The sequence below is a fragment of the Misgurnus anguillicaudatus genome, chromosome 6, assembly GCF_027580225.2.
Source record: "Misgurnus anguillicaudatus chromosome 6, ASM2758022v2, whole genome shotgun sequence".
NCBI lineage: Eukaryota > Metazoa > Chordata > Actinopteri > Cypriniformes > Cobitidae > Misgurnus > Misgurnus anguillicaudatus.
In genome coordinates, this window is record NC_073342.2 from 3,672,232 (window position 1) to 3,733,179 (window position 60,948).

At 37.7% G+C, this 60,948-nt stretch overlaps 2 protein-coding genes across 3 annotated transcripts; one reads left to right on the plus strand and one right to left on the minus strand.

Moving 5' to 3' along the window:
• Positions 1–12,015: 12,015 nt before the first annotated feature.
• Positions 12,016–34,272, minus strand: rbl2 (retinoblastoma-like 2 (p130)). 2 transcript variants are annotated; one of them, XM_055191619.2, is made up of 22 exons: positions 33,878–34,272; positions 33,295–33,425; positions 32,827–33,027; positions 31,407–31,471; positions 24,192–24,320; positions 23,892–24,052; positions 23,639–23,703; positions 23,390–23,561; positions 23,110–23,273; positions 20,779–20,891; positions 20,567–20,670; positions 20,318–20,455; positions 20,078–20,242; positions 19,878–19,974; positions 19,561–19,791; positions 17,770–18,026; positions 17,511–17,687; positions 17,270–17,341; positions 17,083–17,185; positions 14,141–14,352; positions 13,230–13,394; positions 12,016–12,995 (listed from the first exon to the last, which is right to left on the minus strand). In XM_055191619.2, the coding sequence occupies exons 1-22, from the start codon at positions 34,013–34,015 to the stop codon at positions 12,822–12,824; spliced, it is 3,234 nt and encodes a 1,077-aa protein (XP_055047594.2). In that variant the 5' UTR covers positions 34,016–34,272; the 3' UTR covers positions 12,016–12,821. The 2 variants fall into 2 exon arrangements, with proteins under 2 accessions (XP_055047594.2, XP_055047595.2); XM_055191620.2 differs by lacking the exons at positions 31,407–31,471; positions 32,827–33,027; positions 33,295–33,425; positions 33,878–34,272 and adding an exon at positions 28,688–28,834.
• Positions 34,273–34,617: 345 nt separating this feature from the next.
• rpgrip1l (RPGRIP1 like) lies at positions 34,618–60,438 on the plus strand. The gene is made up of 26 exons (XM_055191617.2): positions 34,618–34,763; positions 35,411–35,500; positions 35,595–35,739; positions 35,956–36,269; positions 38,052–38,157; positions 38,269–38,412; positions 38,541–38,646; positions 39,127–39,273; positions 39,377–39,450; positions 40,790–40,929; positions 41,007–41,113; positions 41,241–41,291; positions 41,386–41,565; positions 44,400–44,517; positions 44,945–45,394; positions 47,284–47,423; positions 49,411–49,777; positions 49,949–50,178; positions 52,609–52,698; positions 52,852–52,923; positions 53,000–53,150; positions 54,721–54,782; positions 57,694–57,880; positions 58,117–58,201; positions 58,283–58,419; positions 59,720–60,438. Exons 2-26 carry the CDS (start codon positions 35,416–35,418, stop codon positions 59,836–59,838), a joined length of 3,807 nt encoding a protein of 1,268 aa, XP_055047592.2. The 5' UTR covers positions 34,618–34,763; positions 35,411–35,415; the 3' UTR covers positions 59,839–60,438.
• The last annotated feature ends 510 nt before the right edge of the window (positions 60,439–60,948 follow it).

The following is a 60,948-nucleotide window of genomic DNA, read 5'->3' on the forward strand; positions in this document are numbered from 1 at the left end:
CAATTCTTTAAGGTAAATAAAAATAAGCAGTTTGCTTCAATTGTCTGTAGTAATTTAGTAAATTCCAATTTCATATATATATATATATATATATATATATATATATATATATATATATATATATATATATATATATATATATATATATATATATATATGAAATTGGAATTTTATTTATATGAAAGGCTGAAATCAATTTTGTTTTGAATGTAGGGTTCACAGTTTTGACAGCAGTGTGTTAGCATTTGAACAAAGTGCTGTAAATCCACAGTGTTGTGCAGGTTGTGGTTAAAGTCATGAGATAAATGTGAAGAGTTTTGAAAACTGTGTTCAAGCAATAAAAAAAGGAACTAGAGTTTGGTCCACATGAACTGCTGATGTGCAGACTGAGACTGTAGTTAGAGTTTTGCACATGTGACTCCAGTTGTGCCCACTGTCGTTTAGCAATCGAAAAAATCTGTAAACTGAAAAGTAACTTGCATTACTTTTTTAAAAAGTAACTCAAATATTAATGTGTACATTTATAAAGTAATGCGTTACTTTACTCGTTACTTCAGAAAAGTAATATTATTATGTAATGCAAGTTACTTCTAATGCGTTACACTCTAAAAACAAACGGTGCAAAATCGCACTAAAAGTGGTTCTTGGCCCGTAATCATAGAGGAACCATTTTAAGTGCCATATAGCACCGATGAAGTACCTGTATAGCACCTGTGTAGAACCATATTGTGCTACGTAAAACCATATGTGGTGCTATAGTGGTGCTATATGGCCCCCTATGGTTCGTCATAGGTGCTTTATAGCACTAAAAATGGTTCATCTATGATTACAAACCAAGAACCACTTTTAGTGCTATTTAGCACCGTTTGTTTTTAGAGTACCCCCAACACTGGTGCTATGTAGTGCTGAAATGGCTCCCCTGATTACAAGCCTTTAGCACCATTTGTATACATATACACATATATTTTTACCCCAGGTTAATGCCTCTTTTAAACAGCACGGCTGTGTTTAACATTAAATATTTCAATTTACATTACATTTATACACTTGGAGGGTGCTTTTTTCCAAAGGGACCTTCAAAATCACAAGCAATTTGTTTTAACAGCCAGGATTGTGGTGTATAATGCCAAGTCAGTAACATTATTAATAATAATAATACATTTTATTTATAATGCGCTTTTCATACACCCAAAGCACAACAATATAGCAAATACATCACAACAGAAACAAGTACAAAATCAAATACATAAATAAAGGAAATAAAGTTAGATATTAAAAGCAATCTTAAAAAGATGTGTTTTAAGCAGTTTCTTAAAAGAACTTTAAGTGGGAGCATCGCGAGCAGAGAAAGGAAGTGCATTCCACAGCCTCGGCGCGGCACATGAAAATGCTCTCTGACCTATAGTTTTTAGTCTGCAAGGAGGCTGGTAAAAGAGGAGAGTCAGCAGAACGGAGAGAACGAGGCATGTAAATACTAACTAAATCAGAGATGTTAGAAGGGGCCAACCCTTGAACTGCTATAAGTCAAGACTAATGTTTTGTAATCAATGCGATACTGAACAGGAAGCCAATGCAAATTGCATAGGACACCTTGAATATGCTGGAATGAGGCTGTACGTGTTAAAACTCGTGCTGCTGAGTTCTGAACATACTGAAGACGTTTAACAGATTTTGCAGAATACAGAGAATTACAATAGTCAATTCTGGAGGTAATAAATGAGTGGATAACCCTTTCAGCATCAGAAAGGAAATGCCTAATCCTACTGATGTTTTTAAGATGATAAAATGTCTTGATGTGAGCCTCTAAGGTCAGGTTAGTGTCAAATATCACACAGAGGTTTCGTACTTGCGAGGATGGAGCAAGAGGGGTGTTATCTATTTTCAAATTTATATACAAAAGAGATATCCCGCACACTAATAACTTGCAAAATATTTATTGCGACGTTTCGATCGTAAGATCTTCTTCAGGCATATGCCTGAAGAAGATCTTACGATCGAAACGTCGCAATAAATATTTTGCAAGTTATTAGTGTGCGGGATATCTCTTTTGTATATATGTTTACTGGACTACTATTGTCTCTTTATCCTACGCACCTAACCGGAACTCACAGGTGTGCGACATTGGTCTTATCTATTTTCAAATTAAAATTCAGAAATTTTGGAATGGTAGCCGATGTGCCAATAAAAAGGATCTCAGTCTTAGAGCTCTTAAGGCTTAAAAATGCATCCAATGTTTATGTCCGTAAACATTTTGTACTGATGTAAATCTGGGTATCGTCAGCATAAAAGTGGTAGCCTAAACCATATTTCTTAATAATTTGTCCTAATGGTAGCATATAGATGCTAAAGAGTGTGGGTCCCAGTACTGACCCATGAGGTACACCTGACAGCAGACATCCCTTAAGAACAGTGGTTGGTACAGGGTTGAGGATAAAAATAGTTAAATTCATTGTCATTATTACTTTTGAGATGGAGTCATCAATTACTGTAGTGAATCCAGAGAACAATACAGAGGGAGAAGCAGGTGGTTAAACCTCAATAGGCATAGCCAAAGGGGCAGAGTCACAAGATTTATACATATCCTCAATCTTTCCACAATAAAGTTCAGGAACCTATTACACTGTTGCACAGATACTGTATAGAGAGCTTATTTGGTACAATGTGATTAATAGTCTGATAAGATTAATTGATTAATTAGGATTAGTGAATAAGCAAGAGCAAAAATAGCATGTACTGGGCACATGATTTCCTATATTTATTTATTTAGTCACGATGCTGAATCATATTTTTTTGTATGCAGTATACCATGGGCACAAGGTATAAAAAGTGTGTCAACAATATAATCAAACAATACAAGCTTCAATAATGGGAGTAATATTATTAACCAGTAATATTGTTAATCATCCACGTGGCATCATTTCCGTATGCCATGTAATTGTCAAGTGAAGATGTAAATATCATTTTAAATAAGTTGAAAATAAAATGATGTAAACCTGGAAAGCCCCTAACTCCCTATTTTTTGTTTATTAATTGAAAAATGAATCCCAGTACGCTATTCATCCTTCAGGAATGACGTTTAAATAATAAATGGAGTAAATGTTGATGAGTAATGTTGAATCATATTAGATGAGTCAGTTTCATGTTTCTGAACTTCACCGCTATGTATTGTGAGGTTCATTGCTTTAGTCTTCAACAGACTGTGATATTTAAGCCCAAGCAGGGGACAGGAGATACAGGAGACTGATGTAAAGTCCTTCTGAACTTATGGTTATTATAATACAAGTGTGCATTTTAATCCATTGAAAATTTTTCACTCTGTTAAGAGCACAACTATTTCCAAAATTAACTTAAAATATTAAAGAAGTTAAACAAATAACATATATTAAATGAACATTAATATATATGAACAATATATATATATATATATATATATATATATATATATATATATATATATATATATATATATATATATATATATATAAAGCGAAAAAAATTATTTGTTTATAACGGGGCGGTTTCCCGGACAGGGATTAGACTAGTTTTAGACTAAAATAAATGTAAGAGCTGTTCAAACTGAAAACAACTTGCACTGACATATCTTAAAATTTGTTGTGCCTCAAAATGCATACAAGTAATGTTTTTAGTAAGGCATGTTTGTTAAAACTAGTTATATTTCCTAATTAACCTAAGGCCTAGTCCTGGTTTGAACTAATCTCTGTCCAGGAAACCACCCCATAATTAATTAATTAAAGTGTAACAAACAGAGCAGCTAACAATGTTGTCTTGTTGTTCATTCTGCTTCTGTAAAGAGTCCAGATATGGAAGAAATTGTGCTTAAATAAAGTCAAGACAATAATATACAGATAATAATAAAATACATAACTCTAGTCCTCCATCTGCTGGTTAAAATGTATAATACAATGGGAACGAACAACAATTATTATTCATCACACTTTGAGTCACAGTGGGGACACATGGTGCATTTGTTCTTGACTCTTGTGACCAGAATACAAGTTTGAGTTAATAGCTTAAAATTTAGTCAAATCTATTGAGTATGTAATATAAGACCTGAGTCATATCAAAGCACTTTATTTATTTAGTAGTTTCAACAGTCCCAATAATGAAATTATACAACAGCTAAACTATTTCAAATATTGGATGCATTCTACATAATATGTAAGTAAATAAAGAGAGATTTTATTTGCCAGGATTGTTTTAACTCTTAATCATGTTGAATTTCATGTTTAAAGTGGTTGTGTTAAGGTCAGAAGTTATCGGGTCCAGGAGAAAAGGCACTTACAACAAACACATACACATTTCAAAAGTAATAAAAGACGTTTTGTTGTCTATAAGCACAGAAATGAAACAAGATTCATCTCACATACATGCAAAAAACAATAGGCAAATAAATACAAGCACTCTCTACTATCAACATGATTTTTATCTGATATGTCTCTCCACTACCATCACTATACTTAGAAAAATAGCATAAAACCAAGCACAAAAATACGGCAAATACATGGAGGAGTAGCAAGAGTTCTCTGATTTCTTATGAACTCTTTTATTAAACATATATAAAACTTTTTTTTTATTAAAAATAGCTCTTTATAAAACACACAAATGATAAAATCAGCGCAAGATTTGCAAACAAACCTTTTGTTAAGTGCTTCAAATGTCCTTCAAATCTTGCCATGACACATCTGAGCGTTTTTTTATTTTTATTTTAAGCTTAAAAACATTTGATTAAACTTTATCATTGAGTGATCATGCTGATCAATAAGCTGGTGATAAAATCCCATTCAGGGCCGGAGTGGGGCCACTTTTCAGCCCGGGAGTTTCAAGCCCAAGACCGGCCCACTTTTTCCATAGTGTTATTCCAAATTAGCACTTTTTTTCAAATTGGATAAATAAAGCAACAGTTCAGCTGTTACTATAGTTTCTATTAATATCATGGTTAAACAAATAAGGTAAAAGTTAAATAATATTTCACTTAAGATGAGAAACAAAAATATTCCTCTACACTCTAAAAAAGGCTGTGTTATTTTTTACCCATAATGGGTAAATACTGGACAGAACACACGCTGGGTCAAAAAGAACCCAATGCTGGGTTGTTGTTATGCAACCATAGATTATAATAACCCAACAGTTGCGTTAAAACAACCCAGCATTGGGTCAATTTTAACCCAGCAGCGTGTTCTGTCCAATTTACCCATTATGGGTAAAAAATAATCCAGCCCTTTTTGGAGTCTATTCCACAAGAAAAGGTTGATAAATTATTAGCATTGCTAATGCTATGAGGGCTTATGATGATTAATCAGATGCAAATAGAAATATAAAACCCAGTCCTAATAAAAAAAAACTATTTGACAAAAATATTGAATCCAATATTGGGTAAATATATAGTGATTTATAAGGTTTTTTTTCGGCTGGTCATTTTTGACTGGGAACACAAAAGCTGTTATATGGTTCTGAACACAACCTGAGGGTTAAATAACTTGAATTCATATTGTTTCTCATGGCCTTCTCATTTTCAGCGGGGAACTGGCTTATCTGCTGCTCAGAAGCTGCTTGCATAATGTTTGCAAAGTCTATGAATCGCCATGTATACACAAAAGGCTAATATTTTAACTAAAAAAAAAAACATTTGGCTTGTAAATAGTTTGACAACGGTATTAGCCGAATACTTACATTGCTAATGCTAATCATTAGGCTTATTTCTCTTTAAGTTACCTGTTGTTGTGGATTTTTTCTTCAACCTGTTGTTTTACGCCCTCCTCCTCTCAGACGCGTATTGTTACGGTAGGGCCGGGCCCAGCCTACCGGAGAAAAGTTTTCTTGGACGCGCTATGGACTGAACCAACTCTATGGGAGGGGAGGGGGAAAACTCCCTCACATGGTACAACCCATGCAGAGGCTGCGCGCTGCAGTGTCAATGCTAAACGTGTGTCATTTAAGAGAAGATAGACTCACTAACGTGACAAATGTAAAAAAAAATCTCGACCGGCCCAAAAGTGAAGCGGCCCACCGGGAATTCTCCCGGTTATCCCGATTACCCACCCCGGGCCTGATCCCATTGGTCTATAACGTATGGGAATGTCACAGGTCGGAGCGGACCACAGACTTTGTGAGTCACGCCCCTTCCTAGGTTCCACCTCGAGGAGGTCCCAAAAGTACCCCATTGACCAGACATACGAGAGAAAGATTACTAAAATTTAACAACTTTATTTAAATTATTTAAAATGACTTTGGGGAAAGGGAAGCTAAAATATTGTCTCTCTCTCTCTCTCTCCTCCAGGGTGAGACGGGGGTCAAGAGAAGGGGAGGGGGAAGAGTGGACCAGCCAGCAAGGGTAAGTGCCCACAGGGAAAGGACAGGACGGAGCTCCTCCGTCCCTGTCACACCTCCTGCGATTTTGTTGTTGCTCCTGTGGCGCCCTTCTCTTCTTCCTGAAGGCAGAATAAACACACTATGAATTTTTGGGGAATAGGTGAACAGCACTACCTGGATCCACTGTGCACTAAGTGTCCTCGGGCCCGTCTCCAGTGGCCTCTATTGGTTGCCGTACCTTCCCTTCAACGTGGAGCCTTCTAGATACCTGAGATGGATGAACATGGACAGGTAAGTAGCGAGGATCGTTGGTGTATTCCTACACTCTAGGTCTCTGTCAACACAAGGTGAGTTAGCTTTAGCTCTGGGTACAGAAAAGTATCGCTCGCCGTTATAATCTTCCACTCTAGGCTCTCAGAATGTACAAGGTGAGTTAGCTTTAGCTCTGAGTACAGGTAAGTATCGTTCGTCGACGTATTCTTCCACTCTAGGCTTTCAGAATGTGCAAGGTGAGTTAGCTTTAGCTCGAGGTACAGGTATGTATCGTTTGTCGCTATAATCTTCCACTCTAGGCTCTCAGAATGTGCAAGGTGAGTTAGCTTTAGCTCTGGGTACAGGTAAGTATCGTTTGTCGCTGTATTCTTCCACTCTAGGCTCTAAGAATGTGCAAGGTGAGTTAGCTTTAGCTCTGAGTACAGGTAAGTATTGTTTGTCGCTATAATCTTCCACTCTAGGCTCTCAGAATGTGCAAGGTGAGTTAGCTTTAGCTCTGGGTACAGGTAAGTATCGTTCGTTACTATAATCTTCCACTCTAGGCTCTCAGAATGTGCAAGGTAAATTAGCTTTAGCTCTGGGTACAGGTAAGTATCGTTCGTCGTTATACCTCCCTACTTTTAGGCTTTTCAGATCATACAGGATGCGTTAGCGTTAGCTCTGAGTGTAGGTAAGTATCGGTCGTCATGTTATTTTCCTACTTTGGGCTTTCAGTACATACAGGATGGATTAGCTTAGCTCTGTACAGTACCTCCATGATGAACGCATACACCTCCGTTTTCTCTGGGCCACAGATGGCAGCGGGTAGTTGTAAGGCTTGGGCGATTACTGGTGGCAGCAGCTCTCACTCGTTCCGACAGGGGCTCCCCGGACTTGAGGGCGAGTACAGACAGCAAAAGAGACGGCACAGCACTGCAAAGCTTCAAGTGCACACACGTCAAGGTAAAAGCTCACCCACTGCACTCCACACACACTCCAGTGATTTAATAGGGTCTGCACTCTGCACCGGGTCGAGGCCCGTCCTGAGGGAAAACTTGGATTTACTGTACACACACAATATTCGACCGATCGGGTTAGGCCCGCAAGACCACAGGGCTTCACTCTGCCGCTTCAACTCCTCCACTGATGTCCTCATACACGGTGGGGCAGTTTTAGACAGCAGCCGTACTTTGCAACAATAATGCCCAATCAAAAGAAATAGCAAGCATCAAGATCCGTTTTACTCACAGTCTATGTTGATACTCGTCTCACTCTCTCCACAGTTTGCTTACCGGATGCTCCGCAATTCCACCGCGACTTCACCCAGGCCGCTTTCCTTCTCCGTGTCTTTAACACAACACACACAAAGGTTAGTATGTTTCCTTCTTAACATTCACGTTGCTTACCCCGTTTAGCTTGGTCTTTTGGTCCACATAATCTTCAACATGTTTGTTATGATAATGATGATGGTGTGTAAGGGGTATACGTAACACTATTTATTAAAAATATTATTTAGTGTGTCAGGCAGTGCTTTAAGTGGCCCAAAAGAAGTGCCGGTACTCTATTTTTATTTATTTTTTGCTGACTGGACTTCTATATTGAAGGGGTTTTATATTCAGCAGTCAACAGACGACCTTGTAAAAAATAATAAATCCTTATACAAGTTTGTGGATTTGCTTGAGCTAGAAATAGCTATTGAACATACATAAAACGTGCAAAAGGTAGATATGTAAGTAAAATTTTCAGCATGGTTAAATTAGTTGTTCAGATAGAAAGAACTTAAAAACAAAAACTTTAAAATGACACCAAGACCATGTCTATGGGTTCAAGAATAACAAAATACTGGCCATTTGAAACTAGAAAGTCATCACTTTATTTTTCCCATTGTTTTCCATTTTGCGGGTGGTAAAACTGTGCGTGTCGTTCAAATTCATTGAAATTTCGTTCACTTGTTGTTTAGCAATTAAACTAAATGTCTATTACAATTCCAAGAATGTTTTTACTCTGCACTTCGCCTGAGGAAATCCGAAGTTGCGTCGAGGGGAACCAAACTGACAGCCGCGACAGCGGAGATTATCACGTACCTACAAAAGTGTATTGGAAAAAGCTTGCGCCTGACCTGCAGCTATCATTCTGGCTTGGTGGGATGTCAGCCAGCGAGTCCTCTGATTCTGACCTTGTTCTTTTACTACTCAGAGTCTAAAACAATTCCCAGCAACATTGATATGTGGGCCCCACGTGGGCCCCATCTGGGCAGCATGGGTTACATGTGGGCATGGGCTTCACATGGGCAATATATGTGGGTCCCATGTGGGTTTCCTATGTGGACCCCATATAGGTTTGCCCATGTGGGATAATAATGTGGGCCCCTCATGGCACCTATGTGGGCAAAACATGTTTATGCTTGAAATACATCTTTATACATTTACAATCTTAAAATAATAACTTTTGGTTGGTTGTCACTTTTAAACAAAGAGCAAAAAATATAACAGATATGATTTGATCACTATAAAACATTTTAAATAAAAAATGCATTCTTTTTTACATTTAATTAATATTGATATGTGGGCCTCACGTGGGTCCCATATGGGCAACATGGGTTTTATGTGGGCTTAACATGGGCAATATATATGGGTCCCATGTGGGTTGACAATGTGGGTCCCATATAGGTATGCCCATGTTGGATGACAATATGGGACCTGGGTGGGCAAAATAATTTCATGCTTAAAATACATTTTATATACATTTAAACTCTTAACATTATTACTTTTGGTTGATAGTCACTTTTATAGAAAGAGCAAATAATATCACAGATAGGATCTGATCAGTATAAAACATTTTAAATAAAAATGCATTATTGTTAACATTTATTTGTGATATTTGTAATGTTTACCTGCCAATTATTAATTTTAATTTGCACAGTTGAGCATGAGTGAAAATAAGAAATGTCAGAAAGTTCATCAATTTGTTAGTGTGTTAAATAAAGAAATGTTTCAAACATTCTGGAAGGAGTCTGATTAGTGGAGTCAGGTGTTTCATATAAGGAGATCTGCTCACTGCTACGACACATTACGCTTGACAAAGTAGCCCTGCTTCAAATGTTTTTAATTGTGATTTTTTTCACACAATATAATATCATATTTTAAACAATCTTTGCTTAAATAGGCGAACTTTTAAAATTACAGCTATAAAGATGATAAACATTTAAACTACAAGAATTTCCGCTCAGGCGCAAGGATACGGTTTCTATCGGAGCAGCAAGAGTCTCTCACAACTGTTACACTTGTAATTTATCCTGAGTTGTGTTTTTAGAAAATGTAATACTACGGTACAAGTTCACGGACTGCACAGGGATGAATCAAAGAAAACATGCAAGGACATTTAATGAGTTTGGCTGTGGATGCTTTGGAAGTTCTTCATAAAATGTTTGAGCAAAGATTAATTGATGATCAGAATTAAGACCATCTCCAGAACAGTGAGCAATATTTGTGTTGTTTTTTTGGAGTCTCAAGTATTTTAAGAGTTTGACTTCTATCAATTGTTATTTAAGTATTATGTTAAATTTTTAGTCATTTCCTTCATTAGCAGTTTTGAAATGTTGATGATTATTTTAGAATCGAAAGTGTTATAAATTGACAATAAAGTATTTTGATATATTGAACCTTTACAGTTTTTTATTTCATTTTTCATATTGCACCTCCTTCATGTTTTGTGATGTTATCGATGAATGAACTGTTGAATATTTATGCTGAAAACTAAATATTTACCGAACTGAAATAATTTTGCTTTTATTGGTTTTCAATTTAAAACAAATATATTATTTAAGTAAATTACAATTAAGCATTAAAAGTATAATTATTCAACACATCCTCGCCCCATGTCGTCAGTGTTTGGCGACACTTGACCATTCGTCAGTGTGTGGCGGGGAGGGTATACCTTTCGCGTCATTTTTTGACGAACTGGGGACTTCAATACTATTACGTCCGTTGCATTCTCTTTCCAATTTTCTTACCATTTTCGCCTCGGTTTAGGGTTAGATTACGCAAAATTAAACAGTGTACGCGAAATTAAACAGTTGTCACCTGCCGTTGGGGTTAGAGTTAGGTTTGGGTAGGGATGTCATTATGTAAATCTAACCCTAAACCGACGCGAAAATGGTAAGAAAATAGGAAAGAGAATGCAACGGACGTAATAGTATTGAAGTCCCCAGTTCGTCAAAAAATGACGCGAAAGGTATACCCTCCCCGTCACATATTGACGAATGGTCAAGTGTCGTCAAATATTGACGACATGGGGTGAGGATGGGTTGCATTATTACATAATAAGGGACCAGTCTAGTACCCATTAAAAACCCATACTGGGGCCTGGTAAATAATGTGGGCTTCAGTAAGTGGGGCCAATATGGGCCCCATGTGTGTTGCCCACCTGGGCCCCACATAAGCCCCACTCAGTTTCTATATCAAATTCATGTGGGCAACCCATGTGGGGCCATACTGGAACCCATGGACAAACCCATATAGGGCCCACATAGGAAGCCCATATGGGGCCCACATGGGCCCCACCTTGCAATGTTGGCTGGGATGTTGACGCAATACTTGCTACTTGATGCAACAGAAGCCTATATTTGTTTTAGTTCTAAATTTGTACTGTAATGTCAGTATTGTCGTTTAACTAAGATGTTTCACTTGAAATTATCTGCTACCAGATTACGTAATAGAGAGAATAAACGAACACTTTTCAAAGTCTGTGATTGTATCGCCTCTTAGCTGTGAAAGTTAGCAAATGCACACATCCACGTCTGTGGAACGTTGCATGTTTGCTATGCCTGCCTTTCTAATTTCCTGTCGAATTTGAACCACTGAATTTGTGGAAGCGAAATAAAATGGACCGGAAATTGCCTGTCGAATATTATTTTGTATTTTTTCACATAATGCATATCTTGGAAGTGAAATATGAAAGGTGAATATGGATTATTGATTTTTTTTTATATTAAAAATGTGTGTGAAATGTTTTGGATTGAAATATTCACAGTTTAAATATTCAACCATGCTGAATTTCAGCCCATTACATTGCAAGCCCTAAAAATAGAATGCATTAAAATGCAATTTTTCAAGTAGTGCAATCCAACAGTTTTTTTTTTGGCAATATTTTACTTCCAAACAAATAATCGAAGCCCCTCATTCCGAGCAATTTTTAAGATTTTTTCAATGAATATTATTAAAGATTATTTAATTATAAAGAAATTATAGATCTGTCTTTGATTTTCGCAAAAATTCCAGAAGTCTATTCTGATTGGTTGATAACTTTTGACAAGCAACATCTGAGCGAGAGGAGGCGGTTCCTAAGAGCACCGTGTATAAGACCTGAGTCATATCAAAGCACTTTATTTATTTAGTAGTTTCACCAGTCCCAGTAATGAAATGAAACAACAGCTAGACTATAAACTATTTATTTAAGGATTGTTTATACTATTAATCATGTTGAATTTCATGTTTAAAGTGGTTGTGTTAAGGTCAGAAGTTATCGGGTCCAGGAGAAAAGGCACTTACAACAAACACATACACATTTCAAAAGTAATAAAACACGTTTTGATGTCTATAAACACAGAAATGAAATAAGATTTATCTCACATACATGCAAAAAACAATAGGCAAATAAATACAAGCACTCTCTACAATCAACATGATTTTTATCTGATATGTCTCTCCACTACCATCACTATACTTAGAAAAATAGCATAAAACCAACCACAAAAATACAGCAAATACATGGAGGAGTAGCAAGAGTTCTCTGATTTCTTATGAACTCTGTTATTAAACATATATAAAACTTTTTTTTAATTAAAAATAGCTCTTTATAAAACACACAAATGATAAAATCAGCGCAAGATTTGCAAACAAACCTTTTGTTAAGTGCTTCAAATGTCCTTCAAATCTTGTCATGACACATCTGAGCGTTTTTTTACACATGTAAACTCTATTTTAAGCTTAAAAACATTCGATTAAACTTTATCATTGATTGATCGACTGATCAATTAGCTGGTGATAAAATCCCATTGGTCTATAAAGAATGGGAACTATGTATCGCATATAAGTTGCTTTGGGTAAAAGCGTCTCCAAAATGCACACATTTATCGCGTTACAGTTCTTTAATTTTGTCTGTGCAATATGGAGGTCTTTGCGAGAAACAGGATCTATTAAAGTATCTTGTATGTGAATGAGCATCTGTACGGGTCAGGATCAATGTGAAGAGCTGCGGTCATTGGCAACATCCTGCAGACGTCTGAGCAGCGCTGTCTGATTCTCCTGACAAAGTCTCTTGGCGGGAGACTGTTGCTCTTCCTCCAGGGCAATGCTGCGCTTCTTAGTAGGCGTCTCGCCCGTCCGGATCATATTGTTAATTTCTCGAAGGCGCTAAAAAGGAATAAGAAGGAATTGTGTTTATTTGATGAAGCAACAGATAGATTTTCTAGATGTACTGTATTAGGAAAGGTGTTAGGAAATTCTTGAGCTGTGATGTGGGTGTTATATGTAGGTGTTATGATGCTAGATTATTTTAAGAAACTGGATTTTAATGACCTAATATAAATCCGACCTCCATGAATGTGAACGACAAATGTTCTAACACAGATATTTCACTTGTCTTACGTTAGACGGGCTGGAGCTGATGTAGTAGAAGACTTTGTCTCGAGGTGTGTGAGGGCTGGAGCTCTTGTGAGGAGATATGTAGATGGAGTGACTGTGGGAAAGGAGGACACGGCGTGGAGAGCCAATCCGAAGTGATGGATACGGACAAAGGGGAGGAGCTTCAGCCTGCAAATAAAAAACACACAATTATAAATATAGCTGCAAGCAGCAATTGCGGGGTCACGCCAACAAGGACAAGAAAGGAAATAAAGTTTGAGCGAATAGTTAGAACTTAGGAACTTAGGAAAAAGAGCCTACCCCCATGTCTCTACAATTTTGTGATGCTGAGATATAGGACTTGCAAAAGGGTTGCTAGGGTACTCAGTTTGCTTGCTAGGAAGTAAGTTGGCATCCACCAATGATTATACTCCAAGCCACGAAAGGAATCATCCATGATTGGTTTGTAATTTTAAATGCAAATGAGCTGATCTCTGCACTAAATGGCAGTGTTGTGGTTGGATAGTGCAGATTAAGTGCAAATTATCCCCTTCTGACGTCACAAGGGGAGCCAAATTTCAATGAACTATTTTTTCACATGCTTGCAGAGAATGGTTATCAAAACTAAGTTACTGGGTTGATCTTTTTCACATTTTCTAGGTTGATAGAAGCACTGGGGACTCAATTATAGCACTTAAACATGGGAAAAAGTCAGAGCAGGGATGGGCAACCTCGGTCCTGGAGGGCCGGTGTCCTGCAGAGTTTAGCTCCAACCATAATTAAACCCACCTGAAGCAGACAATTAAGGTCTTTCTAGGCATACTAGAAACTTTTAGGCAGATGTGCTGAGGCAAGTTGGAGCTAAACTCTGCAGGACACCGGCCCTCCAGGACCGAAGATGCCCATCCCTGATTTAGAGGCATTGTTGCACTCACCCCGTTTTTCGTCGAGTTCCTGGAGTAACGCATGGCGAACTGTTTGATCTGTTTGATGTAGATATGGTTGTAGAAACGGATGAGGTCTCCTCTCTCTTCTTCTTGCTCCTGGGCTCCGAAGGCCCTGGTCGGGGTGGACGGAGCGCTGCTGGGGTGGGGAATGGGAAGAGTGCTGCTGGATCGCATGGGCACGGGACTGCTTTCACCACTTGCTAAAAAAACAGATAAAAGGAATTGCTATTTACTAATGCAAAAAAAACACTTATGTTCTTATGCTGCATGCTCTCTGCTCCGTGTCATGCACAGCAGAGCATATTTTGAAGTGTACTTTGGAGTTAATTGTATGTGATACACTATACTCTATAAAGCGATGATATGACACATTTTTTGTAAATAATTTTTTTTTAACAAGCTCCAATGTTTATGTTCAGTAATTTCATACTAATGGCAATGAAAGGTTATTAAGCAGTAATTGAAATGCCTTATTTTTTTACAAATGTCACTTCAGTAATTTCATTGGTATTTAAAAATTTGACTTTATTTCACTGATTTTTGGCAAAAAAACTCCTCTTTTTTGTACAAGAAAAGACATATTAAACCACCAAAAATCAAAATCACCAAAGATGCAACAAAAATTAGAAATGCAACACTTTAGTTTTTGCCCCCATTTTTTATGTCCACAAAAGGCCTATTTCATTAAAATATTGTTCACCAATCTGTTTAAATCTGTTAGTGATCACTCATTTGCGGGAATAATCCATCCATCACACAGATGTGGCATATTAAGATGCTAATTAGACAGAATGATTATTGCACAGGTGTGCCTTAGGCTGACCACAATAAAAGGCCATTCTAAAATGTGCTATTTTGCTGCATTGGGGGAGTCCGAAACCATTTGCCTTACGCAGTGCAACACATCTCCTTCGCATAGAGTTGATCAGGTTGTTGATTGTGGCCTGTGGAATGTTGGTCCACTCCTCTTTAATGGCTGTGTGAAGTTTCTGGATATCGGCAAGAACTGGAACACCCTGTCGAATACGCCAATCCAGAGCATCCCAAGCATGACATGTCCGGTGAGTATGCTAGCCATGCAAAAACTGTTTTCAGCTCCCAGGAATTGTGTACAGATCCTTGCAACATTATCATGCTGCAACATGCGGTGATGGTCGTGGATGAATGGCACAACAATGGGCCCCAGGATCTGGACATGGTATTTGTGCATTCAAAATGCCATCTATAAAATGTGTTTGTTGTCTTTAACATACGCCTGGCCATACCATAACCTCAAGGCCATCAGGGGCCACTCGATTCACAATGTTCACATCAGCAAACTGCTCACCCACACGCTGTCTGCCATCTGCCCTGTAGCCTACAGTGAAAACCAGTGATTCTTGTGTGAACAGAAGATCTCTTCATAGTGCCAGCCTTTTAATGTGAGCATTTGCCCACTCAAGTCAGTTACGACAACAAACTGCAGTCAAGTCGAGACCCCGATGAGAACAACGAGCATGTATATGAGCTTCCCCCTGAGACGGTTTCTGACAGTTTGTACAGAAATTCTTTAGATGTGCTGCAGCAGCTGTCTGTGTGGCTGGTCTCAGATGATCTTGGAGGTGAAGATGCTGGGTGTGGAGGTCTTGGGCTGGTGTGGTTATACGTGGTTTGCGGTTGTGAGGCCAGTTGGATGTACTGCTAAATTCTCTAAAACATCTTTGGAGACGCTTATGGTAGAGAAATGAACATTCAATTCACAAAAGCAAAAGCTCTGGAGGACATTCCTGCAGTCAGTATGTCAATTGCACGCTTCCTCAAAACTTGCAACATCTGTGGAATTGTGCTGTGTGATATAACAGCACATTTTAGAGTGGCCTTTTATTGTGGCTGCCTAAGGCACACCTGTGCAATAATCATACTGACTAATCAGCATCTTGATTTGCCACACCTATAAGGTGGATGGATTATCTTGGCAAAGGAGAAGTGCTCACTAACACAGATTTAGACAGATTTGTGAACAATATTTGAGAGAAATATGCCTTTTGTGTACATAGAAAATCTTAGATCTTTGAGTTCAGCTCACAAAAAATGGGGGTAAAAACAACAGTGTTGCGTTTATAATTTTGGTAAGTGTAAAACATTGCAAATAATGAAAGCCAGAATGTAAAAAAATGAAGAAACTAAAGCACACATTAGGGGGTGCCGTGATCCATGGCTGTTTCTCAATTCTAAGAACGCAAAGCACAGACTTGCGTTCTCATTGGAGACTGGTCTTGCCAGGCGATCTTGAAAGAACGAACTCAGAAGGTCGCGAGAACACAGAACGCACTTGTGAGAATTGAGATGTGTGCGATCTTCCTGCTGGTCACGTGACGACCTCAGATTTCAGCGTTCAAGTCTGCACTCGATGCATCCTCGATATCAAGAACATATCCGGGAATTTTCACGTGTTGTCTGTACTTGCGTTCTTGAGAATTGGAATTGAACTTCAACTGTTAATGATGACGTAGATCGAGGACACAAGGACACAAGATCGCTGAAGAACGCATATTGAGAAACAGCCCATGTCACTGCCACATTTAGGGATGCATTCAGGTCCAAGAACTCACAAGGGACCCAAGTTTGATTGTGATCCACAGTCATTTCCCATTCATCTTCCGTGCACTTTGAGGACTTTGCTGAAGCTTTTGCTGCCAGCAAACCGGTATTTCTTAATGGCACAAGGCTGGGATCAAGGGATTTGAAGCAAAATTATTTGATAAATACGAGCCGAGAGCACTCGTTTAATATCATTATCTCATTTTGACAGAGGTGGCGTTTAGTGGCTTTTGCATTTGATCTCTATATATCACACCTGATTAAGGATTTTAGTTTGCATATGATATAAGTAAGATACATGGTTTTTACGCTTTAGTACATTTTACCTTTACAGTTAAAGCATGTGTTACCTTGTTCTTGTGTTCCCTCTGCTGGTGAGCCGTGTCTCTGTGTGTTTTCACCGTTCCCTGAGTGACGTCTCTTCTTTCCAGTGATCAACACACTTCTGTACACCTGAGAAGACATCATCACCTCCATTAAGGTCATCGTATGATCAACTTCACCAGTATCTCATGAAAGAAATTAGGTGCAACTCACACTGCTGCTGGCTTGAGGTTGAGATCTGTAGCACTTCATGATGTTCTGAAAGGACTTTTCCTCTTTAGTGACCTAAAAAATGGACACACAGTTTAAAAAACGACACAAAATAAACCTCACATCAGATGTATACAAGTATACATCACCACTTTTGGTTATACACAGCTGCCACAAAATCGTTAAATATAGCTACTAAATATGATTTGCACAATAAATACTGTAAATATTTAGATATAAACACCTTAGTCATGACGTAAATGGCACACATGAGCAGTTGGTCTAGATGGCGATCCATCATGAGTTCAGTGCAATGCACGAGTGAATACTCGAAACACGTCCAGATCTTCCTGCGCAGATCTGTGCTGATGTCCAGTTTAGCACACAGGTCTCTGAGACGCACACTAGCGAGGTGATACACCTGACAAAGTTGACGTAAACTGTGTTATTTCGGATTAAATCAATTTAAATAATACCAAAATTAACAACGGGGATCTTTGTACCTTGCGGAAGAACAGAGAAAGCGACCCTGTCTTCTGTGAACGACTGGTGGGTGTTCCCTGCTGAGGGATCTTTCTGTCCTGTTTGGCAGGAGTGGGATTGTTTTGGACTGGGACTGCGGGTGTGGCAGTCAGATGTTGGGTGGTCAGGGTGCCCGTCAGTGTCTGGGCACTAAAGGTCGGCAGTGCCCCACCGCTCTGCCCGGTCACATTCACTTGCACTGGGATAAATGTGATGCCTCCACTTTCATTGGCTATTCCTACCAATGATAAACATAAACGTTCATAATCAATTTAAAAGATAAAGAGTAGCAGCTATATCTATAGTGATCAGTGATGCGCCGGTTGATCCGACATGAGCGGGTGCCTGTGGTCACCCGCGGTTACAAGTGATCCGAAAATATTTTTTATGATATTCGGGTGGCGGCCGGTCGGGTCGTCGGAAATAAAGATGCCAATTAACTATTTTAAACAATTACTACTTTCAACAAATGCAAGCCAGGGAGCGGGTCAGGTACAGGATTTATTTGTAATTTTTTTGCGATCCGAGTTGCAGGCGGGTTAGTTGAAAACGTTGGTCGGGTGCAGGTTGTTTATACATTGACCCATGCATCACTGATAGTCATACAGTATTGTGCAAAAGTGGTTCAAATGATTTGTGTGCTATAGACGGTTTCAGCAGTACCAACATAAACAAGCGACTTTTGTGGAACACACGTAACTTCCAGTAAACTCCGCTATGAATAATAACAACAAAGTCCTTTTAAAATAGTTTATTTATATAACAAGCAAAATAAACAACACGTAGATTACCTAGCAAACCAAAACATTTGTTATTTTCGACGAGGTATTTGTTCAAGATTCAGTTTAGCAACTAGTCAGACCATTAAACAAACAGGAACTGGAAATAAACTTCCAACCAGACGCGTAATTCCATCACCACACGTGCGGCCAATGAAACCATCTATATTATAAGCAGTGTTGGGGGTAACGCATTACAAGTAACGTGCATTATGTAATAATATTACTTTTCTGAAGTAACGAGTAAAGTAACGCATTACTTTATAAATGTAAACATTAATATTTGAGTTACTTTTAAAAAAAGTAATGCAAGTTACTTTGCAGTTGAAAAATTTTGTTTTATAAAATAGTATACTGAATTAAACGAAAATGGATACGGGAGGCCAGAGCTTGACATTTTTGCAATGGAAATACGCAACTTATCAGTCATAAAAAACACCTGCAGGGCCTGAAAGAGATCAAGCCTCAGCCAAGTAGGAAAAAGTAACGCAAAAGTAACTTAAAGTAACGTAAGTATTACTTTCCATGGAAAGTAACTAAGTAACGCAATTAGTTACTTTTTTGGGAAGTAACTTAATATTGTAATGCATTACTTTTAAAAGTAACTTTCCCCAACACTGGTAATAAGCACACTTATGAATAAGCATTCATAAGTCACACAATAGCTCTGTCTAATGGGGTGTACACACAAAACACGAATTCAACAATTTGTGCAAGTAGATTACATACAAAGTCAATGCAAATACGCGAATAGATACAAACTCGCGCAGGGTGATGCGAATGGCGCATAAAGGGCACATCAATTGCAGCGAAAACACGCTATTCACCTCAAATGTGTCTTTGCGCAAGTTGAAAATATTCAACTCCAGCGAAAAATTTGCATGACACGAAGTTAAATCCAGAGTGATCTAGAGCGAGAGCTTCGCGTTTGGTGTGTACGCAGCATAAGAAACAGAAATAATCACATAAACATTTTTAATAATTTGAATGCACCTTGAACAGGTATGGTGACAGTCTGGCCGTTGTTTGCTGTGACAGTAGCTGTTGCCATGGTGACCACAGTCTGTCCGGCTGGGATGGTGGTGACCAAAGAGGGCTGAGCTTGCTTGACAGGCTGGGCAGGATCAGAGGTCGACTCTCCGTCGATAAATAGTCGGCGTCGAGCCGTACCTGTAGGGGGCGAGCTGTAGCGCTCGTGAAGAGTGGTGGGGGATGGAGAAACGCCTAAAAAGGTCCGATTAAAATAACAGTGTTTCAGTTTATTGGGTAAATAAATGTACACAAATGAAGGTAAGAACCAGTGTAGTTACCTTTCGCTGCTGCTGTGATGTTGGCACTGAACTCCCTCTTGTTTGGAGTAAGTGTGCTGTTTCCTGAACTGTCCTCCAGGTGTTGAGGAAGCATCACCTGTCACATAAACAATATTTCTTATAATCTGCAAAAATAGGATGAAATATGACATCACTACTTATGATGTCCATGTGGTCATAAGCAGTTTTATTGTTCTGACCTCCTGGCAGGCAGGAACGCAGTTCTTGGCTTCTCGGATGCTGTCCCACAATGGGGAATTTCCTTTCCACGCCAAACAGTCCAGTACTTGCTCCTCAACATGGTTAAGATGTTTGACCACTTCCCGGAACAGACCCTCCTCCGCCCGCACCAGCACCTCGATAACCTGAGACACAGACAAAGACTTCTAAAATATACGGTCCATTAATTAGTAAGTTACTACCTCTATATATTCACATACCTTATAGAAGTAATAAGCAGGGAGGTCAAAGATCTGTAAGACTCGTGGGAACTCTCCTGGGGGTCGATATGAGAAGATGACAATCTCCAGACAGCAGGCGATTAGAGATCGATGAAACACGTCCTGCTGTAGAATGCCCTGAGACACACAATGCCATACTCATAAGAGATACAACATCATTGATTGGTTACCAATCAATGCTAAAAATATTAAATAATATGACAGATTGACAAATTTCTTGAAACTTACAGACAGATCCACATCCCCAAGCCGTTTCTTCTCTTGGGTGATTATTGCTTCCAGTGATTTGTAATACAGAGCTTCAGCCAGACAGAAATACTTCACTGCAACATCTGTGCGATAGAATGGCCAAATGAGATATTTGTGTGTTTTAATGGAGTCATGAGCTACAAATTAAACCACAAAGAAACAAGAGCAATATATGACATGAATGTGCATACCTCTGGCCAGCCTCTTGTTCTCTTCATCTGTGCCCAGATAATTCTGAAGAAACATCTCTGACATCTCTTTCAGTCTGGCTGCTATAGACTCACTGGGGTCTCTCACACAAGATCTGTTTGAATTTAAACAGTGAAAAGTGAATCTTAACTGCACTCTCAGTTCACTGAAATAAAATAAATTATGTTTTATTGCTGGCATCACTGGCATTCTTGGTATCAAATTTCAATGGAATCATTGCATTGCAGTTTACAAGAATCACAGGTACCAAAATTAACTTTAATTCCTAATATCTTGGTTTATTAGTACAGTATCACATTTTACTTGAATTATGGTATATTTCAATCAATTGTATTACATTTAATTGGAAACACTAAGCTCAAAATGTATGTGATTCAGGTGAATTAGTGATGATGACAAATTGAAATGGAAGTGATTCGGGTGAGTTGTTATAGCAGTGACTTTGGTGAATTGTGATTGGCGTGACTCCAGTGAATTGTGATGGTAGTGACTACAGTAAAGTGTGATTGGCATGACTCCAGTGAATTGTGATGGCAGTGTGAAGGAAGTGATTCCAGTGAATTGTGATGGATAGTGACTTTGATGAATTGTGATGGCAGTGATTCCAGTGAATTGTGATGGGAGTTACTGCTGTGAATTGTAATGGCAGTGATTCTGGTGAACTGTGATGACAGTGATTCCTGTGAGCTGTGCTGGCAGTGACTCCAGTGTACTGTGATGACAGAGATTCCTGTGAACTGTGATGGCAATGGCTCTAGTGTACTGTGATGGCAGCGATTCTGGTCAATTGTGATGCAATGATTCCAGTGAATTGTGATGGTAGTGACTCCAGTGAATTGTGATGGTAGTGACTCCAGTGAATTGTGATGGTAGTGACTACAGTAAAGTGTGATTGGCATGACTCTAGTGAATTGTGATGGCAGTGTGAAGAGAGTGATTCCAGTGAATTGTGATGGATAATTATTTTGATGAATTGTGATGGTAGTGACTCCAGTGAGTTGTGATGGCAGTGTGAAGCGGGTGGTTGCAGTTAATTGTAATAGATAATGACTTTGATGAATTGTGGTGGCAGTGATTCCAGTGAATTGTGATGGCAGTGAAGTGTGGTGGAAGTAATTCCAGTAAATTGTGATGGACAGTGACTCTGGTGAATTGTAATGGCAGTGATTCCAGTGAATTGTGATCGCGGTGATTCTCGTGAATTGTGATGGCAGGTATTCTAGGGATTTGTGATGGGAGTTACTGCTGTGAATTGTGATGGTAATGATTCTGTTGAACTGTGATAGCATGGCTACAGTGTACTGTGATGACAGAGATTCCTGTGAACTGTGATGGCAATGGCTCCAGTGTACTGTGATGGCAGAGATTCTGGTCAACTGTGATGGCAATGATTCCAGTGAATTGTAATGGTAGTGACTCCAGTGGTTTATGATGGCAGTGATTCTGGTGAATTGTGATGGCAGTGATTTTGGTGAATTGTGATGGCAGTGATTCTGGTGAATTGTGATGGCAGTGATTCTGGTGAACTGTGATAGGCGTGACTCCAGTGTACTGTGATGGCAGCGATTTTGGTTAATTGTGATGGCAGGGATTCCAGTGAATTGTGATGGTAGTGACTCAAGTGAATTGTGATGTCGGTGTTTCCAGTTAGCTGTGATGGCAGTGATTCCAGTGAATTGTGATGGTAGTGACTCCAGTGAATTGTGATGTCGGTGTTTCCAGTGAGCTGTGATGCAAGTGATTTTCATGAATTGTGATGTCAGTGACTGCGGTGAATTGTGACTCTAGTGTACTGTGATGGCAGCGATTCTGGTCAATTGTGATGGCAGTGATTCCAGTAAATTGTGATGGCAATTATTCCAGTGATTTGAGATGGGAGTGACTGCGGTGAATTGTGATGGTAGTAATTCTGTGAACTGTGATAGGCTTAACTCCAGTGTACTGTAATGGCAACAATTCTGGTCAATTGTGATGGCAGTTATTCATGTAAACTCTGATGGGCATGACTCTGGTTAATTGTGGTTAATTCTGTTGAACTGTGATAGAGATTAACTCCAGTGTACTGTGATGGCAGTGATTCTGATGAATTGTAATGGCAGTGATTCAGGTAAATCGTGATGGTAGTGATTCCATTAAATTGTGATGGCAGTGATGAGAGAATTGTGATGGTAGTGACTCCAGTTACCTGTGATGGCAGTGATTCCATTAAATTGTGATGGCAGTGATTCTTGGGAGTGATTCCAGTAAACTGTCCCTGAATCTTTTGGTGTTTAAAGCAGAATGCAGGAGAATCTAGTTTAAAATGGTATTACCTGAAGGCGTCTCTGAGTCTCATGGTGGGTCTGTATTTGAATCCTGTCAGTAAAGTGTGCAGGCGACCCACACTCTGCATCGCCGTTGAAACAGGGGTACCGATGTTGCCGTGCAGCACGTACCTCCTTCCCGTGAGCGGAGTAGACACTCTAAGAGCAGATGACTGGACAACAAACACACACTTTAATTATAACACGAAATTACATCATTATTGTTCAATGGCACAAAGAGATGTATTCAACGTGTATTTATTTGTTCTGGTATGTTTAATATACATACTGTCAAAGAGTTCTGGGGGGTGTTGGTGCCGCGCTCCTGATTCTCTATCCCCTCATATAAACATGATCCTGGGGTACCAATTTCTTCTCCTGCCGCCTCTCCTAAAAATATTCTCTCATCCAGAGAACCGGACGATAACACATGTTCCTCATACACACGGTTCAGAGATGTGCTGGAAAAAGAGAAAAGGAACATGAGATTTAAGAGAAAGATCTTTACATTAAATTTGTTTAACTATAAATAACTTACAGACTGTCACTGAAGTTCACCGGCTCTAAGAATCCTGTCAGCGTGTCTTCTTTGCCTTTCAAAATCTAAAAGTTTACATGGAAGACGTTTGCATATACTTAATCAAGAAATGTAAAAATACAAAAAAATCTAAACTAATATTATTCAAACTTAGTTTTAGGACAATGCAAAATGTTACTCACAAGAAACTTTTACATTTGCAATGTGTTAAAAACTTTGTAGGATGCATTGATGTCTATGCTATTTGCAGTACCTTGCGCTCAAAGAGTTTCTTGATGAAGGGTTTCCAGAAATGCTCTTTCACACCTTTGGCCTCCAGCACCAGACCATCATGCAGTTCACACAACTGTTCAATGAAACATAATGTGCCCGGGCCTGGTTTATAATCTTTACTGCTAAAGTCTTCCGGCAGCGCTGGAGCATAGAAACATACAAACATCTGTCATAACCTAAAGTCTGGACTGAAGAAATTATATGTTCTCTGCTTTTTGATGCATGTGTGTGTGTGTGTTTGTGTCTATGGGTGTTTGTTATAAGTTTGTATGTGTGTAACCTTTAAATGCAGGGTTAAGCAGGTCTTTACGACTGGAGCACAGGAGTGAATTGCAGTAAACCAGATCCAGAGCACACAAGAGCAGATGATACGAGTTTACCAGGTCATCACTGATCATTGGGAAATTTCCTACAGACAAGAGCGAGAGACAATGAAGAACAATTGATGAAAAATAGTAAGACAATACGTATTAAATATATTCTATTATACAGTCGTGGAAGAAATTAATAGACCATTTCAATGATCCTCTTTCAGTTTTTTTTCAGATTTACTATTTATTATAAGTATGTATTTTTTGTAAAATGATAACTTTTGTTTCATTCTTTCAAATATTGAAAACATTTCTGCCAAATTCTTAATAAAAATGTATTTGCCTTTATGTACTGAAAATTTAAATGGGGAAAACATGATTAAAACAACAAAAAAGATGCAATGTTTTCTGATCTTCAATACCCCAGAGAAAACAAGTTCAAATTCATTTCTCAACAACAAAAACTAATGTTTTTATATGTATTTTAGGAAAAATTCAGATTTTTAGTCACATATTTCATGGGTCTTGTCATCCTCTCTGTCTTTTACATCACTGTTGGGTGAATTTGTGTCACTCCTGAGGTTTGCTTTGTTTGAAATTCAACAAACACTGGACTGAAAAATTCACAATAAATCTAGAAATGATGATTAAAGTCAAAGCTGGAGTTGTCTTTTCATTTTTTCCGTGGCTGTATACTTTGTCATAAAAAACAAACAAAGAAAAATAATGTTCACACTAGTTGTTCTATATTATTTTATGTTATGGATTATTTTTTCTTTGTGTTGCATCTGACACTTAAGTGCTAAAATTTTCAAAATACTGGGGGATTAACTTTAAAAAAAAAACTAAGTTTTGGGTTTAAATCAGTTTCAGTGGAATTCAATATATATATAGTGAGGAAAATAAGTATTTGAACACTCTGCTACTTTGCAAGTTCTCCCACTTAGAAATCATGGAGGGGTCTGAAATTGTGATCATAGGTACATGTCCACTGTGAGAGACATAATCTAAAAAAAAAATCCAGAAATCACAATGTATGATTTTTTAACTATTTATTTGTATGATACAACTGCAAATAAGTATTTGAACACCTGTCTATCAGCTAGAATTCTGACCCTTAAAGACCTGTTAGTCTGCCTTTAAAATGTCCACCTCCACTCCATTCATTATCCTAAATTAGATGCACCTGTTTGAGGTCATTAGCTGCATAAAGACACCTGTCCACCCCATACAATCAGTAAGAATCCAACTACTAAGGCTTTGTCCACACTAAGCCGGTGCATTCCCTATCCGATATTTTCCTTGTTCTAAAAAAATAATCCGTAAACACGAAACCACTGAAACCGACTGAAAGCGGTGTAGTATATATGCCGGACCAGTATGGGGCGCTGTAATTCTGCCACAGATATACACTATACACGAAGAAGAAGACTTTAAGCATGTGCATAACCAACGTATGGTGTTGTCCATTATCGCTTGTTGCTCACCACATTTGCATAGAAGCAATATAGTTTGCTGTAATAAAGCTAGTTGGCTTTAGTAGCTTCTGTAGCACGAACACAATCACGTAGTCCGCCGTTATTGTTGTTGCTTTTACGTGTGACGCTTCCGACACGTGATGTGATGACGTTTTCGCTTCACAAAATATACGGATGGGCTGTACACACAAAACCGCAAGGATTTCGATTTCAGATTTATCCACTTTAGGACCCGGTTTAAAAAAATATCGGTTTCACTCTCTCAAAACACCGGATCCGTGTGGTTGAAACGGCAATACGATAACAAATGTATACGTATACAGTGATATGCGTCTCCGTGTGGACAGCCCCTAACATGGCCAAGATCAAAGAGTTGTCCAAAGACACTGGAGACAAAATTGTACACCTCCAAAAGGCTGGAAAGGGTTACAGGGAAATTGCCAAGCAGCTTGGTGAAAAAGGTCCACTGTTGGAGCAATCATTAGAAAATGGAAGAAGCTAAACATGACTGTCAATCTCCCTCGGACTGGGGCTCCATGCAAGATTTCACCTCGTGGGGTCTCAATGATCCTAAGAAAGGTGAAAATCAGCCCAGAACTACACGGAGGAGCTGGCCAATGACCTGAAAAGAGTTGGGACCACCGTTTCCAAGGTTACTGTTGGTAATACACTAAGACGTCATGGTTTGAAATCATGCATGGCACGGAAGGTTCCCCTACTTAAATCAGCACATGTCCAGACCCGTCTTAAGTTTGCCAATGACCATTTGGATGATCCAGAGGAGTCATGGGAGAAAGTCATGTGTTCAGATGAGACCAAAATAGAACGTGTTTGGAGAAAGAAGAATGATGAGTACCATCCCAAGAACACCATCCCTACTGTGAAGCATGGGGGTGGTAGCATCATGCTTTGGGGGTGTTTTTCTGCACATGGGATAGGGCGACTGCACTGTATTAGGGAGAGGATAACCGGATTTTATTTAGAATATGTCTCTCACAGTGGACATGCACCTATGATGATTTCAGACCCCTCCATGATTTCTAAGTGAGAGAACTTGCAGAATAGCAGGGTGTTCAAATACTTATTTTCCTCACTGTATATATATATATATATATATATATATATATATATATATATATATTCTGTTGCTGAAGATAAAAAGATGTTCTCCTGACATCAGACAGTAAAACCCTTTTTGTGTACGACAGAAAGCTTTGTTTATTTAAGGTGTAGTTGGGTTAGAGAACGCGTTTCCTCCACTGAAGTGTATGGTCTGCCAAACCTATTACAGAAAAATGAAACGATTGTTTTTAACAGAAAAACACTTCAACACTACATATATCGTATATCAATGTGACAGGCAGGCAGCTCTACATCATCTGCTTCAAAAACAGGAAAAGGCTGCAAAAAATGAAGTTATGCTGTTAGGCCACAGTGTTTAGATTTATAATTTCCTGTTTATATCATTTCAACAGTAACCTGCCTGTGCAGTGCAAAAAAAAAAAAAAACTATCGACCAATCATCGATCGCTTATATAGCTCATAAAATGAAATTGTGACTCATGAAATTTAAATTGTGACTTATTTGTGCTTTTAAAGTTAAAATAAGATTGAGATAGCCCTTTACCGTACTGTGCACTGCCTGTGGATTTATTATATGGAACGCTCAAATAACAAACTACACAGTAAAATATGCAGTAAACAACAAGTATCCCACAATGCAATGCACTTGACTTGAACTTTCACTGCAATTATGAATTACACATTACACATTATCTGATCAGACTGCCAAGAGACTTCACATTTTGTGTTTATGGTACGCGCAAATAAGCTATCTTGAATAGAGCCGCGTGGCAAGCGTGCTGAAATAAAGAGCAACACATTCTTTTTTCAAGCCGTGGAGGCTTAAAAAATATTTAAAAGTTTCTGAATGCCACGTCGAAAGCATGTTGGAGAGAAGGAGGGGAAGCGGTGCAGTCGCATTTTTGCACGGTTTTAGGCTCAATATGTGAACCACCCCATTTTTCCTATGTTTTTTAAGCTTTGATGCGCAAAATAACATGCGTTCATGTTTCGTGTGTAAAAAACGCAGTACTTTTTACACAATTTATTTATCTCTGTAGCGCTGTTTTCACTGTCCTAAAAACGGGTTAATGTCTTCCTTGTTCTAAGAAGTCCCTCCTTCAGAAATACGTAATGAGTTCTGATTGTGTAGTTTGTTAAGCGTGTTGTGATTCGACAGCAGCTTAGCTTAGCTAGAGCCGCTTGAGCTTAGCTAGCGACTGATGTATTAATGTGGGCGGAGTTTAGTCATTGACATCCTTCAACCGGGAAGTAGAGGGTTGTAGACCAAACCGGCCGTTCGCTGTAGGCTTTGAAAGGGGAATTTTGTTAAAGAAAATATATCACCTAGCAGTGAACTTTGAGTTTTATCATTTTACAGGTATTATTTATGCTATTATAGCAACATTACACACTAACTAAAGTCTGACAAAATGGGATCAGGAAAATCGGGACCTTTAAAGGCCCACTGAAGTCCCTTGAAAGGCGCTGCATTATTTTATATATTTTTATATAAAGATGATAACTGGACTCCACGTACAAAATTAAAGATGCATAATAAGTTCACGTGTTAATGTACATATCACTGCATAAAGAATTAATCATATTGTGTTTCACATATTATTTTACATATAAAACTAATTGGGCTGTGATGTAAATAAATGGCCACCCAAACTTCTATTTCTTTTTTATTGGAAACACAGGATAGAAAATTGCATTTGTGAAACCACTTAACTGAGTCTTTAAAGAAACAAACAATCCCCAAAATAAGCTCACGTATACTGATGATATGGACATACAGTAAAAAAGATATTTATACTATATACTAATCCAGAAAACATACCTCATGTACCATTACACATACAAGACCCCTAACTACTTTACATTTCATACAGAAGTACTGAGTTAAAATTTACTTGACTTACATGCAATTTTCCATTTTATTCCTCAGGTACAACCATTGACAGCAGCGGCAGTGACATATCCTTGCATGAAGAAGTGCTGTATGAATGATATTTCTGCAAGGCATGCTATAAGGGACACAGGTCGGCCCCTGTGGCCCAGCTGAGCTCCCTTACACACAGACAAGCCCTGACTTGTCATCTGATTTGGTTGCTATGATAAGTGACGCATAAGTTACTCATGAGGAAATAATGCGCTCAGTGTCCTTGTGCTCTGCAGGATTCTGCATGACTTTTACTAATAGAGAAGCATGCAAAGAAGAAGAATAATGTTTCATATTCATACGTTTGGATTTTATTGCTTAACTGCAGAAACGTACTCAACAATTAAACTCAATCAAATTTAGCTGTAAACAAGCTAGTCTGCAAACTTCTGCATATGCATGTCTGATCATATGCAAGGAAATCTCGCCGGCTGTGTCTCTAATGGCCTCTGACTGAATTAAACGTGCCTGCACAGGCCCAAATAATGAGCGCATGTCACATGATCAAGCTATCTGCACGCCCAGCCAATCACAGCACGTCTTTATGTTAGACGCATTGCACGGCTTATAACCCTCTTGGCAGTGTGAGACCCTACGGGAGGAACCGTGTGCCGCCTCCTTACTCAATACAGCGGGAGTCCACAAACCCCTCACCTCCTCCTCTTCTGCTAATCTGTTCCAATGTAATTATCTCTCTAATGTCGCCCATCTGACAAGCCCTTATTCAACATAATCACTCATGGAAGCATGCAGGGTCTGATTCAGACTGCCAGCAAAAAAACTTTCAATATTAGCTATTAAAACATTTCACAAACAGCTAAAAATGCATGAACACTTGACAGAAACATGTTGAATACTCACTCTATATATATAAAAAAACTACACTTTTCTCTCTCTCCTTCTTCTAACATGTATGGTTGTATAGCACAAATTATTGCCTACTTAACATTTATATCTACATTTTTACATATATGATTTCATCCAAAGTGACTTTCAAATAAGAGAGAACTTAACATTTTGCCAACAATAAGTCTAGTCTACAAAGCTGTAAGATTAATCGCTTCATTGTTTTTACATTTTCGTAAGTCTCTTTGGATAAAAGCATATAAGTAAATGTAAACTTTTTAGTTTTTAAAGAATAACTGGATATTTCTTCTTATGTGCACTTCCATGCAAATGTCAACCTTAGCATGAAAAGTAAGTTTTTATTCATACTGATATCTTCTGAAAATCTTTAATTTATCTTAGATTAAATGTTCTTTATAGAGCCATCCTTTCCCTGTGCGTTTGGCATGTTTGCTTCTGGTTTGTGCATTTTAATATAATCCTACACGTTATGTGTCCTTTTTCTGTCACATCCATTACAAATTTACCTCATCTAAAACAGAAAACATGATTACAGACTGATATTTTTCTGACTATCATTAGGAAAATATAAATAGATTTCAATATTGGCAATAAATGCATTCTCCGAGAATGTATATTTCAAGTTTTGACTGCAAAAGTCACATACATAATGCTGGAATTGTTCATATATCAAATTGTGCCCTTTGGTTTATGTGCAAAGTTAGCCAATAATACGTAATTTACATACATAAAAGACATAAAGGTATAGTACTAAAACTGACAAGCTATTTAAATTAGCATGGTTCTGACCATGTTTGCCACATACACCCATAATAACAATAAAACTATTGTAAATGTTATGTGTAATGCAAATAATGTGCAAAAATGTAAATATTACAATAAAAATAGGAAGTTCAGATGCAAAACCCTCTAAGTGCGTTAGACATGTTTTCCTGCAAATGAGCATTTTTTTATCAGTCTCTTATGTTTAGGTTCAATAATTTTACTTTAATCATAATGAAAATGTTATTAGCCATTAATTGAAATGCCCTATTTTCCACAAATGTCACTTTAGTCATTCCATTGTTATTGAACAAATCTGACTTTCTTTCACAGGATGGGACCTGGTCAAGAATATTCACATTTGAAAAGGTTTTTGATGCAAGAAACCTTGACTAACACTATATTGATAATATTTTTTAATAGCATATTGACTAAAATGACTTAAGTGGAGTTCAGGGAACAATGCTGCAAAATTCTCTTTAAACACATATTTAGTAGATTTTTTAATAAAAGCTTTGTTAAAGGTCACGTTCTTTCTGATCCCATTTTTTAAACCCTAGTTAGTGTGTAATGTTGCTGTTAGAGAATAAATAATACCTGTAAAATGATAAAGCTCAAAGTTCACTGTCAGGCGATATATTTTCTTTAACAGAATTCTCCTTTCAAAGTCTACAGCGAACGGACGGTTTGTACTACAGCCCTCTACTTCCTGCTTTAATGACATCAGTAGAACAGTTTTTTGACTAAACTTCGCCCACAGAAATACGTCAGTCACCAGCTAAGCTAACGGCAAGCTAAGCCGCTATCGAATCACAACACACTAAACAAACTACACAATCAAAACTCAATACGTATTTCTGAAGAAGGGACTTCATAGAACAAGAAAGACATTAGGCAGTTTTGAGGACAGTGAAAACAGTGCTATACAGATAAGTAAATTGTGTGAAAAGTACAGTGTTTTTTTACACGTGAAACATGAACACATGTTATATTGCCCACTATAAACACAATCAAAGCTTCAAAAACACAGAAAGAACAGGACCTTTAAGTAATAACTTTAAAATAATTACCTTTAGCATGTATGAACAGGACCCAGCAGAAGTTGAAGACCTCAGTGATGGTGCATGGATGTCGTCTGAACACACAGAAAACATCAGAATCAGACCAAACCTCTTATGGTGCGTTCACACCAGATGCGAAAGAGGCGACAAGCTTGAGTGATTTACAAGTTAAGTCAATGCAAAGACACAAAAATAGGCATCCTGCGTCATGGTAAGTGCGAATGGCGCGGCATAGATTAAGCTTTCCGCGTGAATTGAGCATTGCCGCATGATCCGAGTTAAAAAATCTGAACTTTGGCGGTTTACTCGATTTGAGCTATATAAGCCCCTCCCATGACGCAAATTTATGTGTGAATTTCTCGAATAACAAGAATTTCAGGCGCGAATAAAGCGAGTAAACTCAAAAAGTTCAAGCATCCAACTTCGCACGAATAGCACGATTTTGCCGCCTCTTCCGCGTCTGGTGTGAATGCACAGTTAGGAACAACTCAAAGCCAGCAGCTCAGAATATAGACGGTTTCATCTGGCACACGTGCGGTGACGCGATAAGCGTCTGGTCGGAACTTTACTTCCGGTTTCTGTTTATTTAATGGTCTGACTAGTTGCTGAAACTGAACTCTTAAACAAATACCTCGTCGAAAATAAAAAAAATTGGGTTCCAATGTAATCTACGTGTTGTTTATTTTCCTTGTTATATAAATAAACTACTTTAAAAGGACTTTGTTGTTAATTAAGGGGGTCGCACACTGGCCACGCAGCTCATCGTCGCACCGCGTCGTGTCGCGTCTAGGACAACTCGGAGGTATCGTAAACCGGAAGTGCACATTAAATAGCGCAAGCTTCGTCAGATAGCGTCTACTTCAAAATTCAAAATATACGTTAGCAGCCGATGTTAATCGTTAATGATTTGGGACAAATATGATGTTATTTTATGTTAAACTATGTGAGTGGCCCTGTGTGGCGCGACAAGGATTTGAGCAACTTCCTGAGTCGTAGCTGGGCGGCGCGAACAGGCGCCACCTGGCGGCACCGATGTGCGTATACTCATAGAAAACAATGTGTTCGATTTTTTTAGAATGGCGTGGCGCTGCTCATCCGGTGTGCAATCCCCTTTATAGTTTACCGGAAGTTACGTGATGACCACGAAAGCCGCTTGTTTATGTTATTACTGCTGAAACCGTCTATAGACTAAAGGTGTCTGTTTTAGCCAAGCCTTGAGGGATTTTATATAACATGTTATGTTGTTTTTATGTCAAATATGTTTTTCTTGCAATGTTTATTCTTAAATACATCATACGCATATATATTGTTGCATACAATTTTTAGTATTTACTTATTTGTCAACCATAAATGCCCTAATATGTTAAATGACAGTGTGACTAACGTTGAAAATGATCCCCAAAGTGGTGAATGGGTTTATTGCAAGTACCTCTGCTTCCTGCCCCTGTGCGTTCTGGGTAATTCATCAGTGGGCGTCTTAAAGATGTCTTTGAAAATAGGCACATATTTCTTAAAGATGACAGATGTTACGGTGAAGTTTCTCTCGAGTTTCTCAGTGCTCTGCTGGAACTCCTTGGGTAGGTTGGCCATATCCTGCCATTTCTTCATTTTATTAAAAAACTCAATCAAACTGAAAGGAAAAAAACACTTATTATTACAAAGATCTAAATAGAAGTATTTTATTTTTCAAGCTATGACCTATCATTTCCGAGCTGTATGAGTGTCAGTGGTCATTGGAAAAACAAGTAATGCACCTGTCTGGAGGTCCAGCTGACCGGTACATTGTTATGGTAACAACACAACATGTAGCTGTTTGTGTATCTGAGCAAAGTGTTACATGAGTCTGTTAAGCAAACATCTATTTATCTAAGTTCATGATAAGGTAAAGTTTACTGACCTCTGTTTTGAAGAGCGCAGTATTCTGGTCAGCGACACATAGTTGCCCTCTGCTGTGCCTTTACTTACTGTGGGCACTGAAGTCCTACAGGCCACATATAGAGCACATGCCAACCAGTGCAGTTCACTACCCTCGAGAGAGAAATAACACTTTACTTAATATCTGTCTGAAACAATAAAGGGTCATGACATGAAGTAAGTCAAGTTAATGTGTATGATGTGCATATGTTTTTTCCCCTGTAAAATACCTTGGAGTATCATAAATACCATAATATTGCATTGTTATTATTCTGTACCAATGTATTGCCATCACTTTACCACAGTAACCGCAAAGAAAGACATCCTTATTATCAGTTTGTAAAGGTGTTCATTCTGATAACGCCACTGACGATGTCACACACGACGTCACTCATACCTACACGCGCAGAATTCTGCGCTCATGTCAAGTACACGACAGCTGCGCACTTTTACACATTCACAAGCACACGTGCAGTTAAATATCGTTGTGTTTACCACACGACTCTCACTCAAGACATAATACAAATGTGATGCATGTGCCCAAGTCTTATGTGCAATGACATTACCTCGAGAGTGTAATTTTTGCTGATGTTTTCATAACTCCCCCATGCCCCGTTACTCGACTCCTCGTCCATATTCAGAGCTCGACACAGATCTTCAAATGCATGTCTAGTTTTCTGCAATGTATCTTCCTCGTCGCTCATTTCAGGGCTGTCGTGCGTAGATTTATAAAGATACGTGTGAATTTAATCGCTATTCATGTGTAAAACGTACAGGAAAAACGGATATTAAAAGAATAGGGCGAAATAAGAATGAAGATACTTCATGACAGCGCGAGCTTCTGTACAGATCTACAGAAGTGTAGCCATTTAAATGTCCTTTGAGTGACAGCTCGCTCCTGTTGTATTTGAGTTATGCCAAGTTCGAGCCGAAGCGAACAAAGTAACAAGATACGCCGAGTATTAGACGCAATAGCGAAAGCGAATTCCATTCTGTGCGCAAACCCCGTCACGCGGAAGTGGAGACCCCGCCCACTCTCTGCTTTAAATGTGTCATTTCACCGTGATATAACTCATTATAAAACCCGTCTGTTGACATTTTAGCGTTTGGATAACAGTTTTTAAAGGAAATTATTTGTGTTATTCTTGCAATATTCACTGTAAGCGCATATTACATTCCGATTAAGTGAAAAGTTACTTATTTCCTTATAATATTTTATTTAATTTGATTGAATAATTGGTATGTTTTAAAAACGTACTCTGTGTATGTCTTCTATAATACTGTATGCAGCGGGATTTAAATGAAAACTCAACGTGTGATCGTGAAAATCTATGTTAAAAAACTACATTTCCCGCAGCCTTTGACCGGAAGTTTAAAGCCTCAGAGCGGAAGTGTACCGGTTGTTTGTTAGCAACAGTCGCTGTGGTTTGTGTGTAATGCTTTTTTCAAACGGTAAGATTATGTTTGATTTTCTTATTTATATAAAAGTTTAAAATAACATGTTGCCTTTCTTTGTGGATATAACATGTAGTTGCATTTTTTCTCTTACGGACGAATGTGATTTTATTTTAGTCGATTTTTATTTATAATAATTAAGTTTCTTAGCCTTTAATGCACTTATTTACTGGGAGGCAAGACTGTTAGTGATGCTGGGTGTTATCTAGTAATATAATTTCAGCAAATATAATAGCTATTTAAATGCATATATGCCAGCTGAGCTTCTTTGAACAGTTTGTTTTAATTAATACACATTCATACATTTAACTTACAAGGTTACTCTGTATGATTTATCGCAAAATGTTAACGATATTAACATGGTTGGGAAAATCGCGAATACCAAATCATAATAAATGAATAACAAATTAATTTGAAAGTACAATGGTACAACTGCTAAATATTTCTCCTGTGGATTTTGTTCATATTTATATTAGCAGAATCACAGACTGCGACAAATCATATTCGACGAGATTCATTGATTCATTTTTTGAGTTATTGTTTTTAACAAACCGTATTTTCTTTATATCGCAATTGACTGATCACAATGTTTTATGCATGTAAAAATATCATTACGTTTGTGATATTGTTGATCATATTTTCAGGTTGAATGATGTTTGCTCATGCTGATGAGACAGCTGGTGATATTCCTGTCAAAGACATCACTTTTAACCCCAACGGTGCCACATTACCAGGTCTGGAGAAACTCTAGTCGGATCACATCAAATGCCAAAAAATCTGAATTTTTTACAAGAATGAGAAATTGATGATCAGTATTTGTGTTTGCAGATTCTCTGTTGTCTCAGAATGCCCGAGAGAGGCAGAATGTGTCCAAGCTCAGCAGAGATGAACTGGAGGACAGATATTTGCGCATGCAGGAGGAAAACCTTGCGCTTAAACAACACACATGCAAACAAGAAGACAATATCCGCAGGTGTCCTTACGTTACATCTATCTATGCAGTCTGCAAAGTTTCTTATGACTCTGATTTGATATAATCTCGGATCAAAGTTAGCATTCAGTTCATATGTTAGTTCATCTCTTTTTATTCAAAAATAAATGTTTTTATTTATTTATCTTTTCTTTTTAAACATTGATTTTATTAATAGTTTAACAATGTGTTAATACAAAAAATGTGTTTGAATGACAGAATGGCCACAAAGTTGGTTCGTCTGGTGAAGGACCGTAAGCAGGCTGAGCGGTCCTCCTCAGGGGGGCGTGGAGCGGGCGGTCGTGATGTTGAAATGGAGGAGATGATTGAGCAGTTGCAGGAAAAGGTTCAAGAGCTGGAGAAACAGAATGAAGGGCTCAGACGACGTCTGCTAGCAGCCAAACAGCAGTTGCAGGTTCAAACTCGCAAGCAGACTCCCTACAGTCACATCCAACCACGCATCAATACTGGCCTGCATAGACTCAGAAATGACATCTCTATGCCATCATCAAGACCAAACACTGCAAAAACAGGTACCATTATTATTAAAATAGACATCCTATCCTATTCCTTTCTTATTCTATCCCTATCCTATTCTATCCCTAACCCATTCTATTTCTATTCTGTTATATTCTATCCCTAACCCATTCTTATTCTGTCCTATCTATATCGTATTCTATCCCTATTCAATTCTATCCCAATTCTTTTCCTATTCTATCAATATTCTATTCTATTTGTGTTCTATTCCTATCCTATTCTATTCTATCCCTAATCCATTCTATTCTTATTATATCCAATCCATATCCAATTTTATCCCTATTCTATTCTATCCCTGGTCCATCCCATCCTATTTTGTTCCTTTTTATTATTCTCTCCCTGTCGCTATCCATATTTTATCCTATTCTATTCTATTCTATTCTATTCTACCCCATCCATATTGTATTCTATTCCTGTTCGATCCCTAAACCATTCTATTGCCATTCTATCCTATTCTACTCTATCCCATCCTATTCTATTCCTATTTTATTATATTCTATTTCTATCCCTGTCCCTATACCTATTCTTTTCCTATCCTATTCTATCCTCATCCATATTTTGTTCTATTCCTTCTCTATTCCTATTCTATTCTGTTCCCTTTTTTATTATATTCTATTTCTATCCCTGTCCCTATTTTTTTCCGATCCCATTCTATTCCTATCCATATTTTTTTATTTTTCTTCTTTATTACTATTCTATCCCTATTCTATATTCATATTCTATTCTATCCTATCCCATCCCATTCTATTCCTATTCTATCCCTATTCTATTCTATCCCAATCCCTATTCTATTCTATCCCTATTCCATTTTATTATATTCTATCCCTATCCATATTCTTTTTCTATCCCATTCTATTCCCATTCCTATTCTACCCTATTCTGTCCCTATTCTATCCCTATCCCATACCATCCTATTTTATTCCTATTTTATTATATTCTATTTCTATCCCTGTCCCTATACCTATTATTTTCCTATCTTATTCTATCCATATTCTGTTCTATTCCTTCTCTATTCCTATTATATTATATCCCTAACCCATTATATTCCTATCATATCCCTATTATGTCCCTATTCTATTCATATTCCTGTTTTATTGCTCTTCTATTATATTCTGTCCCTTTCTATTCCTATTCTATCCCTAATCATATTCTGTCTCGTCCCACCCTATCCTATCATATTCTATTCTGTTCCTATTTTATTATATTTCTTTCTATCCCTGTCCCTATCCCTATTCTTTTCCTATCCCATTCTATTCCTATCCATATTCTATTCTACCCCTATCCATATTCTATTCTATTCTATTCCTGTTCTATAATATTCTATCCCATCCCATCACATTTTATTCCTATTTTATTATATTCTATTTCTATCCCTCTCCCTATACCTATTCTTGTCCTATCTTATTCTATCCCTATTCATATTATGTTCTATTCCTATTATATTCTATCCCTATTCCCTAACCCATTATATTCCTATCCCTATCCATTCAATCCATATTCTATCCCCATCCCATTCTATTCTATCATATCCTGTCCCTATTGTATTCCTATTCTATTCAAATTCCTGTTTTATTGCTCTTCTATTATATTCTGTCCCATTCTATTCCTTTTATCCCTAATTATATTCTATACTGTCCTAATAGATCCAGATTCTCTGTTGCCACAGAGAATTCTTCAAATTCACTTCTCAATAAAATGACTGTGTAAGGATACATGTATTGGGGAAATTTCAAATAGATTAATATTTTATGTATGTTTGTGTTTTGTTACACTCAAAGATATCAGGCTTGTTGAGGGGGACACGAGTGTAAAGCCGCCTCAGGGTTTGTTACCACGCTACGGACACAGTCTGCTGGATGAGGCCCGGGCAGAAGTCCGTAACCTGTAAGGAACGATACACGATGCAGTAAAATCTCTTAAGCCATGTTGACACGCATTAAGTAAATCACATTATCTAATGCATACATACTTGTTACCTGTTTGTACTGATCACAGGGAAAACGTGATAGAGAGTCAGCAGGCTCAGATGGAGGAGATGGAGAGATCAGCAGAGATGTTGAGAGATCAACTAAAGAGAAAAGAGAGGGAATATGAAGAATCACTTCTTCTGATGAAAGAACATCAGGCCAGTGGACAGAGGTGCTGTTTCCTGATTTAACTTTTAGTATGCCTAATAATGTTATGGAAGGCTAATAGATACTAGAAAATTAATGTTATGGTGTTTGAATTGCATTAAATAAATAAGGTCCCCTCTATGTGTTTTTCAGGTTGACTATAAAGGATAATGTGGAGATGATCAAACTCCAAAAGCAGCTTGCTGAGAAGGGAAACATGCTTACAGTGCTGGAGGGCAGATTTCTACAGCAACAAGAGGTACAAGAGACAGCAGCTATTTGATCCAGACGACTGTCCCAAGCTGTCACTGGGGTAGTACCCTTTATCAATGTTCTAATATATACCATTTAGGTAAAGCTATGCATACATTTGGTACCAAGACGTATGTTTGAGGTAATAATATGCACTCTTTAGGTGCTAAGGGTACCACCTCAGTGTCAGCTTAGGACCATTTTTTGACCATTTGAATCCCAGAGACTTCCACTTGACATTTACTGTATTAAGTCTTACTACCGTTATATAAATATAAAATGATTTATTTTGCATCATATTTACTTATGATTTATTCTTTATATATCTGTCTGCAGACACCAAGCTGAAATTTAAAATGACACAGACTGTGACAGATAAAGTATTTGTGTATTCAGTGCCAGACAACATTTTATGGTCCATTGCGCCCTCTGCTGGTGGTGTTGAATAGCAGGTGTTGTAGAGCTCTGTGTGTGATGTTTTGTGTAGAGTCTAAAGTCTCTGAAGGCCAGTCATGATGCAGCTCTGCTGAAGGTGGATGAGGTCAACAAACAGATGAAAGAGGAGAGACTGAAGACTTTCGAGCTGGAGACACAGATTCAGTCCAGAGCTCTGGATCAAAGACGCGCTCATGAGGTGCATACATTACAGCAGTACATTACAAGAATATACAGTATCACTGTTAATTAAAGTAAAAAACACCGAACTAGTTGTTAAAAAAAGGCTATTCTGTCCACAGTTACAAGAGCGAATCCAGGACTTGGAAAAAGAAAGAGACTTGCTCAAAGAAAACTGTGATAAGTTAATGAAAAGGTGAGAAGTACACAAATCCAAACAAATACAGTAAGCCAGTACTTTGTACTTAGACATGTCTGACCCTGCTTGTGAAAACACAGTTTAGTCATTTTTTAATAACCTTGATATCTTTAAAGAGCCAGTAAGATGCCAATTTTAAGCGTCCTATCACTGTTTATAAGTCCCGGACAACAGGTTTAAATGCATGCAAGCTCAAAAAACACTGTAATTTTATCAAAATATAAATTTAAAATTACCCCATTTTCTCAGAGATCCCCAAACGATTTGTGTGAAGCCGTTCAACGACTCAGTATGCCTAAACCCCACCTTTCAGTAGCCTACTCTGCTCTGATTGGTCAACTGACAGAGTCTCCACACAGACCACAGATCAGTGGCACAGACCAACAATAGTGCAACATGTATTGACCTAGTGCTAACATGATTTACTGAGAAGACATTATCAACATCAATACACAGCATTCATCATTAATCCAGGCAATAACAACGACGATAGAAACTAACATTTTACACTCATTTAAGCTAACCGGGTCATAGCAAAACCGTAAGTGAGCATGCGTTAGCCGCTTGCTAACGTGACTCTCTGACAGTATTTTAAGAATTTGAAAAACAACATCAATACACATCATTCATCATTAGTCCAGGTTATAAAAACGATGACAGACATTAACATTTTTACAGTCATTTAAGCAAGTAAATCCCTCTGTGAAAAAGTAATTTTTACCACTGATTCTTCATAGCCAAACGTTTAGTACAGCGCTCCTTGAAAAAGTAATTTTAACCACAGATTCTTTGGTAGTGAAAACAACACAAACTGAAAACACAGCATGATATAATGTTTACACACTAACTAGCTGATGTCTCTGTGGGCAGGTCATAGTTTTTGTTTCTCCCGCGGGCAAGACTGTAGGCAGATATTATTATGCAAAGTGTTGGTATTACGTGGATGAAGTCAGGCAGGAGATTCAATCCATATGACGACTCGTTTCTGCGATTCAGAGTCGACTCCCTACTTTAGAAGCCAATAACTTTATTAATCGTGCACTTTTTGGTTCAACTACTTTGCACATTGTTTACATTGATGGACAGCTACATGACACACTGCAATACAGGTTATTTTCCATTTTGAATCTGTGTGGCGCTTTAATATTGACGTGGTGAGGTCATGTTATTGATTGAAATTTAATTAGGGAAATCAGGACTCTAGCAACCTCCTCGTGTATCATCATGAGAAATAATTTTGTACAGATAGGTATTGGCAAAAAATGCTAGTTTATAGTATTTTGGAATCTCAATTTGATGTTGACACACCACTAAAGGTATTTATCTGTTGTATCAGTGCGTTTGATGTGAATCTGGAGCAGAAATGGAAGACGAGAGAACAACAGCTCAAGCTTCAGATCGCTCAGCTGGAGATGGCGTTAAAATCTGACCTTACAGATAAAAACCAGATTCTGGATAAGATCAAGGCAGAGAGAGGTACAATATCACACATGTGACTGCAAAGAGTTCAAAACTGGTACTGAGACTCATTGTTATTTCATTTTTTACTGAAGACCTGAATGAAAACCTCACAGAAGAAAACAAGCAGCTTCAACTGCGTTACCTAGAACAGAAACAACAACTGGATGAAATTAAAGATCGCATGAAGTTTTTTACTAAGGTAAATGTGCTATGTATAGCTGTACTGAATAGTTCACATTTAGCATACATTTAATTTGATCAGATTCTTACAATTTTGGCATGAATTGTTTTACAAAAATGCCTGACTCCGATACTATTGTGTACAGGAAAGTGAAATAGACGCTGCTGAACTCAGTGAAGCCCTAATGCTCATTAAGGTAAACAACAATGAAGATTGGAAACTATCAGAGATTACAAAGATATGCAACTTGTATGTAACATTTTAGTATATTGTTGTTTGTGACCGTGTAGGTTCGTAGGAGTCAGAAGAGTGGACATCTGGGTTTCCTGGAGAAGGTGGATGAGGATGTGAAGGTAGATGTGGAGCGCTCTCTGAGAGTTCTGCAGGCCACTTATGCTGAGACCGTCCAAGAGCTGGAGAAGACCAGAAACATGCTTATTATCCAGCACAAGATCAATAAAGACTATCAGGTTTGATTAATCACTAATGATCATCTGATAAACAATTTAGAAATTATATTTTGCGTTTATTTGAAAATGCTGCAAGAGCAGACATTAGGCCATCACTGTTTTGTTCTTTGCTATAAATGGTTTGAAATATGCAGGAAAGACAATGGCTGTGCTTGAAATAGCTCCCTATACCCTTAAATAGTGTATTATTTGAGGGAACAGACATTTTTATTCTGTTCTATTCCATAATGCACCTCAACGATTAGTGTACAACCGATGTGCACTCAACAGCTACCGCTTCACTATGAAGCGTGTGTTAAATGAATGAACTCCCACTAGTCATAGTTCATACTTCAAAATTTTTAACTAGTTCACAGTTCCAAAAATGAACTAATTTATGGCTTTTTTCCTCATATTATTTTTTAAAAATTATTGCCATTACAGCCCATATAGAACCACAGACAGCAAATATTTGATCAGTTTTAACACTGAAGGGGTCAGATTTCATCTTCATATCCAACTTTAAATCCTTATCCAACCAGGGTTTACATTAGCATTGACTGTTTTTAATTTTTGTATTGGTTTGCACATACCTTGAAAGGCTAGCCAGGTGCTTCAAGGGGGTCGCACACTGGGCGAGAAGCACGGCGTCGCGTGTAGGACAACTCGCGGGTATCGCACACCGCACGTGCACGTTAAATAGTGTGAGCTTAGTCAGAGTCTATTTCAAGATCCAAAGTATGCGTTAGCAGCCTATGCTAATCGTTAAAGGGACAGTAAGTGGGGTTTTAAGTGTTTTATTAATCAAAATCAATGTCTTTATTCATAAATATGTCCTCGTTGGTGTCAAATGACCTCTGCCAGTGATCTGACTTTTCTTTGTAAGCTTAGAATTTCTTCTCTTTACTTACATTGAACGGTCCAAGGAGGCTTCCATATCGTTCTGCCGTATTGATAAACTATAATAGCAGAGAGGGACAAAAAGCACTAGCCTACCAACGCGTTTCCACAACGCGTTTTCATTCAGAACACGTGAAACAGCTGAAACGGACAAAGAGATCAGTGATTACATAACGGCTACTATACTTGCAACACGCATTTGGAAAAGCGAGGCGCTAGAGAGCACTATTTGTTTGAATGCAAAATACAATTGTACCACTAGATGGGGTAAATCCTACTTATTGTCCCTTTAACGATTTTGGACAAATATGATGATATTTAATGTTAAACCATGTGAGTGGCGCGGCAGGGATTTCAGAGTGTGTGTGTACATTTATAAAACATAATGTGTTTGATTTTAGATACATGACGCGATGCTGCGCTTCTCGTCCGGTGTGCGACCCCCTTTAGTTCAATGTGCCGTTTCAGGTTCCCAATCTGGGGGAAATAATTCAATGCCCTAAGAAGTTTTTGAAAATCTACATACATAGATACAGGTCATTGAAAGTGCTTGAATCTATTTTATGCAAGAAGTTTTTTGGAAAAAAATCCATATTATTCCCTGTGTAGTGTAGGATAATATCATAACATTTCTAGCCTTTTATGCACACGTACTAAACTGTTCACTTTAAATGCTTATATCTTCTGTATGTGAATGTTGATTCATACTAAAATGCTTTTTTGCATAGTTATGTTTGACACATGAAAAAATCTCTGGTTACATATGTAACTGTTGTTCCCTGAGAAGGAAACGAGACGCTGCGTCTCCCTTGCCATACTTCCTGTGTCCCCATAACGCCGTCTTTGGCAATATTTCAGATAACAATACACTTCCTGGCTCCCGTGTCACCATGTCTTTGTCGTTAAGCCTCACCATTGGTTGAATTTGATATACACATTCAGACGCACTTACCCCTGGAAGCGTCCCCAAAGTGTCACCGCAGTGATGCAGCGTGAGTTCCCTCGAAAGCGAACTGTAACAATGTATCTTAAAAGGTAACACAATGTAGCCTTGTCCCCACATTTAGTCCTTGAGTTTGAGGGTGTTGGACCTGAAAAGTCCTTGATTTTGAAGTTAACTAAGGTGTGGGAACCCTGAGGTTTGCTGTGGATATGACTAAATTGCAGATTTTCTGTTTAAAAGCCAGCGGGCAAAGTTTGCACAGAAATGTTAGAGTATTCCCATCCTCATCCTCACCGACCTTGAAATAAAACTCATTGCTGCTTTGTCACCTCCATGCTACTTTTTTGATGACGCATGCAGCCGTGAAACGCTGGTGTTGCCAGATTGAGTGTTTTTTCCGCTACACATTAAGGTCTGATTACAGTGTGTTTTAGCCGGGTTTTCGCCTGGAAGACTATAGAAATCTGGCACCCTATTGAACGACGTTAAACTGAGAGACACCAGAATGAACGAGTTCACATAACGTTCATCAGGCAGTAATACAGTACGTTCAGTTCACGTTCGCCCAAAATATGAACGAATGAATGAACTATTGTTCAGTGAACTCGTTCAGGCACAACACTCGGAATAGGGGGCAATTTTGGACACAGCCAGAGCCAATATCATTCCTGATTCAGCACATGTCAATTTTAAATGCTAAAGTGATCATTTTCGAACTTATATTTGTTAAAACGTTTATAAAACTTGGTAAAAGCAAAACATGTTTTAATTTGAGGTAAAATATAATTGTCCTATGTAGTTTATTCTCTATAACGTGTACCAAATTTATTTCAGACATGGCTGTTTGAACATATCATAGCATGGCATGCCATAACATGAACTTTTCTTGTGTTAACATCAACTTTTTAATTTAAAATGTAATCTTATTTACATATATTGTGCTTAAATTGGTTACTATTGGTTTCTTTTTACCCAGATGGTTGACTTTGTTTATATCTCTGTGTGGTTGTAGGCTGAGGTTGAAGTGGTCACTCGTAAGATGGATGATCTAAAACTTGAATATGAGTTGAAATCAGAGAAACTAACTCAGCTTCTGGATGTGAGAGCTGCCAAGATAAAGAAACTCGAAGGTTTATATCAAAAATATTATCTTTATATTGAGGATGCACCGATACAAAATTTTGGTACCGATATTCCATTACTTGGAATTGCATTTATCCATACCGATAGATACCAATAGTTTTGTTTTTACTTATTATATTGTGAAATCCTAGAAGTGCAGAGCATACAAACTAAAATTTAATTCTGTTATTGTTACCCTTTATCTAAAATAATTACACCGCATGAGTCCTGATACGCACTTTCGATTACCAGGATATAATCTGTCCTGATCATCGGCCGTTTTTAAACAATCAGACGATGTCCGATATTGGAAAAAAAAACTTCTGCTGATATTGATTATACGCCAATATATCGGTGCATCTCTTTTTATTTAAGTGAACATAGTCTGAGATGTCAAATATTTGTTTTCAATAAAACCAATTTGTGTCCATGCAGCCCAGCTGAAAGACATTGCGTATGGAACCAAGAGCTCTGTTTTTAGACCCGATATAACCGAAGAGCACGCTACAGATGAGTTGGACGAAACTCTTTACTTGGCTCGAGGAGAAAACCTTCTGGAAATCCACCTGGGAACAGCACGTTTCTCTTCTGATGCTGTACAGTGTTTGGACAAAGACCCGTCCACTTTCTGCACATACGCCTTTTATGACTTTGAGCTGCAGTCTACAGCTGTGGTGCGAGGTGACCATCCAGCGTACGACTTCACATCTCAGTATGTGGTGAGAGTAGATGAGCTCTTTTTGAACTACATCCACGACAGCTCTGTTACTGTGGAGATCCAGCTGGCCGAGGGTTTGAGTTTCCGCACGGTTGCCGCTGGACAGCTCAGGTTAAATCAACTGCTGGAAAGAGATGGGAAGGTGTTTGGCACCATCCAGTTAGTTGGTGAGTCTTCACACTGCCTGCTGTTATTGGTATCAAGGACATTTATTCCAAGCTTTCGACTGTTATAGGTTTAACGAATGACCAGAAGAAGGTATTTAAGAACGTAACTCACTAGGTTTCAGAACAAAGCTAATATGTGACTCTGGACCACAAAACCAGTTGTAAGTCGGACAGGTATATTTGTAGAGAAAGCAAAAATGATATTGCATGGGTTAAAATTGACGATTTTTCTTGTATGCCAAAAATCATTAGTATATTATGCAAAGATCATGTTCCATGAAGATACTATTTTGTAAATTTCCTACCGTATATATATCAAAACTTTCTTTTTTGTGAGTGGATAAAGCAAAATCGCAAACAAAATATGCCAGGAACTCGCCTACAAACTTGCTCTTGCTGCTACCTGCTCTTTGGGTATTTCCCATTCAAGTTTGGTTTTTATGTATCCCCCATAACAAGGTTATTACACCAGTAAGCCACTAGAAAATGCTAAAACAAACCTTTTCATTAGTAATATGTGTAACTATAGACTTGATTTGGACTTTAACTCTTTCCCCACCAGCTTTTTTTTAAGTTGCCAGCCAGCGCTAGCATTTTTAATGATTTTCAGAGAATGCCTTCCAGAAAATGTTCCTCTTAAAATATATAAACATACAAAATATATAAAATGATAGAACAGACCCTCTGCTTTCAAACTAAAAAGTTTTATCCTACCTTTATTTGTTCTCTTTTATCACCTCTTAAATATGGGTAGATTTCTTCAAAAATACCAAATTTTGAGGAAAAAGCTGAGATAATTGCGTTTTTGTGAAGGACTTTTGATAGAGATCAGATTCAGAGCGATGATCAAAACATACATGGAGATAAAGCTGTTTGCCCTAGGGCTATACTTCCGGGTTTTATAAGTTGCGTAAGAGCACCACCTGGTGGATAATGGCAGTATTACAGATTGCCAGAAAAACTCGTCATTGGCAGGGATGCATTTTCTCTTAATTGACGAGTTAACTCATCAAAGGCGGGGAAAGATTTAAATGAGATTTTTTTATATTTAATTTTTTTCACTCTTAGATTCCAGATTTTCAAATCGTTGTATCTTGGCCAAATATTGTCCTAACAAACTATACATCAAAGGAAAGCTTTTTTATTTACCTTTTAAATGATGTGTAAATCTTAATAATAAAAAAAAATACCCTTAAGGGGATCGCACACCGGCCGCGCAGCTCAGCGCCACACAGCGCCATGCCGTTCTAAAAAAATCAAACACATTGTTTTCTAGGAGTATACGCACACCGCTGCCGCCAGGTGGGGCCTGTCCGCGCCTCCCAGCTGTGACTCAGGAAGTTGCTCAAATCCCTGTCGCGCCACACAGCGCCACTCACATAGTTTAACATTAAATAACATCATATTTGTCCCAAATCATTAAGGATTAACATTGGCTGCTAACGTATATTTTGCATTTTGAATTAGACGCTATCTGACGAAGCTCACGCTATTTAATGTGCACTTCCGGTTTAGAATACCTCAGAGTTGTCCTAGACGCGACTCGACGCGCACGGCACGACGCTGATCTGCGTTGCCGGTGTGCCACCCTTTTTAAGGTTTTGTGGTCCAGGGTCACATATTTGTAATATATTTAATAACAGCAGAAGAGATTTCATGAATCTTTTTTTAGCTAATATTTATATAAAATTTGACAAAAAAAAAACAGTTTATTTAGTGACAATGCTATTGGTATATGTTTGAAACAATTCAATAGGAGGAAACCCTTAGGTTTGTCAGCCTGAGCCTAGTTGGCAGATTATCGGTTTAACCGATATACCGGCGGCTAGATCAACTAAATGGTGAAAGACTTCCCAATAAATTGTTATATGCTTTCCTTATGTTTGTAGGTGTTGCAGATGAGATCCAGATGTTTGGTTCTTTGGAGTACTGGCTCAAACTAAAGGTTCCTATGGAACAAGCCGTTCGCCTTCATAAGGAGAGAGTCAAAGCACTTGGTTACCTCAACACAGGCACGAGAGACAGTCAGGTAATATTTCAATCCTACCTAGAGCTAGTAAACATGCTGAGACTTGGTAGTTTGTTGCAAAATAGAATTTTCTTTAAAAAAATATATATTTTCACCTTGTTTTTCAGTAAAAGTGTGAACATCCTTAAAACAATATATATATATTTTTTTTTTTAAATTTGTACCTAAAATAAAAATTTAAAAGGTGATTGAAGACTCGATGTAAAAAATATTTAACTTTTTCTAAACTTATCAAAGGGGTGATTTTATTGAAGCTAATATATTTAAGTTGTGTGCACACTGTGAGATTTAAAATAGTCCCTGTGTCACTTTGAGTTGTAAAATAGATTGTTGCGTGTCAGACTGTACAAGCATTATGCCAGCTTTAAATCACTGTGGGATCGCATTTGTTATTAATGTCAGACTGCACAATGGTTAACACAGACAGATAATGGAAGACTTATGCAGTGTTTATATGTCATTTGATGTCACACTGCAACATTGTGTCTTAAAATTTCTGACACTGCTACAGTTTTGTCGGAGGCAAATTTGGATTGCAACGGTCATTAATCGTCTGTCTTTCTGTTAACAAGTCAACCCTAGTGATCAAAGACTGCACTGCAGATTTTAGCCCTGAAATCTTTTAGGGGCCAATCACACAAAATGCATTATGCCTGCTGTTTATCTCACAGTGGGCACCTGGCTTTAGGGACAGATTTACTAACAGCTTGTGCCAGACAAATGTCCTTTTGCTTTTTAACTCTTTCCCCACCAGCATTTTAAAAAAAAGTTGCCAGCCAGCGCCAGCATTTTTAATAATTTTCACAAAAGTTGAAAATGTTCTTCTTTAAATATATAAACAAACAATATCAAATGAAATCAAATCAAAATCAAATGAAATAATAGACCCTCAGACTTTACTGTTTGGCTGGTGTGAACCCACAGTTAGAGGATGCTTCCGTGTTTTATAAGTTGGGTAAGAGCGCTACCTGGTGGAAAATAGTGGAAATATGGATTGCTGGAAAAACTTGTCATTGACAGGGAAGCGTTTTCTCTTAATTGACGAGATAACTTGTCAATGGCGGGGAAAGAGTTAAAAACTACTGTCAGAATGTAATAAAGAGAGTATTTAAATAAATCACGCAATGCAATTTACTTACATTTGCGCTGATCAATTTACTAGTATTTGCACCATTTTAATGCCCCCCCCCCAAAAAAAACATGTCTTAAATTGCAATGGCAAATTTTCCCTGTTTAGTAAATCTGACCCTGGGCTTCCCATGGGTCATGGAATTTCTGGAATGTTGTGGAATTTAAAAAAAGTCTATTCCAGACATTGAAAGTCAGGGATTTTTTTTTTTTTTTGACCAAGTCATGAAATATCAGGGATTTTGTTTGTCGCTTTAAATTTTAGTTTTAGTTGGTTAAGTTGTGACATTAGGAATGTTGTTTCCGAGTCCAAGCCTCTACTGATTTCAAGTGAAACTACAATTTAAACAGCCATTTGTTGGCATTGTTAATTCATTTCACGCATTTAAGCTATTTTTTATAAACTCACGGTGTCCACTACATTTATCAGGCTTACGGCTTCTCAGACATACTGTAGGTCATGAAAATTTAGCTTTTTAATCAGTGAAAGTCAGGGAATTTGACATTTGGCTTAGAGTGGGAACCATATGACCCCTAATCTTAACAAAAACTGAATTAATCATAAAATATTTTTAAGATTTTGTGTGTAAAGACAAAGGAGTCTAATGTTGTCATTCAACTAAACAAAGAATGTTTGACATTTGTTTGAAATTAAACAAAGAATTTAAGATGCGGTAGTAAAACCTTTCTTTAGAGATTTTTTAAAACACATTTTATTTTCTTACCCAAATGTGGCTTCTTTAGTAAATTTGTTTTATTTAAAGGATTTTTTTTGTAACTTTTACTGAAAAACAGCTGATGTATTATTATTATTTTTTTATTTGCTGTGCACCAATACTGACACCAGTTTCTCTCTCAGGTTGGATGGGATTCTGTTCCTAGTTCCTCATCATTGAGTAATGGTGATCTAAATGAACTAAACATCACCTTACACTCCTGCGGTAATCTCAAATCCAGAGGTCCACACACTCAGCCAAGTCCTTACGTCATATACAGACTCTACAACTTCCCCGATCACGATACACCGATCATATCCTCATCTAATGAACCGCAGTTTGAAGATCACATGGTCTTTCCCGTGACAATGAACTCTGACCTTGATGCATTCTTGAGGTCAGAGGCTCTGGTGTTGTACGTGTTTGATGATTTAGATGTTGAGGATCAGATGTATCTGGGGAAGGCCAGAGTACCACTCATCTCACTGGCCCATGACAAAACCATCACGGGTGAGAAGAAAAACAACTTGTTTAGTTAATGCTAAAGCTTTGAGCTTAATGCAAGTTTTGTAGCAACCACACAACATTCATTTTCATGGATAGTTGGGGATTTCTGATGATAACAAAGTTGATTCAGTGCCTTTTATTATTTTTCTCTCTCTTATATGTGTTCTTTTTTAGGTATGTTTGAGCTCACAGACCCTGCCGGACTTCCCAGTGGCCAAATCAACGTGACGCTAAAATGGAAGTTCAGATACCTCCCTTCCTCATCCTCAGCCGTCGAAACACAACAGACTACAATGATCAGCAGTGAGACACCAGAGAGGCAGACATCAAAGATGGAAACAACACAGAGCGAGACGCAGACCCCTAAAGACCCTCCTCTGTTACCTCAACCTGTCCCTTCAGAGGTGACTTCACACTTACTCAAACACTGTTCAGTAATTACTGACCTTAAATCTGACTGTGGATTACTGGATATACACAATCAAGCTGTGCTGTCTTGTTTATTTGAAGAGTTTCGTTGCAAAACCAGATAACTCCGTTTTTTAATTTTTCAGAAATCTCGTTTTTTGGTTGTGCATTCCAATTAATATCAATTCAACTGCAGTGGGTTTGTTTTGATTTAAACCTTCATAACTTAAAAAATACAGCTAAGTAGCACCATAAAACAAAATAATAGCATGGTAACATAATAATAAACATCTTTTGACAAAAATGTTAAAAACGGATTTATTTCGTTTTGCAACAAAACTCTTCATTTAGAGCAAGCTAGTCAACTGGCGGCCCATGGGCCAAATGCGGGCCTTCAATCATCTTTATCCAGCTCGCCGGTCATCTTTGTCTGATTTAAAATGTAAAATAAAGCTTGGTTCCTTTAAAGCCGCCTTTCCGCTGTACATGACAAATGATGTGTGATAAACCGGGAAGGAGAGTTGGAAAGGGGCTGCGTGGGGATCCAACCATCTGCGTGTGCGTAATTTTCGGATCCAATTTGAGCTTTGGATGCATTGTGCGACTACACCACATGTGACACGCTGACCAAAGTGATGTATTTCGGTGTATTCCAATCAAAACACTGTGTGCAAGGTGAAAATTATTCATCTTTTTTTGTTTAACTTTATCAAGAACACTTGAATGCTTTAAAACGATTGATTACTAATTATTTTATATTATTTTAAATATCAAGTAGAAATATATTTGTAGATTAAAGGCTCTTGCGCTGGAATGAATTAAGACTGCCACTAGGGGGCGAACTCTGACAGTCGTGTTTGAATGTAGTGTACAATGGAAAGGCAGTTCAGCCTATATATATTTAAAATATTTAAAAACAAAACGTAAAGTGCAATTTAAGTCATCAGGAGAAGACTGGCTACATGTTGTGAATACTTGAAATGTAACTATATAAAAGTTAAAAAGTTTAAGAGCTCTGCATTACAGTAAGTGCTAGACAAAAATACATGTGTTGATTATTTGAAGAGTTTGGTTCCAAAACGCAATAAATCCATTTTGACAAATTTCGGTAAAAACGTGTTTTCTATACCAAGAAAGTGACAAGATGAAAACTACTATTTTCTGTTACAAACTTTCACATAGCATCTTTAGGTTATAAAAACATGAAAAATTCAAATCCATAACTTTCCATAACATAAATTCTTTTTTCCACAAAATGCCATAAATCCATGACATCCATTTTATATTTATTTAGTTGACTAGTGGTATACAATGATTAAAAAATAAACATTAATGGCATTAACCAAAACTTACTTTGTTATATTAAGAACACTGTCATTGCTGCGGTTATACTTAACGTCGTCTCTTTACATTTTTCACAGCGATCAGCTGTAAAATGTTTTGGGCCTGCTCGATTTTCGTTGACTTTGAGTAAAATAATGTAAAGTTTTCATAAGATCCTCTGGGGTCAATGTTTTAGCATGAGAAGCTTGATGCTGTCGGGAGAACAAGCACCCGAGTGCCTCTCGTGGAAATTATTAGATGTTGATGGCTTACGTTTCTTTCCCGTCACAGAAAACCATCACAGTTTTATCAATGCAATTAAAGTATTATTTTGTTTTGTTTGTTGATCACAAAGTACAAAGTAGATGAGGAAAACTAGGACTCCGTGGACTCAGCGTGCCGCCGTTGTTTGTTTACATTGCGTGACTGGTGGGCTGTAATATCAGGAATGGATTTATTGCGTTCTGTAAAAAAGGAGGAGTGGCGTTTATCGCATTTTGGGAAAAAAGGGAGAAAAGATGACAGAATAACACGGCGGGTATTGGATTTTGCGTAAAAGTAAGAATTTACTTTTAACTACTGACCTGATATAATACTGATTTTGGCAGTAACTAATTTTTTCAAAAATGGTGTTTATCGCGTTTTGGAACCAAACTCTTCATTTACACTTGCACTTTTTGTGCAATGTTCATAGTTCAACTATTCAATTATTTAAAAAAAAAAAATGAGTTTTCAGTAATTATAAAAATATTGGATAAAATTGTTTGAAAATCCATGCTTTTTATATATGAACTATAACAAAAAGTAACAAAAACAACATTAGTTATAACATATATATTAAATTAGTTATAACATATATATAAAAGATTGGCCCGGATCATATTTACATTTCTAAAATCTGTCCCTCAAAGAAGGGTAGGTGAAGACCCCTGATATAGGGTTTCGTTACTGCAGTGCAGCAAAGTGACTTCATTAGCTATATAGCATAGTTGTATTGTGTATTGTTGCTTTTATAAAACCATTACTAAAATAACTCCTACTGCTTATGATTTGTAGCATTGCTCAAATGCAGATTTTTGCTTCTCTTATTTCTCGTCCACTAGACTCCGATGCCCAAACCCAGACAGCGGACTCTAACAAAATCAGCTACTAAAAGAGTTTCTTTTGTTGACGTCTCAGAGCTTGAAAAACAGGTAAATTACAGTACGTCTACTCTGGTTTTAGTACTGGCATTTGTCTTTAAACACACACATTTTTTCTATTGCTTTTTCTTGGTATAATAAAGATAATGATTACTAGAAAGATTTTACTGAAATTGATCTTATTGCTTGTACTTTTCTTGTAAGATGAATGAGACTACTGCACCTGATGATGATGATGATAAAGAGACAGGGTCAACTGTAACCCCTGCGCCTAAGGTATGCTCAACATACTGTCGATTCTTCAATGTGTTAATGAACAAACATTCACATCCCATCTCATTCTCTTCCTCAGACGGTCTCAGTGGCCGAGGCTGTGCAGTCCGCTGCAGTCAGTGAGGATGAGGATGAGGAAGAGTCTCGCTTCTCTGAAGGTCAGCTGATCACTGCCAGCTCTCAATCTGATGGGTCTGAGATTTCCGAGGACCTGGATGAGCCAATAACAGGTGTTTATTGTTATTCATTATTATCTGTTTTAAAATCGAGACTCGAATTAGATTTATTATTGCCACACAAATAGTGCATCTAGTATGGAAAAGAGTGTGTGTAGGGCTGCAACAATTATTTTCATAATCAATTAATCGAATAAAAGTCTAAATATTTACTCAGATTTTTTACTTATTATAGCTAAATATGGCACTAAATTAGGGTATTTATTCGAAGAAGTGTACGTTTAAAGGTGCAGTGTGTACATTTTAGCGGCATCCAGTGGTGAGGTTGTGAATTACAACCAACAGCTCAGTCCACTGCTCACCCCTAGCTTTTGAAAAGCATTGAGAAGCTATGGTAACCACCACCGGAAAAACATGTAATTGTCAGAGACAACTTTGTAAAAAAAGTTTGTCCGTTAAGGGCTTCTGTAGAAACATGGCGGCACAAAATGGCGACTTCCACGTAAGGGGACCCTCTGTGTATGTAGATAAAAACGTCTCATTCTAAGATAATAAAAACATAACGGTTCATTTTAAAAAGGTCTTTATACACCCCTGATAATATAGTTTTATATAATATTTTGCATTTCTGACAAAAGATCCTTCTAAAAATTACACATTGCACCTTTAAAAGTGCAAAAGCCATACACTACTACAGAGTTTTACTAAACTATAATCTTTTTTATTTTGATATTTTAAGCCTTAAATAAAAAAGTTTAGTAAAACATCTTAAAATGTCTACAGGGATGTCCTGGTGAATACATTTAGCCACAAATTAATAAACTAATTTTAATCGTCACCTTTAGACCTTGATGAGAATTAATATTATTCGTTATTAACCCTCTGGGGTCTGAGGGTTTTGGGACACTGGCAAAGGTTTTAAAATGCTCTTACATTTGGTCTTTTTTAAAACATATAAGTGTCTATAACACTGTATTCAGCACAAACTGTGCTACAATAATATGTGAGTAACATGCATGTACATGTTTGCATTTTTAAGGAGTTATGTTTATGCATGGTTAGTAAAAAAACATTTTAAAAGTTGCTGAAATAAGGCCGGGGAACACGTAGTAAACATTTGTTCACAAAAACCAACAACGTCAAGACCAACTAATGGATAATGAAATTCGCCAACAAATGATTATTATTATCATCAATTTTATCGATTAGTTGTTGCAGTGTGTGTGTTTATTTGTATTGCTGCAGACAGGAAGGTCTCTATGCTGTTTTGGAGCCACATATGAATGCTTTGGTAAAGCGATGCTTAGTGCTGTGTTATGGTAGTTTCAATGAGGAAAACAGCTGTGTTATTGTTTGTCAGGCATCAACGATAACATTAATATTGCATTCACCACTGCCAATAATCTGATCTGTTTCTTATTGACAGCCAACAACATAAATGTTAATGTGGGATGACCTTGGACAAGAGTCTTTGTTTAAAGTGTTAATGCCTAACATCTCTCCTCGTACCTGCTGCTGTGCGCTCAAGACAGCAGAGACATAAACAATCCATATAACATCTTTCTTTGCATTTACAAAATAGCTTTATAGGAAGCGTAATATAGAAATTGTTTGTCGTCTGCAGGTTTGGATGAGGACAGTGATGACTGCATCGTACCTGCTCCGAGCACACAGCATAAACCACAGGTGCGGGTGTTTGAACTATATCCAGCATGTGTTCTTGGATTTGTTTATGTGTGTTTGGCTCAAGTACACTGTGAGAAACTCAGTAGTTTATAAACCTGCCTTGGTCGATGCAAGTCGAGTTTATCTTTAGATACCAGACTGGAACTGGCAATGTAGCCTCTCTTTATGATTGGACGATAGACTTTTAGTATAAATGTAAAAATGGCCCTTGAGAAGATGAGACGAAGATTGAATAAGAGAACAGGGTATATGTTTTAACAAACATAGAGAATTTGCGATAATAGCATAAACAGGAGTGTAACATAGAATATTTGGGTGATTCTCACGAAAACTTGGTTTTAAAAATGTCAAGCATGAAAATGTAAAAATTGCTTTAATTTACTTTTTTCCCCACCAGACATTGAAAAACAAAGTCTGGAGTAAATGGGAACATTAATTTAAAAACTTTTACTAATCTTTTACTAAACACTTTTTGTAACATAATTTAAAAAATAAGTCCTAAAAAATCTCATTACCGCAACAGTCAGAAAACATCAACACTGACATATTTTCAAAATGACATGACAAACCTGAAAGAACATAATTTGGAGATTCTGCACATGCATTTAAAATCAAAGTATTATGCTTCTATTAATTAAATTAACATTTAATAAGCATCTGTTGCTGTAATGATAATCAAAATGTCGTGTAAGCATTCTGACAAACATTATTTCAAATTAACTGTAAAAAAATGATCTTACCTGGTAGCCATCTTGAAGTAACTGGTCCATGTGCTTGGTCACTCAAAATCAAACTTTATTAAAATTCTGTATGTGTGCTTAAACTGTTCTCAAAAAGTGTTGCGGAGGATGAGAACATCAGGCATGGACACATAATTTTCCTAATTTTTCTTCATTATTATTATACATGAATATTCAGTAAATATTTTTTCTGTCATCTAAAGTAGTCTAGCAAAACATCCATTTATTTTTTTTCTTAATATTTTTGTGTTAATTTGATTAAATTACAACATAACGCATGTTCAAACACAGCCGGACACATTGCGGTAATGAGAATTTTAGCAGAAAATAAGATAAAATTTACAATTATAAATTCTTATGTTGAAATCACACATTGTGCAAGGTAGAACACAGTATTGTGTTAATTCTGATGCTTTATAATGTTACTATATTACACATTTTAAAGCATTTTAAATACAAAACCCTAAGCTAAGCAAATCAAGCAAAGCCGGGTGACGGCAGCAAGGAACCAAAACTCAATAAATGGAAAGATCCTTGTGCAGGAGCATTGGTTCACTTTTTTGTAGTCAATTTAGCTTTTGCAATCGATTTCAGAGCTTTGAAAAAATAAATAATTTTAAATTTTGAAATTAATATACTCGATAATATGATTTTGCACATTTTGTTAATGCTGCGTTCACACCAGCCGTGGTAAAGGCGTCAAGCGCAAGTGATTTCAATGTTAAGTCAATGTAAAGACACGTTTACATGTGTCTGGAGGTCTCGCGGAATCCGCCTCATTCACGCGTTGCCGCGGGAAACGTGGGAGTTGAAAAAAAATGAACTTTGGTGGAAAATTGCGACGCGTTAACCGATCAGGAGCTTGCTCTAGTAGTGACGTGATTACAGGAAGCGAGCGGAGTCGCAGAAGCCACTCCCATGACGTGAATTTCCGCGTGAATGTCTCGAATTTTATGCGTGGCTTTCACGTGCGAATGAAGCAAGTAAACTCAAAATGTTCACGCGTTCAACTACGTGCGAATAGCGCGTTTTTGCCGCCTCTACCGCGTTTGGTGTGAATCCAGCATACAACAACAATAGCGATATTATTGCAAACGATAATACTGATTTTTTTTTTAAGGCTGCGTTGGATATTTGTTATGCATCAATGAGATGCATGGTGTTTCATTTATTTTTATTCACAGCGATTTCAATAAGCTTTTGATCAGTAAGTTCTTATCAACCTGAAATCACTGTTAGTTTGAGTCGTTATACCATGCATTTGAAAAAGCAACACTCGTCAAACATAAACATTATAGATAACCTTTATTATCATGAAAATACCTTAAAAAGGTTTGAAGAACAGCAATATAAATATATCCTTAAGCCATTTCCTGGAGCTGCGTGTCATAGCTGCGTGTTTATGGTTCTTCGTCTGCAGCGCATATTGAGTTTCTGCACGAGAGCGCCCTCTGGCTTTTGGATGTAGCGGCATTTCACCGTAATTCATTAAGAAGCATAGCAAGCATTATCAGCTGATCGATCGGAGCATCCCTACTTTTAATGTTCTTATTTATTAATATTCACAAAACTTATCAACAAAACATCGATTAAAATTAAGAGACAAATTATAGGAAATGAAAAGAAGCAAACAAAATGTATTCTCTTTTATCATAAACGGTTCTGATGCGTGTGCAGCAGGCACTTATTTTGACAAAACACGTGATGCACACATGATCTCTCAACACGCAGGACACATATTTTGGAAAAGGGAACAACACACATGATACTCCGAACACTTATTTTGAATTCGCGCCCCTCGGATGAGGAGTCACGAGCCCCCACTGCTATGTTTACTATTTTGGGCAAAACCTCCGTTGCAAACCTTAATTTAACTGAATAAAATCACTTTCACTTTGAAAATGATGCGCTGTCACGTTAAAGATAGCTGTTAGTTTACATAAGACTCCGTCTACGTTCGTGTACACTGAAGCGCAACCCCAGATTTCTCAAACTAACGACTTCGTTCATGATGGTCAAAAACGCTGGAGTAGTCTGGACAAAAGGCGTAAACGCATTAATGTAAACAGGGCCTTAGCTAGTCATTCTGTATGTAATAAATTTAGACCGAGTCTGTCCATGTCAGCCAATATAAGGTTGTATATCAGTTGTGATGTGATTTTTTTCCACAGCCGTCCGAGTGCATTCATGTGGAGATTGTTTCTCTGAGTTTGAAGCCGGGATCCAGAGTGGCAGAAGACAGTACGATCGTCCGGCTCTTTGTAGAGTACTGTTTCCTGGGCCTGCCGTCAGTCGAGACCCCGCTGTCACTGAAGAAACCTCTGCCTGGACACAGTGTCTCCTACAACTTTAGTAATGGTAAAAAACATTATCCAAAGAAACTAGCACTAGTTATTACAAAAAACAAATACATAAGGAGATGCAGTGTTTTGCTAAGTTAGGAACAAGTGTTTAATTCTTCACTCTTTCTGATCTAGTTGCACTTTTCTGTTTATTTTGAACCAGTATGCGCATAAAAATATATACTTTTCGCTAACACGCTTTTAAAATAGATATGAAACCTAATAAATGATGTCCATTGTTTGTTCTGACAGTGATTCATGTGGATATGAAGAATAACCAATCCAGACGTCAGACTCTGAGGGCGGTGTTGGAGGGCAGGAACAGACAGCTCGAGCAGTGAGACCTCTTTCTTTTATTCAGTCTTTTGTGTCATATGTGACTCCATCAGTTGGTCAGCTCTCTTATTGGTTGTCCCAGCATAAAGTTCACAGTGGTGAGTGACCCTCCAGAGGAGGCAGAGCAGGAGGAGGAGTGTGAGGATGTGGGCGTGGCTTACCTGCGTATCCCCGACATCCTGGACAAACAGAGAGACATGAGGGATGTCAGTCTGAACAGTAAGTGCAGGGGGCGTTTTGCTGTGCAGGATGGGGGATTAACCCCACTTCTGGTCTTTATATCCCTGACTCTGATTGATTATCTTTTATTCCTGGTGGGGACAAAATTTATCCCCACATGATTAATGGTCTTCAAACGGCCATATAAACAGCCTAAAATAAAGATAATTTAATATGAGTAAAAGCGCTGCAAACAACAGTAAAGTCAGGAATGAAGTATTAATGTCAGAGCTTCAGCTCTTGTGATGATAACACTAGCACGTCTAGGTTATGTCATCCAAATCCAAGAAATATTACCATTGAGAATGAGACTGTAGACTTTCATGCTGAACCGGAGCGGTTCAAATCCCTGGTTACATTTCTATACATATTTAATTTCAACAGTTACAAGAAATGGCTTAATACACTGAATAATCAATATAAGGCTTTATTTTCATAAATTAAAATATTTGAACCCCTGAAATTGCTCCAATTGTCAGTGAAGTACGGCTCTGTGTAGTAAATGCCGCCCCATCTGAAACCAGGTGATGGCCATTTATTACTAATCAAGGAACCGGCATTACTGACGAGATGGGCATAACAATCACATGCGATTTATCGTGCAGCCCTAATTTTAACTAGTAGAAATCCATTTTCTGATATCAAGAAAGAACGTTTTTACTAGTAAAAATTAAATTGATATCAAGAATTCATATCCTGAGAATGAATAAAAGTCAAAACTGTGGCTTGCCATTGAATCTGTGGATAAGGGGGCCAGGAAAAAACATCTCCCAGTATTTTAAATTTAGACTGTGGTGCCAAGTTCATCCTCTAGATGTCAGTAATACATACTGCTACTTTAAATATTCAATAAATAAATAAATAAAATGGGCTGTGTAGGAGCTAGTTGCCGTGATGCTGAATAAGTGTTTTTATTTGTTGAAAAATGTTTTATTAAGTGGAAACCAAAAGTCATAACATTTATATTTGAGCATGAAGCAAAAGTCAAAGACAAAAACCAAATAAAAAGAAAGAAGGAAAGGGGAGGATGAAGATTCAAAATAATACTTAAAATAATTATTACTATATTTATATTAAACACATTTTCATATTTGTGTTGTCTTGAACTGCATTTTTGTTGTATTTGAATCGATGAATACAATCAGGAAGAACTCTGAAGCGTTAGATAACAACCTATCTAACATCTAATAGTTATATCACTGACGTGCATTGGATTTGTACCCTTACTTTAAAATAAGACACAAATGTGATGTATTAATGCCACCTGATAACCTCTCTCTCATTTCTTTGTCTCATGTAGTCGTGGACGTTCAAGACAGCAGTGAAGTGATTGGTCATCTCGTCGTGACAGTTGAAGCTCTGGACGCCCTGACGTCCATTCTGAGAGATCCAGAACGTGACCGGCCTCTATCCTCATGAACTTAAATTTAAAAAAAATCTGCTATACATCTTCCAGTTGTCCGTAATTTCTTTTTTATTTGTCTGAATTTACCAAAGCATAAAGTACACCAAACAGTGAGAACATATGTGAACTTATGAATGTGAACGCCATCACATGGTTTAGGGTGTGAAATCGTACCCTAATGTTTGTCTTTATGGCCTCCAGTGTTGCGTTTGATGGAGCGCTGATGTTTAGACCTTTAATAACTTTGCCTAATGAAAAGCCTGTTAAGCTTCATTAGCCGACGCTTCGGCAGGCGGCGATATTTTATTGAAGGTGCAAAATGAAATCTAACTGGATTTAATGAGATTAAATCAAGCTCTTTAAAATGCTAATGCGCATTTTCACGCATGTCGGGCTGGGGCGCGTGCCGCTTCTGTGTCTGTGAATGAATTCAATACGTTACTGTTATCTGCACTGCTACTTAAGATTTTGTCGTAGGTGCGTTTCAGAGGACATTAGCTATAGATGCTGGATTTTGAATCTTAACCTTTGTAGATATTGCATTTACATATGTTTGTAAATGTTTTGTATTTATATACATTGCATAGAAGTAATAAAAGGTTTCTGTGTTTCTATTTTTTTCTATTAAAAAAAAAATGCACTTATCTTTCTCCATAAACATATTGGCAGATGAGTTAAGATTGAGTATCCGAGCATCAGTATTGACTCTTGTAAGGATCTCTCTTACCAAGTTCATGTGCTCACCATCAATAACCGTGTACATGATTTGATCAATATCAGAGATCAATCAGATCAAGTACTGCTGCCCGCCCAGTACTCGCTTTCTCTCTTCCACTTCCCGCTATCATGCAAATGACCCTGTCACCTAAAAAGAGGACAAGAAAAGGTGTCCCACGGGGTCTCATTAGCCATTCAGAGTTAAGATGTGAGGTGGGTCATGTTGTCATTTGAAGATGATTGGACCGCAGCCCTTTGACAGCCATGACAGGTGGGTGGGTGGCCCCAGCCCCCCCCCCCCTTCCACTTTTGGCCCATCTGTCAAATCGCCGCTGAGCACCCTGGGAAATGATACACGGCCGGTGCTCATTTAGACATGTTAGGACAAGAGGGAAGTGTCATTTTTG

Coding starts and splice junctions, on each gene's coding strand:
- rbl2 (XM_055191619.2), bottom strand. CDS start 34,015: ATGAGCGACGAGGAAGATACATTGCAGAAAACTAGACATGCATTTGAA. Junction 20,243..20,317: donor CTGCTTATTACTTCTATAAG/GTATGTGAATAT, acceptor TCTGTGTCTCAG/GTTATCGAGGTGCTGGTGCG. Junction 13,395..14,140: donor GGAACTCGACGAAAAACGGG/GTGAGTGCAACA, acceptor TTTTATTTGCAG/GCTGAAGCTCCTCCCCTTTG.
- rpgrip1l (XM_055191617.2), top strand. CDS start 35,416: ATGATGTTTGCTCATGCTGATGAGACAGCTGGTGATATTCCTGTCAAA. Junction 41,566..44,399: donor AGATCAATAAAGACTATCAG/GTTTGATTAATC, acceptor GTGTGGTTGTAG/GCTGAGGTTGAAGTGGTCAC. Junction 58,202..58,282: donor AGGAACAGACAGCTCGAGCA/GTGAGACCTCTT, acceptor TGGTTGTCCCAG/CATAAAGTTCACAGTGGTGA.